This window comes from Podarcis cretensis (genome assembly GCF_951804945.1).
Source record: "Podarcis cretensis genome assembly, chromosome: 3".
NCBI lineage: Eukaryota > Metazoa > Chordata > Lepidosauria > Squamata > Lacertidae > Podarcis > Podarcis cretensis.
Genome location: NC_137172.1, coordinates 30,170,105 through 30,242,193, shown reverse-complemented (window position 1 = coordinate 30,242,193; position 72,089 = coordinate 30,170,105). Strand labels below are relative to the sequence as shown.

The 72,089-nt window shown below is 43.0% G+C and overlaps 1 protein-coding gene across 1 annotated transcript; it reads right to left on the bottom strand.

The window, feature by feature from the left end:
- Positions 1-20,697: 20,697 nt before the first annotated feature.
- LYPLAL1 (lysophospholipase like 1) lies at positions 20,698-42,616 on the bottom strand. Its single transcript, XM_079969027.1, has 5 exons — positions 42,468-42,616; positions 37,678-37,777; positions 29,080-29,249; positions 21,483-21,598; positions 20,698-21,077 (listed from the first exon to the last, which is right to left on the bottom strand). Exons 1-5 carry the CDS (start codon positions 42,550-42,552, stop codon positions 20,853-20,855), a joined length of 696 nt encoding a protein of 231 aa, XP_079825153.1. The 5' UTR covers positions 42,553-42,616; the 3' UTR covers positions 20,698-20,852.
- Between the last annotated feature and the right edge of the window lie 29,473 nt (positions 42,617-72,089).

Sequence of the window (72,089 nt, the reverse complement as noted above, 5' to 3'; positions counted from 1 at the left end):
ACTCGCTCCAAAATACAGAACGTTTCCCCTGAGATTTGTTTGTGCCCCAATATTATAAGCACAATGTTGTTCAACTGTGAGAGAAAGCGCATGGTTTGTCCTTGCCAAAAGGACACACTTCATGCTTCTACTTCATCCATATCCCAGGAAACAATTCCTGAGTGATCATATGGTTATTTATTTGCATCTGTGAGAGACAATGAATCCTGGGTAAAAGTATGAATTCAGGGAACGTGTTCTCTGTGTACAGTTAATGGATGTGTGTCTTTTGGTGCTGTGGGACTTTGGGGAAAGGAAAGACAATTGAGATGACTTCATCTGAGTAGACAGAGGAGCAGAAGTTCAGAGGATGTAATGGGTTCTTTGGATCCCATTAGCCACACCTCCTTTGTTTAGAAAATAAACTGAAGCTGTGCAAATACTTCGCTGATCACAAAATCTGCTGGCAGAATTTTTGTGTCCTTAATTTTGTACAAAAGGGAAAACAAAAGCTGGCAAAAAGTGCAGTTGTGGATATTTTATGTCAAGCTCAATAAAATGAGCAAACGTCAAGGACTAGACTACACAAATAGCCCCTATGTCAATTTTGGTAGAATCCATAAGTTGTCCCCCCCACGCCCCCCAAATCCCAATTCTTTAAACCAGACTTGGGCTGGACAGTCCTTCAACTGAAGGTCCTCACTATGTAAAGCAGGATCCATGTTTGTGATCCTATGCACTAAATATAGTAATACTTAGTTCTGAATACACATGCATAAGATTGCATTGCCAGAAAGCTTTGACACTGAGATAAATGTCACAGGATGGGTAAAATAGCTTCTCAGAGAAGAAGCAAAGGAACTATTCACCAAAAGCTCCTTGCTTTTCTGTTAGCACTTCTGATCCAAGCTGAATCCAAAATGTGACTTCATGCAACACAGTGGCCTCTTCAAGAATGTGCTAAGTACAATATAAACTCAGGAGAATAAACAGTGACATAACAAGGGCTCAGCAAACATTGAATAAGAGACACAAGCTTTCCTCTAAACATGTTGCATTGTTCTGTGTCCAATTAATTGATGTAAATTACATCATCAACTGAGCACAGATTATTCTGTACTCATGTACATGATACACACCAGTGGCATGCAGTGAAATTTTTTGTAGGGGAACATTTAGGGCCAGAGGCATCAGCTTACAAGGGTGATTTGGGGTGTGTGTGATGTCATGCCCATGAGCATCCCGCCTCCTTCTCTAAGCTGGGCTTCTGACATGATGCTGGAGCTCTGCTGCCTCCTTCCTAAAGCTAGGCAGGCTTTGGGAAAGTGGTGGGAAGGAAACATTTAGGGGACTGGCCTAGTCCCCCTTGTCCAATGACCGCACACCACTGACACACACACAAATGAGAGTTGCATTTTTTCTAACACATATGGCAACTAAGGTCATATCTACTCCACTGATTTTTTCATGAAACAAGCTTCTAGAAAGTGTGTGTGTTAGTAAAACTTAGTGCTAGTTTTAAGATGGAGACAGATTGTCCCCAGCCCAGCCTGAGCTGAGGGTAGTGTTATCATAACAGTGTCAGCTCCAACTTTTTTTGGGGGGGTGGATGGGGGGATGTCAGCAGCTTCAAGAAGAGGTCCTCTGTGGGCCACCTTCCCTGGGTAGGTTCACCTCCTTGCTGCCACCACCAGCCACTGTCATTTGACTAGTCTCAGCAGTGTTGAACCACTGTTATCAGGATTGATTCACTTTTGTAAGTGAAAAGGCCTGCTCCTCTACCTCAGAGTTGAATGAAATATTTGAAGGGTCCAAAGAAAAGGTAGAAAACTCTTTCTAATGAGAGGGATGAACTCTTAACAAGCAGGGAAGTGGTTAGTGTTGACTAGCTTGCTCTTCCATAAATGCACAGTGCTGTGACTCCAGAACCAGATAGTGCTGTTCTACTATGTTCTGAGAAATAAAGGTGGCCCTACCATTAGGCAGAGAGATGTGATTTTCTCAAGCAACAGATGCTGGGGGCAGGAAGCAGCACTGAAGGCCAGACCACTGCCCTGTGTCCAACACAGCAAGCCTGCTGGCCTCAGGTTCACAGTCCCATTGAAGCATGAGTCAGCTGCCAACCAAACAGCTTCCATACATGGAATGTGTGTGGGTGCCATCTTGGCCTTCACCAGGCTCAGACAGAAAAATAATGTATCGGGCATCCTGCACCTCCTCCACCTTTCCCCCTTCCTCCAGCCAGGGATCCTGCCTCATAGGAGGCACAAAACCTCATAAATCACTAAACCCTTCCATTGGATCAGCCTCAGGCCCTCATGCCTCTGCCACACACTCCTCAGAGCCCTGTCAGTTCCTGCCAGCCCTGTATACAGCATCCATGTTTGCTGGTGCTTCCTCAGGAACCTTCTGTCTCTGTTCTTCTGCTAACTGCTGAATATAATGCCTTAGGACCTTCCCTCACAGCTATTTGGGTAGATGGTAGCTGTACATGATCTTCTTTTCCCGTATGGTATTTTGCTCCATGGCGAGCTTCATGGATTTAGGTGCATAGGGAACTCGTTCAGGAACCCCTAGGGGAAAAAATGCTTTCTACTCTTTCATTCAGTTCAGGGAATCCCTGTATATTTGGGATCATTTGACTTTCAGGGACTTGTTCCTTTCAGCTTATGTCAGATATGCACGTGCACTGCAGACTTGTGAACGGTCCAAGTCATGCGCAGTTCCCAGACCAACCTGAGAAGGGCAGACTTTGTTTTTCAGACCTGTGGTGTGTGGCAGGGGGCTACTCCCAGAGCAAATACTCATCTGTTATAAGGTTGCAGCTCAGAGGCCACTGGAAATAGAAGAGGCTGGTGATGATGCAATTGGCTGTATTAAACAGAAGAGCTCAATTTCCTGCTTTGTTTATCTGGAATGATGCATGCAGACTGACCTCACCTTTGAGAACGAGAGAACGAGAGAGAGAGTTATTGGAAAGAACCTAATGCTGGAGCTGTTGTTTTATGGGTTTCTCCACTGGAACAGATCTAGGTCAGCTGAGCTCATTAACAAGAATTGGTCTGGACTCTGGAGCAGGTTCGTTTGAGCAAATGCAAGCTCTTGTTTATAATAAAACATGTGGGCCAAATTAGAATGTAAATAAACGGGTGACTCTCCAGAATCCCAGATAACACTTGCTGAGCAATGGGGTCAGAGCAGATGTAATCTAAAAATCTTTCTGCTGCGTGTAAATGATTATGTCATAGCATTTGTCTTTAATTACTAAACTCTTTCCAAAGGATTGACTCATAGCACGTTTCCTGGTTAACCACAAAAACTTGTACTACAAGATTTGTCATATAGATTCTTTCGTTCCCCCTACAGCATTGTTAAGTCTTGGCTCCTGTAAAAGAAAATCCTTGCTCCCTAGAAATACATTTGCAGTCATCTTTAATATTAGGGGTGGTAGAGGGGATGGGGAGCGGGGATTTCAGCAAAAGACCTGTTTATTTTTGACTGAGGGGGAAGAGTCTTATATTTAACGATGACAGTGTTTCACTAAAGTACAGCTCATTAAACTCAATGTTCCCTATAAAACAAAGCAGAGAGCACCTTACTATATCTGCAGGAATGCTACATAAATATTAAGGGTGCTGACTATTTGGGAAGACTTCTGGGATGCTGGGCTTTTAAAATTACTTTTCTCTTTGGCGGGGTTGAAAGAGGGAGAATGCTACTAAAATCTCCTGAGTTATAGATTTGTTTATAATAATGTTATATATGCGTTGTAATACTGCGTTTACAAAACTGAAGGTTGGGGATGGCAGAGAGTTAATGGATCCACATATACAAAGTTTGTCATTGGTTGGGGAAATTACAGGTAAATTACCCGCCATGGCTCATGAGTAGTTGAAAGGGAGGTACCTTTCTCTCCTCCCACCCCAAAAAAGTTTCAACAAGATTGTTATATAATCTAAGTGACTGGGAAGGGGGGGGGAGAACAAGCTGCAGTTCGATAAATAGAGGGTTTATTTATTGCATTGATATCCCATTTTTTCTCCACGGAGTTCAAGGTGGCGTACATGGTTCTTCTGCTCCTCAGTTAATCCCCACAACACCCCTGTGAGGTAGGTTAGGCTGAGAGGCAGCGACCGGCCCAAGGTCACGCAGTGAGCTTCATGACCGAGTGGGGATTTGAACCCTGGTCTCCCTGGTCCTAGTCCAACCCTCTGATTTAGAACTGAGTTTGGGGTCTAAGACAGGGAAAGCCTTTTATGTTTTGCCACCCAAGGCCAAAAGGGAATGTGCCGTCCCCACCCCACTTCTGCCGCTGGAATACCCTCATCTCACCAAAAATGGGTGAGAGGAGGGTGTTCCACAAAGCTTCACCGCTCATCTTTTTTGCCCCAGGGGCCTGAATCTCGGTGAGAGGGGGGCATCCGGGTACTGCCAGTAGTGGTGGGCAGGGCACTGCCTCTTGCAGTTCTGCTACCTGATGCAGCTGCTTCACTCCACCTCATGAGTGGGCTGGCTCTGATCCTGGGGTGTTGCTGGCTGTATCTCTAGGGACTGAGCGAGGGGCAGGAAATATGGCTGTTGGTCAGAGTGTTTAAGAGGTTCCTCTGACCATGCTTAACCTGTACATTATTAAATAAATGCAATGACTACAAAATGCCAACAACCGCACAATCCTATATGTGTCTAGTCTAGTTAAAAACAAACCACATTGATTTCACTGGGAATTACTCCATGAATATGGGACACGGGTGGTGCTGTGGTCGAAACCACTGGGTCTCTTGGGCTTGCTGATCAGAAGGCCAGCGGTTCAAATCCCTGCAACGGGGTGAGCTCCCATTGCTCTGTCCCAGCTCCTGCCAAGCTAGCAGTTCAAAAGCACACCAGTGCAAGTAGATAAATAGGTACCACTGTGGTGGGAAGGTAAATGGCATTTCTGTGTGCTCTGGTTTCCATCACAGTGTTCCGTTGCGCCAGAAGTGGTTTAGTCATGCTGGCCACATGACCCAGAAAGCTGTCTGTGGACTCACTTGGTCTGAAAGCGAGATGAGCACCACAACCCCATCGTTGCCTATGACTGGACTTAACCGTCCAGAGGTCATTTACCTTTACCTTACTCCATGCAACTGGGTACAGGCTTGCAGCCACATCATCCAGTGACCTACTTCTCAAGGAAACCACACCTGGGTTATCTTTGCATCCCTAGAATGTCTCGCTGCTTAGACAGGTGGCAATGTCCTGATATGTATTGGGATAGGACAAAATAGATGGAAATGAAGCTTCTGAAAATTGGTGGTGTGATACTACAGACTGTACCTGGTCTAGCTGGGCTATGTTTTTAAAAAAATATTTTGAGACACTTTTAGAACCGTGGAGGGAAAAGGAAGCTACAAAGATGCGAAAAGAATGAATAGATAAAAGTGCACTCACAGGGAGTTGCTTTATACCAGCTCAGATTGTTTGTCTAATTCTCTAATCTGCCAGCTGCTTGCCTTTGAGCACCTGGGTACATTCCGAATCCTCCTCCTTCCTCAAGCAGTCTCTGCTCATCGGCTCAGGGATGAGTGGGCGAAGCATTGAAGGAGTCCTGCTTGAGGTCAGGGCCGTCTTTACCCAGGGGTGCAAGAGGTGCGGGGCACCCGGGCGCCAAATTCTGGGGGGCGCCAAATGTATACCTACTGTATACCAGTCCTTCTCATTTGGCGGCAGTGAAAAGCAATGGAGCGAAAGTCCCCGTCCCCTTCCTCTGTTGCTCTGTTACTCCCTAGTGCTAAATATTCTTTTTTTAAAAAAAATTTATATTGTTTCTCCAATAAAAAAAGCCAATCAACATATCCACATCATAATCTAATTAAAAACAATAAACTAAAATAAAAAACCACAACCAGTTAATTTGGGAGTGGCTAAACTAAATTTGAGGGCACTGGGTGGTTCTTTGCACCCCAGCGGTGCATATGCCTAAAGATGGCCCTGCTTGAGGTAAAGTGTCTGGCTGCAATGACACATGTGGAAGGATGCCACATCTGACAAGGAACGTGAAGATTTTGCTTGGCTCCAATAGGAATGGAGGCAGTATATGCCTTCCTGGGAACCACAGTGTTGAAAGGACACTTAGGTCCTGCTTGGACCTGGCTGACCTCTGTGAGAACACAGTGCTGGACTAGATAGGTCTGTGACTTTCTCCAGCAAGACTCTCCTTGTCTTCTGCGCGCAAACATGCTACGGGAACCAGAATTCACCTATTACCTACAGCACTTGCAAGGGGGGGATGAGCGAATCATACCTCTTCTGGCTTTAGCTCTGGAAACAATTCCAGTGCAACCTCTCTGTAATTGGCCAAATCCTTCCACCTGCATCACTGGGATTCCCAGGGTAGTCTGGACTGCACATGAGGCAGTTGGGATTTTCCTGCAGACAACAAGGAGCATCCAGAACCAGGGAATGTAAAAAACACAAGAAATCCATTCTTTCCTTCATGAGAGGTGGACATTAGCAGAGCTTAAGGTTGCATCAACCAAACTCTGCATTTTTAACATGTATCGGCTTCAGGGTAGCTGAAGTCTGAATCAAAAGATACCATTGGCCATTAGTAATTGTTTGGCGCTAATGTGTAATGCAGTGCAGATCTCTTCTATCTGTGGCAGCTTTCACCTTTTCCATAAGCCTGTCGGGTCCAAGATTTACAAGCTAATTAGCTGGAGATGACGATATGTAGATGATGCCCGCTGCCCCATGCTTTGCCTTTTTGGTGTATGTAATAACTCAACCCTCTTAGGGATTATGCTCTTAAGCTGTCTGAAGGCAGGTTATCTGTTGAAATACTTATCCTTTTATGAGGGTGAATCCAGAGTGCATTGTGTAATGTATAATAAAATTGAGGGGGTGGGGTGGGGGAGAGAAGAAAGAGAGGAAAAGATAACACAGTAAAATCAGCTCCAATGACTTCACCATTCAGTAATGGCTCCTACCAAATAACAGCCCCGTAGTTTTATCTTTCAAAAACCAAGATTGTGTTAATGCTCTAAAATTAAATCTCTTGTGAAGTTATCTGGAATTTCTCAACAAGTTTAAAAGGGGGATTATTTTTTCATCCGAGGTCATGCCTCAAGAATTTGTAGGAATTCCGCCTGGAAAGAAATAATCAGTGGAAACTGGCAGTCAAAGCTAATTTATACTACTCTTCCAGATAAAAATTCCTTCCGTCTTAGACCTGCATTTAAAAAAGAAAGAAAGGGAAAGAAAAGAAAGAAAAGATTATTATCACTCATGAGAGAATACATCAGTGAAAAAATATATAGAAAGGAATGACTTAAGAGGAGTCTTCGCTACATCTGTAGCATTGTCATTTTGAAATGCTTGAGTAATGAACGAATGGTAAGAAATGTGGGTGTGAGGGAATGAGCATTCAGTGCTGCGATATACTGTAAAATAAGACTCACCAACAGATTTAGGGCCATGAAGTACAGTGATTATTTGAGTCTGCCTGGGTGCTGAAAGTGTGTTTGTCTTGCTACCTATGTTTTAAAATTTCCCACAGCTCAGAGCACGCATAATTTACTTTTTCACATGGGGCTGGTTCGTACATCAACTGATGTATGCGTATAACTGTGCTGCTCTGACACCTGAAAGTCTTGCATCGTGTGTATGGTTCAGTACTTTTTTCCTGGGGGTACTCAAGGGCACACAGTACCGGCACCTTTTTTTCCTACAAGAACAACATTGTGTGTGTCTAATTGTGAACTGCTCTGCCGGCCAATTTTGTCATAGGATGAGGATATAGATTAGTTTAATGAATGAAAATGATACAAAGATGGACTCTGTGGAAATACATCTTGTTTGAAATGCGACATGTTATGGAATTCAAGTCACTGCTTACTTGGGCTAGAAGACAATTATATTCCAGCTGCCTGAGACCCAAACTACAAGCAATTTGTGCATTTTTTGAAAAACCCGGAAAAGCACTTCAGAGGTGGGGCAGGGAAAAGCAGTGGCTTCTAGCTGTTTTCCCAGTCAAAATCCTTCCCCTGGTAGGGTTGCATTTATTTCATAAATGAATTGCTTCCCATGGAACATCCAAAAGCAATTTAACAATAAAAACAGCAACAATAAAATTCATATACACACTTGCTAGGCTGATGCAGATGAATGCTGCAACTGAAGGGATAAAAAAATATCCACATAAAGACTTGTGGGACAAGAAAGGTCTTTCATACCTTCCAAAAGACAATGGAGATGGTACATTTCTGACATGTGATGAGGAGTTCCCAAGGGCAGGTGCCATCACACTAAAGACCAAATTCCTGCATCATACTTCCTGATGAGACGGTATCTGTCGAAAGTTTTCAGCTCTAGCACCCTGAACTTAGCCAGGTAGGTAATTGGTGACCAGAGAAAGCAGTGGTTTTCTGCAGTACCCATATCTTTTCTGCACACTGGGTGAAAACTGGGGTGTTTGAGGAATTCATTATTTTTGAATCCTGATATGAACTCCCCCCCCCCCTCTTGGAAGTCTATATCTGTCCGGAGAACACTGCTACCCTCCAAATGTCACACCGAATTTTGTGATACAGTTCTCGGCTCTCCTCCCAACCCCTAAAAAAGTTTAAAAATGAATACATAAAAATGTGTGTTTTGGGATATATTTAAGAAATGTGTATTATTAAAAAAATACATTTAAAATTCTGTATGTATCATTAAAATACAACTCCTTGTGGGTTTTTTTTTAATTAAAAAAACCCCACCATAGGATAATTAAGGCAGAAATGGGGTGCGGCGGACTTATAAATGAACAAACTTATGAATGAATGTTAGTCATGCAAAACCTGACAGGGATCAGAAACACATCTATCCATCACCATTAAAAAAAACAGGCTGGAGAGACAATTGAGCATTGCATATTGCTTGGGCCTAAGAAAGCTCCCTTCTATTTGCTACTGTCTCTCCCACATGCCTGGTTGCTGGAATTTGTGATATATCTGTCCTCTCCCTCACTCCTGCCAGGATTCCATATTGTATTTTTGATACAAGTCTATTTCTAATACTAGGAGCTTAGAGAGTAGGTAATTCTTTAGGAGTGAAAACAGAAGACAGATTTGCTTCCAAATGTGAGCTCATTCCTAGGTCACCACTGAGAGCGGAGAGGAGCAGGCTCCAAAATAAACAACTCAAACATATCCCCCCCTCCTTTCCCCTTTTTTTGTTATAGGGTTCCCCACTTCGGATGAAGGAAGCCTTGCCTGCAAATTTGCAAATTTCCCTTGGCGAGTCTTTTCAGAGGGTGCATTTAGATGGCACACCCATTTTGTGGTGCTTATCCCTAAGAAAGAGACTCACGCCAGCTCCCTCTATAAGTTCACATCCTGTAGCTATCTGGAAAAGAAAACAACCGCTACGAACAATCCATTCTAGCAAAGTTGTTAACTCGAGTGGGCCAGATAAGGCTTTCTCAATGCCAAGATCTTTAATTTGGTTGTAATTTAGGATTCTGTGACATGGTTATTAACTAATGGATGAACTATGCACACATTCCCTGCCCCTAGGCTTCTCTTTAAACAATTAAGTAAAAGAAAACAGAGTAATTATATGCTCCCCCCCCCCCGCCGCCCCAGTCAAATGTATTTTTGCTGCTTTCTACCATCATCTTTATAAAATTTTGCTGGGTTTCCGTTACACCAGTATTGGTGATAGACCTGCCCTGTGATATCCCTGTCACTGTTTAGTGGATGGGGACAAACCTAGACTTGCTGAACGTTGGACAGGTCTTTCTTTTAAATTCATTTATTTATTGCATTTCTATCCCATCTTTTTTCTCTGAAACATAGGGTGGCATACATGGTCTTTCCCATCTTACCCTTACAACAACCCTGGGAAGTAGGTTCAGGTAAGAGAGAGTGATTCGTCAGTGGAGCTTTCAACAAGGGGTCTCACCAGTCCTACTCTAACATGCTGACAACCTGCACCATGCTCTCTCTTTTGAAATTGAGGCCATGATGAGTGCCAAGCCTCTGAAGAAGCAAGAATAATTCAAAGCTGGAATTATTCAAGAGCCATTTTTCTAAGAGCTTTTCTGATATTTTCTTTTTCTTTTCTTCACCTGCTTTTGCATCATTTGTCCAAATATTATCCACCATATCTGGGGTTTTCTTCTCCTTTGGGGACAAAAAATGGATGGCAAATGTGTGAATCTCCAGACTTTTCTGGACTCTAATGGTTAGGGATGATGGGAGTTGTTCAACAACCTTTGGAGGACCACGAAGTCCCCATCACAGGTCTATCTATGAAGGCAGACAGTTTATTTAAACATGTTTTTAGGGGTCAGTGGGTGGGTTTAATAATTTGTGTAAACTCATTTGCAAGGCTGCTTTTTAAGGAACAAACAGTGCACAGTTCAAACACGAGTTAATTCTGTTTTTACTGTATCTTCTGGCAAATGGGAAAGTTTCAAATGAAGACAACTCTGGGCCAATGAATCAAGACATAACTTTTTTTCCCTTTCAAACCAGACTGGCAATTGGGAAATAACTAACATGTCATGTGGATGTGAACAAAAGCTGACACACACACACACACACACACACACACACAGAGAGAGAGAGAGAGAGAGAGAGAGAGAGAGAGATGTTGACAAAGAGCATTCTTTTGAAGCATCTCTTTCATATGTACTTTACTAGAACCTTTTTTTAAAAAAATACATGCACACACACCAAATAGAAATGACCCTATTGTCATTTATTCATTCATGGCCATGGAACTCCAACTCTCCATAAAACTCCACTCATGCAAGTAGGAATTTGTCCACGTATTTATTTAGGGGCTGATGTTTTATGAATCCTACTCTCTCTGCTCTGAGTAGCTTTTCCTAAGAATAAAAATGGGCAATATGAGTAGTTTGTCTTGGTCACTTCATACCCTCAGGAAACATATCTCCAGGAAAGGACAGGCAGGTGCCAAGGCAAATAGAGAGAGTGGCAACTCTAAAAGGGAGCCGGAGAGAGAAATTTGTTTTATTACCACAATTTTCAACCCTTTTCTGTTTTCACATCTTGTATGAGCATTTGGATGCTTTACAATATGCAACATTTAAGTGGATTGGTGTGGTTTTTTTTTTTTAGTGGAACATTTAAGTACAGCCCATCAACAGGAGGATTTTGGAATTAAGTCACTGCCAAACCTGTCACAGCTGCATGAAGAGTCCTCCCTCCCTGCCTCAACTTTTTGTCACAACTGCTTCAGCACATGTGTGTGTGAGGAACAGGTTTGTCGCGCGGCCAGCCAGCTTGCCAAACGGAAACACAGCCAAGCTTGAGGGTAGCAGTGTTCTGTCAGAGAAGCTGACAGGGTAACAAACTTCCTGATTTCCTGGCATGGAAGAAAAATGACTATATATTATTTCCAAGAAGAATTTAGTGATGCTGACGGGGGGTGGCGGCAAGTTATTTGCTGATTTAGGCACAGGTGCCGATCATTTTAGTAACACGATGCTTTCCTTTACACCTTTTTATTTTTTTAATATTTATTTTTGTTGTGTTTCATTACATATTGAAAGGAGAGAAAAGACAAGCTAAATACTCCCCCACCCAATCTGAGTTCAAGATGTCAATATGGAGGAAGACATTAACACAGCGATATACGTGAATTATAGAGTGTACTGTTTCTCCTGTAGAGTCTTTGTTTGTGTGCTGGATAAATGGCCATGAGTCCACCATTGAAGTTTCTCTGCCTCTCCCTCCCTCCCTCCCTCCCTCTCCCTCCCTCCCTCCCTCCCCCTCTCCTTTTTGCTTTCTAGACATGCAAAGTTTCTGTGTCAGTTTGTGTCTTACACCCTTATGTGCTTGCTCAGTCCCCTTGTCGTGTGAAACAGGAACAAAAAATGCCACGTGAAGCCATGTTGAAGGCAAAAATATAAATAAATAAAAGAGTAACAATGGAATAATAATTGCATACTGATTATATCAGTTGAAGGTCATATTTAAAGCACTCATATCATTTTAACAGGCATGGCTTCCGCAAAGAATAATGGATACTAGTGTGTGTTAAGGCTGCTAACCTCACAGAACTACAACTCCCAGTGTCCTCAACAAACTACAGATCTGAAGGATTCTCCACAACTGCTAAAGTGGTATAAGAATGTTTTTGAATGCTGGCTCAGCGAAGAAGACTTGAGCTCTTCCTCCCGCCTTCCAGCCTGTGTCTGCAACTCACACCATCCAGCTAATATTTGCTGCTATTTGGTGGCGGCAACCTGGGGTTCCCAGGCCCAGATCTGATGCTGAACATCTAATTCCATCCACTCTGCATGGTTTTAGCTTTTATTCTGAATCAATTTTAACAAATAACATATTTTTAACAGTGCCGGGTAAATGGTTCTAAAGCAGCCAGTAAACAGGCAAGCCAAATCCTCTTCAGAAGAATTTACAACGAAGCCATACTTTTCACCAAGTTGTGCCCAACAGCATTTTAACTCTTAAACCTAAACCTACTAGAAAACACACATAAATCAAACAGGCACCACCACCCTATTATATACTTCCCTTTGCTATAAAGGGGAAAAAGTGATATCATGATGAGGTTCCTGCGCATGAATGAAGAGCATTGAAACAGCCCCATGTGAAAGCGCAGGGGCTGGTGGTTCCACATGACATCACTGCAAAGATACAAGACAGATTTCTTGTTGATACAACCACTATTTAGTTTCAGTTGTGTGAGGTATCAGGCAACTTTTAAGCCTTGCCTCATGGATGTTAAAAAAATGTTTACCTTTTTCCAGGCAATTACTTCATGACTTCATGTAAGAAAAATGACTTCATATATAAGGAGTGAACACGCATTAAGCTGATTGACACCTTGGTTACAAAAACGCCGATTCAAAATAAGACATTACTGAAAGACGTGACCTTTGGGGAGTGATGTGAAATATTAATAATAAGCATTTCTGTACTGTGTGTCTCTTAGGAACAAAGGAAGTGGCCTTATACCAAGCCAGACCATCTACATTACTATTATCTTCTCCAGGGGTGAGCAAACTTCAGGCTAGTGTTGTGCTAGAACCCCAAGATTCACTAACAGGCCCCAGGAGCAAGAAATATATGCCAAGAATGAAAGATGGTGCATCTGTGCATGGAGCAACAGGAATGAGCTGAGTTCGCAGTCACAGGTCAAGGGCCATAGCTCAGTGGCAGAGAGTCTGCCTTGTAAGCAGAAGGTCCCAGGTTCAAGCCCGGGCATCTCCAGGTAAGGTTGGGAGAGACTCCTGCCTGAAATCCTAGACAGTTGCTGCCAGTCAGTGTAAATAACACAGAACATCTATACCCTGCCTTTCTTCGATCACAAAACTCAAGGTTGCATGTGCAGGTTCCACAGGGGGTCCTGTCCAGGCACTGACCCCACCTAGACCTGTTTGGCTTCAGCTGCTTAATGTGGCTGCCAGGTGAAGCTCTAAAAAGGTCTGCCAAGATCCGCAGCAATTTTCCAGAGGTCTGCTGGGAAAAAGTTTGGGAGCCACTGTACTAGACCATAGCTAGAAGCTTCTCTAATGAACATTTGTTTTACCTGAAGTCACTAGTGTATAGGCTGGTTTTCCTTTAGATTTCCAATAGATACATAAGATTCCAGGTAGAGATGAGATAGCCATGTAAATCAGAGTAGTTTAGCATTGCCTGCAAAAATGTTTCATGCTCTGCATGACTGGAAATTTGAGGAACATGAAGTAATGCCCACCTGAATTTGAAAAATTGCACTCTAACTTTGAAACTTGAGATACCTTATTAAGGAAGGTTCAAGAGACATTTTTGCTCTTCCATGAGCACAACACCGTTACATTTACATTCTCAGGCATAGGGACATTGAAAGGGGATTTTACAGTGGTTCCCAGAAAAGCAAAATGTTTGCCATGTTTGCTTTTCTGTATCTCTCTACCAGGTCAGTAAGTCCCACCATGATCAATATGGATAACTCTCAAGTAAATATTCCAATTTGGGTAGAATGAAACCCACTGAACTGAGCGGGATTTGCTCCTAAGAAAACCTGCATAGTTGAATACAGCCATGGCTCAACTACACAAAGCTTGTGTATGTTATTTTGAGGGCAACCTAAGTAAAAATATAAGGTTTACTGAATTTTTAAATATTTACTTTCAGATTTCTAAACTTCTGTATAGGTGTTCTAACTGCGGATTGCCTCAGTGAGACCATGGTGACAACCATTTACCAAGTGATAATTTGCCTTCTGGGCATACAAGTGCACAGGAAGCCATTAGTGTGGAGACACTGAGGAGCTAGAATGCTCCTCAGTGGTGGCAGAAGCACCGTCATGTGTAGGCGATGTGGTTAAATAACCACACCACTTGGTAAACGCTCATCTGAATTCACCCAGAGCCTTGTGGAAACCTGCTGATTGAATCAAATTGTCATCTCAAGAGGAAGAAAAATATTCTAGTGGCTGCATTTGAGGAAACTCCAGACAGATCCAGCAACGCCTACTGGCGGGCCACATAGGAGCCTGTAAGGAAAGTATTGCAACTAAGTTTTATTTTAGGTTCAGAAGTGGGGGGAAACTTGAAGCTTCATAACATACAGTAGCGCCATTCAGGATCCGCCAAGGTTTCCATTATGAACAGCAACATTCAGGAGCTTATAACCTAGTTGTAAAAAAATTGTTTTGGGATCAAATATGAAATAATACTGTCTCCACGTCGTATTTGTTCCATCTCGATTTTCTTATTCTTTCTATTCGGAAGGGAGGGGAGCGAAGGAAAGTTGAATTAAGGGTAATAAAAAGAGACAAAATAAATTAGGATCAGATGCCGTCTGATTGGTCTACTGCTTTCAGTCCTCTGAACAGCCCACATGCTCAAGATTTGCTTTTGAAGCACGTATAGCAGGCCTTATTCTCAGGTCTGAGACAGTAAAAGGTAAAGGTACCCGACCATTAGGTCCAGTCGCGGACGACTCTGGGGTTGCACACTCATCTCACTCTATAGGCCGAGGGAGCCCGCTTTTGTCCGTAGACAGCTTCCAGGTCATGTGGCCAGCATGACTAAGCTGCTTCTGGCAAACCAGAGCAGTGCATGGAAACACCATTTACCTTCCCGCTGGAGTGGTACCTATTTATCTACTTGCATTCGACGTGCTTTCGAACTGCTAGGTGGGCAGGAGCTGGGACCGAACGGGAGCTCACCCCATTGCGGGGATTTGAACTGCCAACCTTCTGATCGGCAGTAGACCTTTGAAAATGAAATAGGAGTGGAGGAAAAAATTATGGAGGGTAACGGATAGGGAAGATATTCATTCAGTTTTCATTTAAACCAATACACTGTAAAAACAGCAGCAGCAGCAACAGCAACAACAACAATCCAAAACATAGCTCTACTCCAAGCAAAGCATGCATACAAAAAGGCATATATTAATAAAAGGTGTGCTCAATAATGTGTATGTTAAGGAAAACAACATACTGAAACATATTCAATTAGTGGAAAATTGTTTGCAAAAATCCATATTTGAAGCAAAATTGCCTGCAAAAATGGATATATCGGGAGAAGCATGCACACACAGTTGCAGATATATTGCAGAAGTGGGGGGAAACAAGCTTAAGATTGAAAATTGAGAAATTGAGAAATTGATAAAAACCAAAAACAACAGATTCATCCATCTTTAGTCTGGATAGAATATATGGTTGTGTTTCTTGCTCCCATTGTATCCTCTCAGCAAACCAATGCAGCAGGCTACGCTGTGAGGTATTGACTCATCTAAAGTTTCCCAGGAAATTTCATGAATGAGTGAAGATTTGAAACTTAAGTCTTCCCATTTCTTAGCCAACATTTTAAACCATTGCTTTCAGGTTGAACTTTCCTAGGGTGCCCCTATGATACCTTAATTCTCCAAGCAGGGATAAGAATCCTAGAATATTGCTCTCCTACGGATTGAATGTGCTCATTGCTGGGAGAGGCTAGTGGACAAACAGACCTTTTTTCATTATAGCTGGGAAGTGCCTACTTCTATGTGCTACATCAGCCACTGTGGTACACTTGCTCAGTCCATTTTTATTATGAGATGGCAGTTCAGCAGCAACAGAGTCTTTCTGTAGATTTTCTGTAATCAGAGCCACCCATTTTACACAAGCAGGCCGTCAGGGGCTCCTCTGAAACACTGGTTCCCATTTGAAATTTAACTCAATATACCTCACTTTTAAAATACAACACTATCGTGAGTGAAAGAGGTGCTTTAATATTCTTCCCATTGTGGCGCTGGCCAAGAAAAAGATCCTCCCTTGTAACTGTTCTGCTGGGGATGAGGAATATCGCAATTAGATAGGTGAAGAACATAGAATGCAACAATTTACCCCAGTTTTTGTGATGGAATGGTTGAGACTGTGCGCATGCATGAATGTGCCCATTTGCATCTACTTATCCCGCATGCATGAACTGTGAAAGGAGATTTGGAAATGTGCATTTTTGCAAAATCCATAAAGTGATGTCAGAGGTTCTGAGATGCTCTCTGGTTTCCAGAGTGGACAGGCAATGGAAAATATGCTTGAAGTCAGCAGTGAAAGATGCAATTTCAGTTAAGCCAGCTGGGCAGATTCTGCTGTCTTCTGCCCTGCATCTTCCTGTGTAATGGTTTGATTAGGTTGACTTATTACTTCATAATTTGAATGAACAACCTGAAAAATGAGTTTTCAATATGAAAAGCAAGAGCCATTTATGAATTACCTACAGCAATCATAACAAATGCGGTAATGTAGCCCTGACGACAAGATCACAAGTTCTTCCCTACCATATGAAGAAGATTAGAGATGGCAATAGTCTGGCATTAATCAAAGACACTTTCAGAACATTTGTTTTCACAGCAAGGAAAAGCTTGCCATTCTCAAGGCAGCCCAGCCAGCCCTTTAGAAGCTTTCATATTTTGCTTACAGAAGCACCCTCTTTCTTCTTTCTTTAAAAAAAGAAAAAATGGACCGAGAAAGAGCCAAGGATGATTTCATGAGGCATTTACAGAAGGTTTGCCTATCATCTTTTCTTTTTCATTTTTTGTCAGCGCAAATGTGTTTTGGCCTTTGGAATAATTCTGATATCATCGTTGTATCATCAACACGGCTCCGACTTCTGGAGGTAAGTCAACACTCAGTTATGTAACACAAGCAGAGTGAGTACTTTGTTAAAAAAAATTCCCTACGTGGTGAACCCATCGTACCATCCTGCTTTGGTTGAAATAAGTTCAAAAACTAGACCAAGACAAACAACATTTGGCAAAAGAGGGGCCTGCTCAGTGATTTGAGCTGCCAGCTATGCCCTGTTCCAGGATACTCTATTTCAGCCCCAATCCCAGTGGGGTGTAGGGGTGAGGAGTGAGTTAAGAGAGGCAGTGTGATGCTGGGATGCTGGACCAAGACCTGGGAGACCAGGGGTGAAATCCCCACTTGGCCATGAAGCTCCCTGGGTGACTCTGGGTGACCTTGGGCCAGTCATTGCCTCTCAGCCTTACCAACCTCCCCAGGTTGTTATGAAGATGAAATGGAGAAGTGGGAGAACTGTGCATGCCACCTTAAGCTCCTTCGAGGAAAAGGTGAGATATATTATGTAAAAATAAGCAACAAAAACCCCTGTCCTCTACTTTCCTTCAGTCAATGAGTGTTCCATGCCCACTGAGCTATTTTGGAGGGTTTTAACCAGTGCTATTTTTCTAGAAACTCACCATGAACACCTTCCTCGTTCTCTTAGAATGGCAATGGTGCCCATCTGAGAGGTGCCAGAACTGAGTTCTTCTGAGTTCCAGCTGAAAAAAAAGGCCTGGTTTTAACTCCATAGGTCCCCCCCTTCCCCCCCAACCCCCCAGATGTTTTGCCCTACAAGTCCTGGAGCTTAGCCTGCCAATTCCTCTATATTGTAAAATCTAGGGTTGCCATATGTAAGGATTTTCATGGATATTTCAGGGTGGAAATTGCAGAAATGTCTGGGGAAATGCGGACATATAGTAGCCCATGTCGGAATAGGTCAAAGAAAATAAAAATAGCTCAAAAACTCATTTTATTTTTTTGAGATTTTGCCAGAAAAGCTCAACATGTTTGCCCAAAAAAACTATCTGGATTTTCCATTTTTTGAAACATGGCAACCCTATTGTCCGTGGAGAGGGCCATTTTGGTTACAGAATGACAGAAACGCAGAAACACCCCATCCCCTCTTCTGCCTCCCTTTTCCTCACATCTCTTCTTCCACAGCTCTTTCTCTACATAACATATAGTTCACTGCTACAAGATATGATGGTAACCATTAGCTTAAAAGGGGATTAGAGAAATTCACGGAGGATAATGACTAACAGTCATGGTGGCTAGGCTTTATGGGACCTGTGGATTCACAGACTGCATGCCAACACCAGTTGCAGGCAAGGATAGGGGAGGTGGCTGTTGCCTTAGTGCCTGGCCTGTTGGCTTCCCAGAGGCTGGCCTGCTTAGCTGGTGCTTGGTAAATTAATAAATACGAGGTAAATCAATAAATACGAGGGAGTAAGTCACCCACGTAGGCAGTTCACAGGGTCTTCATGAATTTTGTAATGTTAAAGTTCACACTCTTCTTTTGATCTGTTCCTTTTGTAAATTGGTTTATGGCTGATTCATTGTACAGTGGTACCTCAGGTTAAGTACTTAATTCATTCTGGAGGTCTGTTCTTAACCTGAAGCACCACTTTAGCTAATGGGGCCTCCTGCTGCCACCGCGCCACCGGAGCATGATTTCTGTTCTCATCCTGAAGCAATGTTCTTAACCCGAGGTACTATTTCTGGGTTAGCGGAGTCTTTAACTTGAAGCGTATGTAACCTGAAGCGTATGTAACCTGAGGTACCACTGTAGTGTCTAAACACCTTTGCAGTTGTAATTTGCATCATAGCCTACCCTGTAATCTTAACCATAAAGGACAAGTTAGAAATATACTAAATAAACACTGACTTCATGTTGTTTGTTTTAACTGCATCTCTTGCAGGGTGGTTCAAACTGATAGAAACCGCCCACCCCACCCTCCTACTTTAATAAATTAATTAGCTCAAGCACATCCAGTCTTTTTCATACATCTCTCGCTTCAATCCACAAATCCAGTTCTCCCCCCATCCTTTTCCTTCCCTGAATGAAGTTATTAAAGGATCCAAGGTCTATTTCCGTTCTTTCTTTTAAAACCACTTGACTGTCAGATGGTTTAATAGGGGAGACTAATTTAACTCCACAACCTCTTGGGCATTCCAGTTTTGTTACCAATAATTTTAGGCTTGATCAGCTGGTTTCAGTCTTGCCTGTAATTGTTCTCTGGCTCCAGCTGTCTGTAGCCACAAGTCAATTAGTTAGGAAGCATTGCTGTTCAAAGCACTAATCTATTCATGAATTGCAGCCCTCTTTTAAAAACAATCTATAATGGTGGAAGATTTTTTTAAAAAAAAACGAAAAGAAAAAAAAAAAACAACTACCACCAAACTTTGTTTCCAAGCAGAACAGAAAACCTTTACAGAACCCAGGAGAATTCAAGCCTAATTTGAAGCTGTTTTCATTTGCTTGCTGAATTATGTACCTCGCCAATGTAAGTGGCAGCTCCAGAAGGTATCATGAAACGTACGGCTTAAGCCCACTCATTTGTTTCATTTAGATTTGCCAAACGGCCTTCAACTCTTAAAAACTGAAATGAGAGGCTACATGATATATTGGTTTTAAAAAGGCCTCTAGAAAAAAAAGTTACTTTTAAACAGTAAAGGACATTGACTAATTATTTATTGTGCTTCTGAATGAACTTTTGCTGGGTTCTGAAGTGATCACTGATAAGCTGTATGAAAGTGGCCGCCTCTCATTCAGCTTCAGTTCATGGAGAAAAAGCAGACAACATATTTAGAAAAGAATATCAGCAAGCTTCAGGATCAATGGATTTCATAAGTCCATTTTGGCAGAATGCAATCCTCTGCAAATCTATGCACAGAACAAAGCCCAACTGCTTTGCATAAGATTGCAACCTGGGAGATTTTGGTCAGGATCAAAACTATTTCAATACTCCAAAAAGATTGTTCAATACCTGCCCCATGCTCCATGGCAAACTGCTTTTAAAGTGAGCTTGTAATGTGTTTATGTGTTCTGTTAAATAATTATTTACCTGAGACATAATCGCCCAAATCAGCCTGCTACCATTAGTAATAAAAACAATTCATATATACAGTAAGGTAAAGGTAAGGTAAAGGACCCCTGGACAGTTAAGTCCAGTCATAGGTGACTATAGGGTGCAGCGCTCATCTCGCTTTCAGGCTGAGGGAGCCGGCGTTTGTCCACAGACAGTTTTCTGGGTCATATGGTCAGCATGACTAATCCTCTTCTGGCACAACGGAACAACAACGTGCACACGGAAATGCCATTCACCTTCCTGCTGAAGTGGTACCTATTTATCTACTTCCACTAGTGTCCTTTCAAACTGCTAGGTTGGCAGGAGTTGGGACAGAGCAATGGGAGCTCACCCCATTGCGGGAATTCAAACTGCCAACCTTCTGATCGGCAAGCCTAAGAAGCTCAGTGGTTTAGACCACAGAGCCACCAAGTCAAGTTTCTGGACTTTGCAGGCTATCCATCATATTGAGATGGGATCCTGCTAGAGCTTGATAATTCTATTTCATCCTGTTTAATAGATACACAAATCATAGGCAAGTGATATGCACAACCAAGACCTGGTAAATTAAATAAATAAAATTCAAGAAATTTATGGCAACTTACGTTTCTGTGAGTTTTTAATATTTTCATTTGAATATCTGTGAAAATATGAATTATGTCTATTAATAGGAAATCATCATATTACATGGTTGAAAGCCACAAAGCACAGAAAATTCCATGGCATTTCTTTTCTATATATACTTCCATTTATTGCTCATGGTTGCTCTGGCAATTTCTTCAAAATCCAAGCTTGCAGTTTGTCCAGCTCACTTTTGTTTAGTTCATGATAAAGGTTTGGCAAGCTCAGAAACGTAGTCGCTACTCCCAGGGATTTCAACATCTTGTTGGTTTCTTCACCCCACGAATACAGAACCAGTTCATCAGCAGTTCCATGGCACTGAAATAACTCTGGTGGTTCCCTTTCAATTTTCTTCAGCGCCTGTTAGCAAAGGAGACATCTGTGTTGTTACCACAATAGAGAAGTGAAGGGAGATATTTTACAGTGGATACCCAGTGATCCACCTAGATTAGTGAGTGCATGGAATATCCAGCAAGTGTAAGGAACTGAAAAGATCAATAACCAATTGTCCACTGCTTTCTACTTTCAGACTATTGGTCCATCTAAGCCCGTCATTGTTTACTGTGATTAGTAAAGTGTATCAGAGATCTTAGCTTTAAAACTGAGACCACTGAGTAATCATTATCTTTGCTCAACTAAAAGATATTGAAAAGGGAGTGTACGGGGTTCCTGCCACTTACATGGGGGTTTACACTCTGGCACAACCTTCTGAGATTTTAAATGGCCACAATGGGACAAACAGTTAGCAAAGAGTTCAGTACCCACCTGGTAAACAGCAGAGGTCTTGCTGAGGAAGCTCGAAAGAGCAAACACTCCAGCTACATCTTGGTGGTACCTATAGGCTAAGTGCATTGCCATGCCTCCTCCCATTGAAAAACCACCTATGGATTTTTAAGGGGAAAAACAATGTTAAAGCAAACATTCAAAGCTCTGAGAAACTATCGGAAATGCTTTCAGTGATGACTTTCTGCTTTCCACTACCCTGTAGGAAACACGTCTGAACAAGCTAAAACTTAATCAAGTTGTACAGACTGTATCTTTGTTCACAAAGAAAAAAAGCCTGCCAAATGTCTGTGCAGCCCAGTCCATATTGACTATGATGAACACTTTTGATTTTTAATCAATCTCTGCCCCACAATATATTTTACTGTATATAAGGACTTTATAGTTTCAGTTGCACAGGGATTCCAAGGGACTATTCATACTTTTAGACAAATCAATTAGACTTCTGGTTTACTTGGTGCCCCCTCTTTTTTGTGGCTTCTCAAAGCATGAGAATAGGAAAATGTCGCTAGACTCCAATTCCCATCAGCCCCAGCCAGCATGGTCAGTGGTCAGGGATGATGGGAGCTTGAGTCAACCTCTGGATGGCCACAAATTCCCTTCCATGTCATGGTGAATTATGAAGACCAAACCGGAATCTAGCAGTTCAATTCTATGGAGGCTTAATGGGGGTTCATCCACACTTCTGTGTGGTCAATGTTTTATACTGCTTGTCCCATGGGTTCTAGGCACAAGTCTGAGAGGTTCTTTGTTTGCCCCACTAATTTCCCTGGGAAAGCCGATGGTTTACTGCTGGATCAGAACGGACGTCAATCTGCAGAAAACCTAAAGAGGTAAACAGCAGGTTTCCCCGGGGAAAAGCAGAAGGATGAAAAAAACAACCCTTTCAAACCCATGACTTGAAACGATGGGAGCCCAAAGAAGTGGCACCCACTATGTTAAACAAGGCAAATATACAAAGGTCTGCAGTGTAAAAGTGCAATTTTGTGAACTTACATGTGGAAATAAATCCCACGGAGTTCAACAGGACTTAACTCTCAGGTAAACATACAGGGATTCCAACAACCCCCCCCCCCAAAACTGCTTCCCATTTGTCTCATGAGGGCTGTAGTACAAAATCTCCAGGTATCTTCCGAAAGAACAGGTCTGCTATGAAAATGTAGGTATGAATGACTATTACACACTTGGCTCTTTTTTCAAAAAGAAATAACTGCTCACGAGTCCTCTGCTTATTTCCTTATGCCCTCCAGCGAATGATGCCATCACCGCAACACTTGTAAAAATACAGTGGACAAGTTTCGCTCTGTATTAACAGATGCATATTTATGGTCAGACGCTGGTGCAAAGGGTGCATACATAAAGCTAAATACATTTGGATGTTTCAGAATACAGAGGCAACATGGAGCACACTGAAAGCTCGTTCTGAATTTGGAAATGATTTGCAGCAGAATCCTTTGCATGTGTATTCAGAATTAAGTCCCCCCTGATATCAACTGGCCTGGCTCTAAGCTAAGTGTATACAGGATTGCAACTTCTCTCTCTCCATCTCTTTTCTTTTATTTTTTCTTTTTAAAATTCACTTACATTGGAGCTCACAAAGCAACCTGGAATTACTCACTGGCAGCGCCTGATAATGCAATCACCTTCTGTGAGGACAGAAAAGCTTACGGCTTTCATGTGGTTCCTGCTATTCAGGAAAAAACCTGAATGCCAGAAGTTGGTTTGTTGAAATTTGGTTTTGTAGGGGGAAGCCTGCAGCTTATTAATCAGAAAAACATGGTCTCCAGGAGAATTATGGAGAGGGAAAGCTTTGCAGGCCCCTGGTCTGGAAACAGTGGGTATCATTGAAGGTAAAATCCTGTGATTTCAAAGCACCATTCTTACCATGAAAACCTGCACTAGTCCTGCATAAGCTTGTGTTGATCAGAATATGGATGGCACAGTCATAACAAGAGAGTTTTGGAGCCAATTTTCAATGTCTAAAGTGAAATCTAAAAATAAAATGTATATTGCAATAACTAGGGAAGTATGAAATGGACTTGTCAGTGTCAATTCTGTATGTTTCATTTTTAAGTCCATTTCATACTGTTCCTGCAGAAATCTATAGCGTTTTTAAAAGTAATTCTTAAAGTTGCTTTTAAATACACAGGTTATCACAGGTTATCTCAATGCACTCATTACTAAATGTCTTCCCAATAAACTCACATTTGTTATGTATTTTGCTAAGTTTGTTTGTTTGTTTTGAGCCATGAGCTGTTGTACTGTTTTAGTGTTGTTAGCCGCCCTGAGCCCGGCTTCGGCTGGGGAGGGCGGGATATAAATAAAATTTATTATTATTATTATTGCAAAATTTGGAGATGTATGTATTTGCTACTTAATGCCCAAGTGGCTTCTGGTCATTACGTGGTATATTAAGGATAATTACATTCTGATCAGTGTATATATTAGTCCAGGAACTGCATATTAGATCAGGTTGCTTCTTATTATTAAACAAATTTACAGCCCACTTTACAGCATAAAGCCATCAATGCAGTGTACAATCAAAAAACATAATAAAACAGAAAAGCACAAGCTCTGAAAACAATAAAAACAATTCAACACACCCTGAAACACAAGAAAACCATCCCTACAAGTTCCAAAACCAGCAAAACAATTTCATCATAAATAAAATTGATATTCCTTATATGATTGCATTACATGTCAGGAGAAGCCTTCTTTTAAAAAAATGCCTTGTGGACCAAACAAAATTCTCTTCCCTCTCTAACAATAACACTTCACTGGATGGACAAAATATGTCTGTCCAATGACGTCACTGTAATACCATACAGACTGAGACATACAAGGTTTGTTTAATTATCTCAGTTATATGTGGTAGGTTGCTTGTGGCAAAAAACAACAGAACATGGTGCCTCGAAACTTGGCTCTGACTACAATCCTGGCACAGTGATGCTGCTTAAAACTTACTGAAGTGAGCAAGTTTACTGTGCATACACTTGCAGCAGAAATACAGTGGTTGCCATTTAAGTCTGAAATTGGCCACACATAACATAATGGGGGCATTTGGCACAGAACAGCTAAGCAGAGCAGTTGCCCCAGTCAAGTTATTTCAACGAGTTCAGTGCAGGGTGTTATTCAGTAACTGACAGTCCCCTTTCTCATTCTTCTTCGTCATCCTGTCCAGACCCAGAAGCCAATGAATATGCCAATATTTATAGGAAACACGGCAACTTTCATATTCCTTCTCCCATGGCTCAGTAGCTACGGAAGAAGCCTAGCAATCAACAATAAAGTAGTTGTGTGTCCTGTGTTATTGTAATGAAACAAGGGGTAAAAAACCATGCATGTATTCCTTGGCATTCTGTCGAGTCTACGGATCTGTCACAGAAGGTTTATTTTCATTGGCTGCTTATGAAAGTGACTACAGGTGGCAGGAACCCATTGGCTTGGATCAGCATTTCTGTGGCGTACCAAACTCATAGAAGGAAGAAATAAGGGAGAGAGAAAAAACGGTCCTGAGAAAACTACAAGAGAGGAAGCAAAGACTTCGAGAGAGAAAGCTAAAAATCATATATGGTTTTACTCCACTGCCAGTACAGCAGAGGTAAAAACTGCAGTTTGCACCCGATCCTGCAATATATGTGACACAAATGGAGATAGGGAATTTGTGGCCTTTCAAATGTTGTTGGACTCCAACTCCCATCAGCCCCATCTAGCATAGCCAATGGTCAGGGACGATGGGTGTTCAGTAACATCTGGTGAGCCACAACGGAATATTTTCCCAGAATGGGGAACAAAGTAATAAAGATGAACTGAGAGAATGCAATATACAAAAATAACAAAATCATAGCAACAGATCCAAGAAACAACACATTTAACAATTCTTACATGATTGAAACAAGCAAAACTACAGTGAGGCCAAACTTAAAATCTCTAAATACCTAGGTAAACAAAAAGAAAACAAACCAAGAAACACTAGGGAACATTCTAACCGATTAACCAACCAATAGTCATAGCCAGGGCCATCAGTTATTAAGAGTGACTAGTTGCCCATAACGTGACTTGGTATGCACAAAGATGAGACTATCTGCTCATATATTGTCCAGTGTATTCTTATATTCTTCTCTGACTAGGAGCAGATCTCTGGGGTCTCAGAGGTCTTTCGTGACAAATGCTTTGTGATCCTTTGAAAATGCAAACAAACCTTGGATGTCAGGGGTTGAACCTGAGGCCTTCTGCACTCAAAGCATGCGCTCTGCATTGAGCTATGGTCTGTTCACCGTATGCACAGAGAATGAACTTAATGTGCATTAGCGTAACGTATTTAAATAGACAAAAAAGAAATGATGCTTAAAAACTGGCAGGTTGTTGAAAATGGAAAAAGTGACAATTATTAAACCAAGAGAAAGCTTGGCTCTAGTCGAGTTATTGAAATGATGCTTACCAGTTGAATTACAGTTATTATTTTGTCACTTATGTAAAAAAAAAAAAAAGAGAGAGATCTTAAGATACAAGATGTACTCACTGCATTACTTTATTCTTATTTTTAAAAATGGTGTGGTAATTCACCTGCTCTTTTTAAATAGCTCCAAAGGAAGTTTTCCTTGGGCAGCCACCAGTCAGCTCAGCCATCTCTGTGAAGCAGAGCGGTTCCACGCAAAAACATATTCTCCCAAAAGTGAATTCCCAGACAGAAAATGTCTCTCCAAAAGAGCCCCCTCCAAGACCTTGTTTTTCTGGGCCTCGGTGCAATGAGCTGTGTGTAGCTACCCTCCCAGCCGGCCCTATGGAAGACACCTGCTCCTCTTCATATGCTTCAGTGTCAGCAGGTAAAATGGCGAAACCAGATCAAACAGATTCTGTAGACCATTTTCCACAAGCCAGGGCAAGGAGCCACCAAGGCAAGGCAAACAGGGCCCTTCAAAGAGCAGGGAGTGGCCAGATCCAGAAAGAAAACAGGCAAGGAGTATTTTGGCTCCATCGTTCAGGATCTTGGTGGCATCTGGATGGGATTTTAGACATTCCCACATTAAAAGCAAATTTTCTCAATATTGGATTATTCATTGGTGTGCTCTCAACACCAATTTCACTCAAATGTGAAGAGAACTTTTTCCTCATGTGAGCAATCACACACGAAGAGAGGGCATAGTATGTTGTCAAGCTATGGGCTGTATTCTATCCATAGGTCCCATCAGTGCCCAGATTTACTTTCCCCATCTTTCCTCTGCGTGCCCCACACCCTCCTCAAATCTGCTCCCCTAAAGTGTTAGGGGTCTCCCTTCAAACCAATTTAGTGGGCATGGATGGGGAGAACGTTATTTGGCTCAAGCAGAAATCCTTGCACTGGTGGAACATTCACTTTGCTTCATCATCCCTTCCCCAAAGCACTGGGATAGCCCTGGTAAAGTCCTGGATAGCCCCTTAATAGTATTCTGATGTACTGATTGTATTGCGTTGTAACCATTTTACTGAAAACTGCTCTGGGATTGCTATGCAATGGAGGGCAGTTCATAAATGAAATAGGGTAGAATGCCGTGTAATGTTAAAGAATCACTTGTCTGTCCTTTGCTAGGTCTGTTAGTGGCGTTTGCTTGGAAAAAGCTGGACATTAACTTCCTTCTGCCTCTATACCACACACCCTCACATTTATAACATTGTTGATGTTAATTTTTTACATCTTTATTTTGGATCTTATGATTTATGTGGAAATTTTCCAGTTTATATTTTTTGACGTTTTGTTTACTGTTTATGACTAGTTTTGTTATGTTGGCAGTTATGTAATTTTTTATATGTTGTAAGCTGCCTTGCACATGGCTTGAACTTTGGAAAAATTAAATGATTGATTTACTCCTGTCAAATCAGCTTTGCACTTAGTTTTTGTGACCCCCCCCCCCCAGTCACTAGCGTACGGGATTCAAAATAGTTTTTATATTTGCATTTTTGTTATTGTATTGTGACATTGCTTCAAGATGCTTCATAAGAAGCGATTCATAAATGAAGGAAAAAAATTATCATCTCTTTTTTAAAAAATCCCTACAATAGTGAATTGAAGCCTGGTTTAGGCTGCAGGGTCGAAATCAGAGTTTCCCAAACTTGGGTTTCCAGCTGTTTTTGGACTACAATTCCCATCATCCCTAGCTAGCAGGACCAGTGGTCAGGGATGTTGGGAACTGTAGTCCAAAAACAGCTGGAGACCCAAGTTTGGGAAGCCCTGGTCTAAATGAATACTTCACAAGCAGCTTCCTCTCAAAGCGTAACCCCTAGGATTGAGCCCCCTGTTCTCGGTTCATGGGGGAAGAAGACACAGTCTTTAATTAAAACCTAGCTAAACATTAGTCCTGCCCACCCCCCTCCCCAAATTGCTTTGGTGCTGGATCCAGTTCGGGGGTGGGTGGGTGGGATCCTGGATAATTTAATAATAATTAAAGAGCAACAATAGTTTCTAAGTAAAACGTATTTCCACAAAAATAGGTTCTCGTGCAAATTTCTCACGTGTTTTCTGAGCCTCGTCTAGAAGGCATTGAGCAGCCATAGAGTCTGTGTAAGAGATAGGCGACATTGGCCTCAATCCACAAGGATGTTGCCCTGCTCAAGTCTCGTCAAAACTGACTGAAAGCTGTGGAAGGGGATGACCACGATGCAGGAATGGGAGAAGGCAGCTAGCACTGCCCTCTCCACCTGCTGTGTGGGGGAAAACGGCCATTTAGCTCCTCTTTTCCCAGAAGTAATTTGCTCAGTGGCCATTCCATCACACAATTAAACTTTGGTAGCCACAAAAAGTCAGCGTGTTTACTTAGGGCTTTTCACCTATTTCTGGCTTGCATTGCCACAATTCCTCTGAAACAGAAGCAGTGATTCTACCACCTCCCAGGCACAGCATCTCATTCCTCCCACAAGTGTGGTGTTGCATGCAGCAAAGAAAACCCAACACATGGGCACCAGCTTGCTCCTTGCAATTGAGCCATCCAGTTGAATCTCATTCCTCCCTATCCCCTTTTTTATTATGTCTATTAGGAGGTTAAGCCTGCAGTCAGAGACGGCATTGTTTTCTTAATCTTAACTTATGTACTGTGCCTGGAAAACCTGGAGCACTTTCCAAATAAATTAGCATTATTCTTGTGCAGTTGCTAGCTTTTTCAACAGAGTTCTGCACAGCAGAACTTCCCATTTTCAGATAATAAGATGGAATCTGTTCCAACTACTGCTCTGCTTCTTATCCCAACTGGGATGCAAAGAAAACCTATGTCAGGTGGTGTCAAGAGAGAGAGAGCATATGCCTGCCCTGTTTTCTTCAAAAGACCCATCTCAAATGAAGCAGATGATGGGTCTCCTCTTTGCAACAGAACCTCCGTGTTACGAACTCTGGTGAAACAGAACTTGCTTCCAACTATAATGGTTGCTTCCAACTATAATGGCTGAAGATAGCACCGAAAAGACATTAGCACAATCCCTACCTAAGCATTCAGGGATTCCTTGGCTGCTCAAAGCCTCTATAACCACTCACCACATTCCCCGGTTTGGCTCCACTCACAGGATGAGCTCTCTTACAAATGTCAAATATTTTCTTCTTTCTAAATCTTACCCAAGAGTATCCTGTTCTTTCCAATGCCGCTTTTAACTTCATCATCAATCAAACTCGTAAGTGCTTGACACATTGAGTCAATGGTTTCAATATGTTCCGGGCAATCATTAGAGATCTTATATCTGTCATGCCACACGTTGGACAAGGACCCTCTCATCGGTGTATATGGTCTGGAAGAAAAGTCGATGAAAAAGGTGTAAGAAGAAAACTGTAATATATAGCCATGGAAATCAGGAAGCCATGCTACGCCCTAGGGCCTCTCCATGTGTGCCAGGGTGGGGGTGGTGATGGATGGCTGTCACTCAGCCACCCAGGTAAGGCTCAAATTACGGGTGGCTGTCTTAGTAATTTGGAGGGAATGTATGTCAAGAAGGCATGCCTGCGTAAGAGAAAAAGTCCATTGCCCCAAGCAATTGTACCTAGATTGTTACAACTCATCAGATCTTACAGAGTGAAAAAGGCTTTCGCCTGAGATTTAGGGTAGAATAGTAAGCTTTACTTAACACCAAGAACTTGGACCAATGGATGGAGCCACAGACCAGATTTGGCTTCAGGTTCTCTTTACAGCTATGAATACAGCAGGTGGAATTAGTTTGCTGTTTGTATCACCTTCCTAATGGAGATTTCCACAAGGTGAACAAGACCATATTTACTTTGAATGTAAAACATACGACAGAAATTCTTTATTTGGCTTTTTAAACCCTTCCAGTAATCTGGACCACAGACAGCCCTGGTATTAAGATACAGTGGTGCCTCGCAAGACGAAAAGAATCCGTTCCGCGAGTCTCTTTGTCTTGCGGTTTTTTCGTCTTGCGAAGCAAGCCCATTAGCGGATTAGCGCTATTAGCGGCTTAGGGGCTTAGCGGATCAGCTGTTAAGCGGCTTAGCGGATCAGCTGTTAAGCGGTTTAGCGGCTTAGCGGATCAGCTGATAAGCGGCTTAGCGGCTTAGAAAAAGGGGGGAAGGGAAAAAAAACCCGCAGGAACTCGCAAGACATTTTCGTCTTGCGAAGCAAGCCCATAGGAAATTCGTTTTGCGAAGCACCTCCAAAACGGAAAACCCTTTCATCTAGTGGGTTTTCCGTCTTGCGAGGCATTCGTCTTGCGGGGCACCACTGTATACGGTAAGTGGAGCTGCGTATGTCTGTGTGTGATACCATTAAGACCAGTGTATAAAATCAACCAACCAACAGCACCACCATATTGAATTGTTGGGTGGCTTTGGAGATTAGGTATCCGAGATTCTCTCAGTTGAGAACTAGGAGATTAAAAAGAGCCCCAAGTGTACCGCGTCTTTCTGCTTATAGCAAAACTTCAATGTGTTTTCATAGATTATATCAAATTGCCATGTTGTATCCTTGGGGGTCCAAGGATTATACCAGCACATGAAGGTGGTGAATGGATGGAAGGATCCTGAGTGAGAGACAGGGAAGGGAAGACCTCCCAGGTTGAGAGACTTGGGAGAAGAAAAGAAAGCCCCCAGGTGAGAGCTGGGAGGGTCTACCACTTTCTGTGTGAGACGGGAGTCAAGAGATCCCTTTGAGAGAGGACTCTGTGTTTTCTTTTCTCTTTCTCTGTTTTTATTTAGATAAGTTTATTTTATCTTATTATATCATGAAAAAGCCTCCAAGAAAATCTTATGGAAAAAGAAAAAAACCCCTCAAATTGCTCTGTTGTATGCTCCCTTGGCAACATCTGCTTTAAAGGTGGCATATAAAAGATTCTAATGAATAATAAATTCAACTTTTCAGTGCATGTCCATTCTTTCCTTGGTTGCTCCCTACATGGTGCATATTGGCCCATTCCTATATGGGATTGCATCCCTTTGGATTAACATTTTCAATAGATGACTTGAACGGCATCTGTAAATGTGGTTCCTCCTTAATGACAACTGGTGGCCTGATTTAGGAACTGCAGATGCACCAGAATTTATACTTGTTGACTATGGGGTTTGTAACAGCTTGCAGGTACGGCTTTGGTTTGAAATTGCAGTGCAACTTCCCACTAAAGAAGACAGTTTACAAACTTTCCATCCCCATATTTCTATGCGACTGAAACTATTCCATGTTAGATGTATGGAACCTGTGTTAAAGGTGGCTTATAAATACTACTTTAACCCAAGTGCTGTCACTACTGTGTGTGATTTGATCTTCATTAACCCAACGCAACTGGCTCATAGTTACCACAATGCACATATGGAGCTCCCCTTTTCATATAGAGCTCCCCTGTTCTTTTCAACATGTGCAGCCATTCCTCCAAAAGTCTGTATCCTTTGCCTCCATTAACGCTAATGGTACCCTGCCTGACCCTTTTGCACATGATCTGCTCTTCTAAATCAGAATGCAAGAGAAGGTTTAGTTCAAAATGCATGTGCTTAAACAGGGGGTGCTGTCCCCTTCTCATCTTTTTTTTAAAGTGTAACAGAAAGAAGAATTTGTAGCTCACTTCTTCCAAGAAGCTCTGGAACTCAGCCTGGTTCCAGAACCATCAATCCAGTTTAGCAGCAAAATAAAACATTTGTCAGGTAAGGGACGATACAGTGTGGATCTGAAGCCTAATTTTAATGGGCAATTAGGCTGTCAGATGGTACAGAGAAGCAAACACTGCACCTTTTTATTATTTTTTTAAAAGAAGCAGCCAGCAGAGCCTTTTCTTGCAAACTGTGTGTGCTAAATCTGGGTAGACGTGGCTATAGTAAAGATGCCATTCCTTCAACAACAGAACAAAGAGGTTTCTTTTCTTTTCTTGACGTCCCTCTTTGTGTGGATTAATCCGCTGGTACTAGCTCCTGACGTCTGTTGGCTCTCATCCCATTGGCAAAAGAAGCATTCGCCATCAGCACCGATGCCAACGTTTTCAACTACCACTCTGAAGAGCAGATTAATGTATGTGCACATGCAAAAATAACAATCTAAAAATGTCAGCTCTGCTTCTTCATTGTAATAAATGCCGTCTGCTGAAATTTCTTCTGCTTCCATCAGCCCTGGGCAGAACCCAACCAAAGTTACACAATGTTTAAAGTGTCCCCGATTTCAACGCGAGTTGATTTAACCACTTGGCCCAGGATCTCATCCATTTTAGTTCTTCACCCATCAAAGATGGATGCATATGCTTAATTACTTTACTGAATGCAGATTAATCCTAAGGCTTTGCAGTAAGGTTTTCCAGTTTCCATGTCCGTATGTTATAAAGCCAAGCCGACTTCAAAACCTCAAAACATCATTAAAAAGGATTAAAATAATTTCTAACACAAAAAAGAAGTCTTCCTCTACTAGAAACAGCCATATACTTTAAACCTGCCCCTGTATCACTTCATTGGCTCCAAACTTTCAGAAACTTTAGGATGTAAGACTTACCGTAATGGATTGGTTTTAAAGTATAAGCTAGAATGCATTTCAGGTTTATATTTATGCAAGGATAAAGCTGGCAATCTAAACTTCCTCAGGGACTATCTAGGCATCCAAACTTTTCAATAAGCATATATATAATATTAAAAGCTAGCAACCCACCGAATATTACACTGTGAATGCCTGAACCAAGAGCAACTAAAAGACTCCAGCAGAGGAGGGAGGACTCAGTACTTGCACTTGGGGAATCCTGGGGCAACTATGATCATTTTAATCTCTTTACTGCATATCCTCCAGAAGCAAAAACTACAATGTCTAAGACAAAAAGAAAGAATTCAGGTACACCTGGCGCTAGTTTTACTAGCTTCCTCCTGGAAGAACTGATTTACACATCGGTGTAAACACGGCTCTTTTGTCGCTCTACTTGATTTCCGTATACTTGGATGATCGGCTGTTGGGTTTTCCTCTCTGTATGGTCCATTCACACATGTAAGTCATCACTTGATCTTGCAGTTATAAAAGTACTGAATAAAACCATAAATGAATGGAGCCTCCAAAAGAGACACCAAGGAAAATAGTTCTTGCCTCTTGGAGTTACCTGGATGTTGTGACGAGAAATAACACATTTCTGGATAAGGAGACAAATTGTAAGGTGCCCATAATATAGAGTTCTAAAATCTCTAGTGAAATCTTGCACAACTGGGCCCAACAGGGCTTGGGTTTTGCCTCAACTGGCAGAGAACCCATAGCCCTCCAAGTGTTTGACTACAACTCCTATATGTGAGCTCTCTAACACTGCCCGCCTAAAAACCATCCATTTGCCCAAAGCAAAGAGATCCAGTAGAAAAGAAATGCAAAGAGACTTGAACTTCTCCTGAGATTCATTGATGGCACCACAAAACAGAACCAAAGTACAGGAACCCCTGACTCCCTTGTAGACATCTATAAAGATCTCAATCTAGACAAGTCTGTGTTGGTTGAGGTTGGTGAACAGAGATGGGAATTAATGAAATATTTGCTTGAGAACTATGCACTGGAATCTTGCCGACACAATTTTACTGATTCAGCCCAGTTATGATTTTTAAAAAGCTACTGTGGATCAAGTAGCTGCCAATATACTTGAAACAGGGCCAAACTGACTAGTGTTGGTACCGACCCTTAAAGCCCTAAACGGCCTCGGCCCTGTCTACCTCAAGGAGCGTCTCCACCCCCATCATTCAGCCTGGACACTGAGGTCCAGCACTGAGGGCCTTCTGGCAGTTCCATCACTGTGAGAAGTGAGGTTACGGGGAACCAGGCAGAAGGCCTTCTCGGTGGTGGCACCTGCCCTCCCATCAGATGTCAAGGAAATAAACAACTATCTGGCTTTTGGAAGACATCTGAAGGCAGCCCTGTTTAGGGAAGTTTTTAATGTTCGAAGTTTTATTCTGTTTTTAGTCTTCTGTTGGGAGCTGCCCAGAGTGGCTGGGGAAACCCAGCCAGATGGGTGGGGCATAAATAATAAAATTATTATTATTAATTAGTGATTCTGTACCATGGCCAGAGAAGGAGCAAGGGACCGCCTATGAGAAGCTCGAGGTGGGGTGGGTGGGAGTCTGCATTGCTTTGTAAGCCATTTTCCACAAATATTTACTCAAATGAAAAGAGATCAAAATTCTTTGCAAAATGTATCCTGAAAAGCACGTAAGTTATCTGTTGTCTATTGAAAAGAACACATGTAGGGTATCTCTGTTTACTGATAGGTTAACTCTGGATTTGCAGCAGGAATAATTTCAAGAAGGAAATGCTACATAACGCAAAGATTCTCTGACCTAGATTTGCCGAAGGGAAACATAAAAAGGTATGGCATAGTTATTTCAAAAAAGTGGAGACGACATAATTTTAACTTGACCACGTTAGCTGCTACAATGCCAATTTAAACTATCACTTTCTATTGAACAGAAAGGCTACAACAAAAAAGGAGCAGTATTCTGTTCAAATTTAGACATTCAAAAGAAAACAAAAGGCTTAAGTCACACTTCCAGCAGCTGAAACATAAATTTGCAGCTATGTCTGCCCCGTTTGCTTTTAAAAACCACTTGGACAGACGTGGCAGCGCATGGTATTTTTTAAAGCCCTGACTTCAGTTACAGCACATTTACTCACAATGATTGAAAAGACAAAAAAGATTAAGATTGCAATCTTATGCAGTTTTACCTGCAAAAAAGCCTCACTAAACATAGTGGGGCTTGCTTCTGAGTAAGCATGTCTTTGATTACGCTAGAAGTTATATTTAACCACTGAAAGTTGATGCAGTTGTTATTTCTACATCTCCCTTAATTCAATGACTCATGCAAATGCAAACCGTAATTCCCAGCCGGTAAGTTTGCCAGGGTTTGCAAAAGTATCGTTTGGCCACAACTATGAACCTTCTAGAACTCTGCTTTCGAAAAACACATCCCATAAATTTACCTCCTGCATGCGAACCAGAGGGTGGGAGGCTCCCCTTTAAGTTGTTATCGACTATAAATTCCCATCAGCCGCAGCCAGCAATCCCAGGGGTGGGCCAGGGATAATTGGGGGGGGGCACAGTTCCTCATGTCAGATGTAAACACTGGCTAACACACTATGTCCTTGGAGGTTTTTGGACCCAGCGACAGGAGAACCCTGAGAACAGTACATGGGCAGGGGGAAGTTGTTCTGGCTGGATTGCTTGCATGGAAGGAAGGAATGGAAAAGTGTGATTCTCCAAACCATGAGTCTTGCGGCTCCTTCAATGCTATCACTTGTGGCCTGAATCAGAGCAATGGACACAATATGTGTGTTAATTGGCTTACCCATGCTAGAATCCCTGTGTTACCAAGTGCCGGCTTTCTGTGAATGAGACCATATAACACCAATCTTGAAAGACCTACACTGGCTCCCAGTATGTTTCCGAGCACAATTCAAAGTATTTGTGCTGACCTTTAAAGCCCTAAATGGCCTCGGTCCAGTATACCTGAAGGAGCGTCTCCACCTCCATCATTCTGCCCGGACACTGAGGTCCAGTGCCGAGGGCCTTCTGGCGGTTCCCTCGCTGTGAGAAGCCAAGTTACAGGGAACCAGGCAGAGGGCCTTCTCGGTAGTGGCACCCACCCTGTGGAACGCCCTCCCACCAGATGTCAAAGAGAAAAACAACTACCAAACTTTTAGAAGACATCTGAAGGCAGCCCTGTTTAGGGAAGCTTTTAATGTTTAATAGGTTATTGTATTTTAGTGTTTTGTTGGAAGCCGCCCAGAGTGGCTGGGGAGGCCCAGACAGATGGGCGGGGTATAAATAATTTTTTTATTATTATTATTATTATTATTATTATTATTATTATTATTATTATTATATCAGCTGGACTTCTCTTCCTTTCCTTCTGATGCTACTATTTACACTCCCATTTACACTATGGTTTGTGTGTGTATGTGGCTGGCCTCTTGGTGGTCTCTGTGGGATCTGATTGGCCATTGTGAGAACTAGACAGGCTGCTGGCCTGGTTCAGCAGGCTCTTATGTGTGTATAACATATCACACACACACACACACACACACACACACGGGTAACATGTCATGCATCTGATGAAGCAGACTGTAGTCCGTAAAAGCGTACGCCATTTTCAATCTTTTAGTCCTTAAGGGCCACCTTATAGTTCCTGTTGCAGCACAAAAGTATGCCTGTCATAGCACAGTTTAGGAATCACAGATTTACACCAAATTCTGACTGTGGGAAGACAGCCTATACTTAAAGTATTCCCCACAGATGTTTATCACATTGGTTGATGAGTTTTCCAGGCAAACTCTGCCATGCTGGCCTTGTCGCTGAATGTGAGCTGTGGTTGCATTGCTTAAAAAAAGAAGAAAAAAGAAGGCTCTGCCTACTTTTCACACAGACCTGGCAACATGGCATCACAAAACCTAAAATATTCCCACCCACAAATTGATGCCTGTGCTGCAATTGGCATGCTCTATATGCTAATCATTGACTTAGTGGCACAACAAATCTTAGGGTTGCACAGCTGGCCTGCTGGCACCAGGGAGACGGAATCTGGTTAATTCCAGTAATTCAGATTAATTAATTAGTGGATCAAAGAAACAGCTTTCGAGAGCCAACTAAACACCGCACAGAGTGTTATGCTGCATTAGCCATTTCTGCCATTCACCCTGATTGGATCTGCCTTCCTCAGCATCATTAATAAAGGTCTCAACAGCGGCAGTACATTAGAGCCCAAAAATAAAGAGAGAGAGAGGAAGGAAGGAAGGAAGGACAATGGCTTTAGAAAGGCTTCCTCTGATCTCTGGGAAACAGTGACATCAGACTCACTGCTGGTAACTCAGGAAATGTGAATGGGGTTGACAATTTGCGAGAGCGCTGAAGCCAAAGATCCTAACGAGAGCCATTTATTTAAAAACAAATATAGAAACTGAGCATTAATTTTTATTCTTCTCTAGGGGGTAGTACAGTGGTACCTCGGGTTACATACGCTTCAGGTTACATACGCTTCAGGTTATAGACTCCGCTAACCCAGAAATAGTACCTCGGGTTAAGAACTTTGCTTCAGGATGAGAACAGAAATCGCATGGCGGCAACAGGAGGCCGCATTAGCTGAAGTGGTGCTTCAGGTTAAGAACAGTTTCAGGTTAAGAACAGACCTCCGGAATGAATTAAGTACTTAACCTGAGGTACCACTGTATACACATGTGCACATGTGTGTGTGTGTGGGGGGGAGGCACAATTACATGTACTGCAAAATCCTGAAATAATTGTTCTAATTTTTTTTTTTTTTTAAAGAATAAAAAGCTTTATTGTTCCACTTCAAAAAGCGCTTGCATATATGCTCGCTGGAGGCTTTGACACTAAGATTTTTTTTTCAGATGGAGGATGCTGGATTTATCAATGGACTAGGGAACCTGTATTGCTATTCATACTGAGGGATAATTCATTGAGAACCCCAGTACATATTGAAGAGCAGAGGTGGAGTGTTCTACCCTCCTCCTATAAGTGGTTAAATATCAGAAGTCAAAGCCTACCTCTGTCATCAAATAAACACAGTATACAGCTTACTTACAACTTGCCCTCACACTGGGGGTAAATGCGAATGTCACAACATATCTGGAGAAAAGTAGTTTTGCAAATTCAACTTAGGACATATCTGCAAACCTTTATGTCAATTAGTTACAACCTTAATAACAAACAGTTTTTAAAGAAGGGAATAAAGGAAGGCTAGTATAAAAATGCATTAAATAAATACCTGGCAGGAGCTGTTGGATAAATGACTTTTATATGCTGGAAAGACAAATCGTGACTCAAAACCCCTTTGATCCAGTCTCTTATTCCTTGGCCGGTATCACCTAAGTAATACAGAAAGATAAAGGGTACTTTAGATATCTACACAATGCCAAAGGCCAGGCCTTGTTCTTCATAATACACAAATATAGAATTGCATTATTCAAGAGAAAAACAGAACGTCATCTGGACAAAGGTGCTCAACCTTATTGGATTTCAGGATAACTAACCACTCAGTTACCAAGTTCAGGTGATTATTCCAGGCTCCATACGCTATGGAGCTGGGACTCCTCCCCCAGTGCCCTGCCTATTCTCCTGTTATAGATTAGTTTTTGTGCAAAGATCCTAGCTTGTATTAAGCCAGATAACTGAAGCAGGGAACGCTGCCTTAATGTCAGTTAACAAACCACAGAAATAAGTCAGGATCACATTGTCCAAAGATTACCCCAAACAGATTCCCAGGTGAGTACATGTGGTTTTGTGATAGTTGGAGGACTTTTGTTTCCCCAATTTTGCCAACTGGTGAAACAAAAGCTCCTCTTTTATGAATAACAAATATAAATTATGAGTATATTGGAAGAAAATATTGTAAGGGAAAGGATGGCAAGTCAGAAAGCTTAACAAGTTTGCTTACTTGAACTTCTCGTAGGAACGTTTCATAACAAGAGGAGCCAATGGACCATCTACTCCCATTGAATCCTTCTCTCACAGGGGCAAACCAGATAATGCTTTTTTATTATTAGATGCTTGTGGGAAACTGGCAAGCAGGACAAGAGCAGCCTCCCCTCCAAAAGATTCAAGCAACTGGTAATTAGCATGACTTCTTCTGTCTATGGAAGCAGAGCACAGTCATCATGGCTAGTACCCATTGACAGCTCTCTCCTCCTCCATGAATCTGTCCAATCTTCCTCAGAAGCCATCCAATATTATTAATAATAATAATAATAATAATACCCCACCCATCTGGCTGGGTTTTCCCAGCCACCCTGGGCTGCTCCCAACCGAATATTAAAAACACAATATAGCATTACACATTAAAAGCTTCCCTAAACAGGGCTGCCTTCAGAGGTCTTCTAAAAGTCAGATAGTTGCTTATTGACATCTGATGGAAGGGTGTTCCACAGGGTAGGTGCCACTACTGAGAAGACCCTGTGCCTGGTTCCCTGTAACCTCACTTCTCGCAGTGAGGGAACAGCCAGAAGGCCCTTGGAGCTGGACCTCAGTGTCTGCGCTGAATGAATCATAGAATCATAGAGTTGGAAGAGAATGATGGGGGTGGAGACGCTCCTTCAAGTATACAGGACCGAGGCCATTTAGGGCTTTAAAGGTCAGCACCAACACACTGAATTGTGCTCAGAAACATTGTTGTTGTTATTGTTGTTTAGTCGTGTCCAACTCTTCGTGACTCCATGGACCAGAGCATACCAGACACTCCTGTCTTCCACTGTCTCCCACAGTTTGGTCAAACTCATGGTGGTAGCTTCGAGAACACTGTCCAACCATCTCGCCCTCTGTCGTCCCCTTCTTCTTGTGCCCTCCATCTTTCCCAATATCAGGGTCTTTTCCAGGGAGTCTTCTCTTCTCATGAGGTGGCCAAAGTTTTGGAGCCTCAGCTTCAGGATCTGTCCTTCCAGTGAGCACTCAGGGCTGATTTCCTTCAGAATGGATAGGTTTGATCTTCTTGCAGTCCATGGGACTCTCAAGAGTCTCCTCCAGCACCATAATTCAAAAGCATCAATTCTTCGGCGATCAGCCTTCTTTATGGTCCAGCTCCCACTTCCATACATCACTACTGGGAAAACCATAGCTTTAAGTATACGGACCTTGGTCGGCAAGATGATGTCTCTGCTGCTCAGAAACGTACTGGGAGCCAATGTAGGTGTTTCAGGTCCGGTGTTATATGGTATTGGTGGCCACTCCCAGTCACCAGTCTAGCTGCCACATTCTGGATTAATTGCAGTTTCCGAGTCACCTTCAAAGGTAGCCCCACGCAAAGCACATTGCAGTAGTCCAAGTGGAGCATACACCACTCTGGCAAGACAGTCCACAGGCAGGTAGGGTCTCAGCCTGCATACCAGATGGAGCTGGTAGATAGCTGCCCTGGACACAGAATTGACCTGCGCCTCCGTGGACAGCTGTGAGTCCAAAATGACTCCCAGGCTGCGCACCCGGTCCTTCAAGGGCAGTTACCCCATTCAGGATCAGGGAGTCCTCCACACCAACCTGCCCCCTGTCCCCCAAGAACAGTACTGTCTTGTCAGGATTCAACCTCAATCTGTTAGATGCCATCCATCCTCCAACCGCCTCCAGACACTCATACAGGACCTTCACTGTCCTCAGTGGTTCTGATTTGAAAGAGAGGTGGAGCTGGGTATCATCCACATATTGTTGAACACTCAGCCCAAACCCCCTGATGATCTCTCCCAGATGCATGTAGATGTTGAAAAGCATGGGGGAGAGGACAGAACCCTGAGGTACCCCACATGTGAGATCCCAGGGGTCTGAACACTCATCCTCCAACACCACTTTCTGGACACAGACCAGGAGAAAGGAGCGGAACAACTGTATAACAGTGCCCCCAGCTCCCAACCCCTGTAGACAGTCCAGAAGGATGTTATGGTTGATGGTATCAAAGGCCACTGAGAGATCCAGCAGAACTAGGAAACAGCTTTCACCTTTGTCCCTAGCCTGCCGGAGACCATCAACCATCCAAGTGGTTGGCCATCATTGCTTCCTGTGGCATTGAGTCTCATAGTTTCTGAGTCATCCAGCATGCAGCTTCATTTCCCAACCTATCATTTAACAATAGATTATGAAATTTCCCCAGGCCAGTCTTTAATGTATATTAACGGGAGTGTCCAAGGTGCACACCAAATCTTTATGGTTGATGCACGTTCAGGCAAAGAGCCTTGCCTACCCTTCATGGCCCTCCAAATATTGTTGGTCTTCTGCTTCCAAAGCGGCCAACCTGATACCAATGTGAAGCGGACAGGCAGGACCTGAGCACAACACTGTCTTCCTAACTTGGGATTTCCAGAAATTGGCATTTAGAGGTTTAATGCTTCTGGCAGTGAGTCATGGCCTGGTACTGTGCCATCCCATCCTTTGGTCCTCTTTCCCCCTCAGCTGCAACATTCTGAAATCTACACAGCAAGGGGGTATGAGAAAAGGGACTCAAGAGTTCATACTCTGAATAAATTTTCACTTGAGGAACAGATGTTGTCTCTGGGCCTCGTACTTGCAACTCAACCCCCCCCCCCCGATTTCCATGAAAAACGATCCCTTATAAACACAAGTTTACACTCAGGTAGTAAAAACATTTTAAACAACTTTAGAGTGCTATAACCCCTTTCACACTTTTTTTGTGTGTGTAAAAAAAAAAGTTTATTTAAAACCACATCTAAAAGCCTTTGATCTAGTCCACCTACGCAAACACTACAAATGAAAGGGCTGGAAGAGGATAGCACCTGCCGAGGAATAACAATCTCAGCATGCCTGTGGTCAGGTAAACAAGGTAGCCCTAAGGTGATGAAAGTTTCACAGGCGCTAAAGTACTCTGAGGCGGAGCACGTGCTGTCCACACATACATCCGTCCCCCAAATCAACTTAAAAATCAGTGCAAACTGAAAGGCAATGGAAACGCGGAAGGCACACACTTCTAAGGTGAAACTGCTTTTGGTACTGTTGTAGCTAGGAAGTGGATATCAATGTGGAGCAAGATGCAAGTGCACAGGAAGAATGTCAATCGGACCTGTCCCCCTAAATGCGCTTCCAGACTAATTTCGGGTGGGATTCAATTATACACTGTCAAATTCCAGTTGTGCAATTAAAGGCGATTTGTAGCTCTTGCGCAACAAACCTGCTTCCCCAATGGAACTATTGTTTTTAGCTTTAGTTTTGCAATAAGGAAGTCACAGGAAAATATTGTCCAATCTCTCTGTAAACAAACAAGCCAATACACAAAAAATGGGGAACCTGGTGCCCTGCAGCTCCTGCTGGGATTACAGCTCCTGTCATTCCTGGCTATTGGCTATGCTGGCTGGGACTGATGGGTGACTGATTCCAGTAACACCAGAATGGCCAATTTCCCAAGCCCATTTAAAAGATCACCACCCAGATGTAAAATGACAGGTACACCATGCACTTGAAGCACATCCAATACTCATTCAAAGCATGCAATTTCCTCCAAAGAACCCTGGGAAGCATAGCTTGCTTAGGGTGCTGGGAATTTTAGCTGTGAGGGGGAAACGGCCGTCTCCAGGATGCCCAGGGGGAAGTCGCGTGCTTTAAATGTACACCGGATGTGCTTTGAATTCATAGGCACAACTTTCATTCAGCAATGTGCCACCCGAGGGTACCCGCATCTCTGCCAATTCATCCAGGATTGAGACCACCTTTCCGGCTGCCTTGAACTTCTGAAACCTTTCTTTTCAAGGAAGAGCTGTGGACACTCCCTTGGGAGCTGGCGGGAGGTTTTTAAGCAAAGTTTGGACGGCCATCTGCCATGGATGCTTTTTGATATTCCTGTATTGCAGAGGTTAGACTAGATGACTCTCGGGGGAGGGGGGCTTCAAACTCTACAACTCCATGATTCCAGTATATATAAAACACCCAACTCTCTTCTCCCTACGCCCCTTTCTGTGCGCCTTTGCTGTGAAATGGCACCGCAAGCAGCCCACTCCCTTATTGGCGAAGCTTGGGGAGGCTTCCGCGGTGGCGCCCCCTACAGAACGCTCTGCGGTCGGACTCATCCACCTGAGCCGTGGAGGAAGACGACGGAAGCCGTGTGTCTCCCCGCGGGGGCCACCACGCTCCTCTGCAGCGCCGCTGGAGCCGCCATGGCTGTCCCAAACCTCCGGAGAAAAGGGGCGGCCAAGGCGCACAGCGCCGGCGCGCCGCAGGGAAAGTCCGCGCGCTTCCATTGGAGGAGGAAACCCTTTGCGTAAAAGCGCAGGCGCGGCTGCCGCTCTGGGTGAGGCGTCTGGTAAGAAAAGCGAAGGTGGGTAGGCTGCGCAGCTCCGTCCAGCGCTGGGTTAGCGGTCCTCAACCTGTGGGTCCCTAGATGTTGTTGGGACTACAACTCCCATCATCCCTTAGCTCTGGCCTTGCTAGCTAGGGGTGATGGGAGTTGTAGTTCATCTGGGGACCCACTGCAAGCCGTGGATTGAAATGCGCCTAACTCCGCGTGGTTTTTCAACTTTAGAAGGAGACGAGGGGAACTGCAGGGGAGAGTTGCTTTTTCCTTTTTTTAAACAGTGCAGTCTTAACATCAATAATTCCCATTGACATCAACGGGGCGTATCCCAAGGGAGTCGTTATAGGATTGCAACCTGATTGCTAAGCAATACCTGGAAACGCTTCTGTGATCTGTCAGCTGTTTCTGCTAGTCAGCGATGCGATTCTCTGTAGGTAGCACGGGGAGGAGGGGGATGCGCTCTCCCCAGGGCCTTGTTTTGTTTTGTTTCGTTTTCTTATCAACATACAATTCAGGGTTGAGCCCTCATACTTAAAGCAATTGCCAGGGTTGAGCACAGCGTGCGCATTAACGGTAACACAAATAAAGATGGCGATCGTGTGCACACTTTCTTGGGCATAAGCCCCACTGGATTCAGTGGAACTTTTTTCTGAATAGAGAAGGAGAGAATAGGGCTGTAAAGGCCTTGGAAAGGAAGAAAATGGGTTTTTTTGGGGGGGAGGAGGCGGTCTGAAAAGGTGGCAGAGGGGAGGTGTGTGTTGGAAAGGGTGGGAATGCCAGCAGTAGACCAGCCCCTATTTGCTTTATTTAGTCCTACCATCCTTTCTGTCTCCAGAACCATCTTAATTCCTCCTTTGTGTGGGTCATGCTCCTTTAAAGTCCCAGTGCTTTAACTTGAGGGGTTTTTTTTGGGGGGGGGGAGAGGCTTGTATTTTTCTGTGAAAGTCTTCCCAGTAAGCAGCATGCCACCTTCAGCTTTTCTGTGGGAAAAAGTAGAAGGAACTTCTGGAGATGTTTGCTTTCATTAGCAAAAAGGCAGTTGCAATGTGGATTGATAATAGGCAGTAAGATAATAGGCAGTAAGGGATGTGGGTGGCGCTGTGGGTTACACCACAGAGCCTAGGACTTGCCACTCAGAAGGTCGGCGGTTCAAATCCCTGCGACGGGGTGAGCTCCCATTGCTCGGTCCCTGCTCCTGCCAACCTAGCAGTTCGAAAGCATGTCAAAGTGCAAGTAGATAAATAGGTACCGCTCCGGCGGGAAGGTAAATGGCGCTTCCGTGCGCTGCTCTGGTTCACCAGAAGCGGCTTAGTCATGCTGGCCACATAACCCGGAAGCTGTACCTCGGCTCCCTCGGCCAATAAAGTGAGATGAGTGACGCAACCCCAGAGTTGGTCACCACTGGACCTAATGGTCAGGGGTCCCTTTACCTTTACCTTAATAGGCAGTAAGAAAGTATTTGGTTGAATTTCACTTAATCATAAGGGGCACAGCACTGGAAGGTGCCTTGTAGGACCAGTCCAGTAGTCTTCAACCTTTTCCAACCTGGAACCTACCTGGCATTTGGGAATTCATTAATTCCTTACCATCTATTTCTGTTGTGCTGCTGCAAACCACCTTAGATCAGGCCATGACCCAGTAGCTGAATACCAATGAGCTAGTAGTCTAACCCTCTAGAAGGGAAGGGTCATAGCTCAGTGACAGGGCAACCGCCTTGTGTGCAGAAGATCCCAGATCCAATCCTTGATGTCTGCAGGTAGGCCTGCAAGAGACCCTGTTGCTGCCTGTCTGTGTAGACAGTACTGAGCTAGATGGTCTGATTCAGAGTAAGACAGCTTCCTGCGTTCCCTTCTCACAGCAGGGAACCCATCAAACAGCTGTCTAGGCTCCGTTTGAAGACCTGAGTTTGAAGTGATGGAGAGTCCATTAACATACTAAGGAATTTGGTCTCTTGCTAGGCTTCTCTTAACATCAGATATGTCATCTACTGTTCAGCCGAAATATACATACCTTTCTGAAGATGGTGGCAGCTGCGACAGCCATTTTGCCCACTGTTGGTCTACTCGGCGTTGGGCTTCTCACCCCCTGTCCCCATAGTCTCTCTTCCCCCACAGCTGTTCTCTAGTAAGCTTTTGGAGAGACCCACAATGGTGGGGCAAGGAGGGCATTTTGACTTCACCAGCACTGCATCGAACTCACTAGGACTCAAATGCTTATGGGCTTGCAATCTTGCTGTGCGAGTGTTTTTGCATGTCATGCAGCCTGATCCTGTCCACATTTCTCCCTCCTGCTTTCTGCCTGTATTCTCTACGTTTTGCTCACACCTTCCTTGGCAACTAACCATACGTCCTTAGGGAGGCCCGGTGCTCACTTTGAGAATCACTGCAATTTGTTGAAGGCATTTTAATCGCCTTCATATGTGGATTAGTTCAGAAAACACATGTGAGGTAAGCACTTGTCCAGCCCCTCCCTGCTCCCATTATTATACTTCTGGGAGCTCATGTTTATGGCTTCCACATTTTGCCATTTATTTGTCTAAAGTGGGGCGGGGATGTATATCCCTCCCCCAGTTTATGTGCTGCCATAATAGCCTCCCCCCCCCTTTCTTGTTTTGTTTTTCATCACTTATTAGCTCAGCTCCCCAGCTGTGCAGCACCACTCCCTGGTGTGAACTACAGAGGCGTAATTCTGACAAGTTTACTTTGGCCCAAAATTTACGGCATTTCATATGGGCAAAGCAGTATCTTGTTCACATTTCCATTGCAATACACTTACTTTGTGTGGCAGCATCTGTCCTCACCGTGCAAGGAACACTGAAAAGGTGGCGTTTTTGGAAGGTAAAAAATGACGTGTGCGGCAACTTGCTCATTACAGGAACAAAAGGATTGTCAAAAGGGGGAGAGAAGATACATTGGCTGTGCGTGAGGAATGACGTTCCTTCTGCCGAGGAGTACTCCACATGCCCTTTTCAGTGGTGAAACGCAACTGAGTTACGTGCACCAAATCACTTTTATATACACCTCTCAGGATATGCAGTGCACTATATATAAAGTTACCTGTCAGTTACAGTAGGCTGAAAGATGGTGGTTTGCCCAAAGCCAGGAGTTGATAGGTGGCTTTTTAGAGGCCTCTGCAATAAGAACATAGCAGAGCCTTTGTACCCGGCCAATGGCCTGTCTAGGCCAGCATCCTGTTCTTACAGTGGCCAACCAGATGCCCATGGGGACTTCAGCACAAGAACCCACTCCTGAGGTTAACAGCAACTGGTATTCAGGAGCATTACTGCCATATTGGGTTACTGCCACCTTACTCACTCACACTTGACTAATATGGTGTGCCTAGAAAGGCTTATTAAAAATGTGCTGTTCATCTAAAGCAGAGGTGAAAAGCCTGTCACCGTTCACATGTTATTGACTGGGTCATTATAAAGAGAATTAGTGGTTCTTAATTGATAGGGGATTCGGTAGTGCTGTATTGTATTATTTATGCAAATTGATTTTCTCTGGAGTTAAAGATCTGACCTTGTTATGTTGAGCTCGTATTTTGCACAATTTGTATATGGTGTCTGTTTGATAATGTGTGGTTTGCTATGCCTAATGAAGGATTATATATATAAATATATATATATGTTATTGACTGGATTCCAACTTCCGTCACATCCAGTGAGACTTAACTCAAATGCTGGTGTTTGTAGGATTCCATGTAAATATGCGCAGAGCTGCATGGATGGCGAGTTGCAGCCTGAAGGTCTTTCACACAAGACACGGCAGCAACCCCAAAGGGGGAAATTGGGCTCGAGCAAAGCAAGTCCTGCTGAGTCAATTCCACCTTCCCTTTTCAGTCCTGTAAGATGGTGAAGGGCCAGTCTCAAGGAGAACTAGGGCCAGGAGCTATAATGTGCAACTGGCTGCCCACAGAACTGAGTTGGAGCCACTGTGGAGGGATGTGTGTGTAAGTGTGAGTGTGATTTCCTGTGAGTCATAGTATATGGGAAAGGGAATATAAACAAAGCTCCATAACTCAAAAGAAATCATACAATACATTTTCAATGGCTTGTCGGAGACTTCTCACATTCCATCCTTTTGTTCCAGAAACTAGTGCAGCATCCATTCACCAACAAGTGGCCATAGGGAAAACACTTGTCTTTGAAACAGTTCTCACACTTTTATTGACCTATTGGACGCAGGGAAACTCCTCAAGAATTCTTATTTTAAACAAACAAATGCTGATATATTAACTCTAGTTAGAAGGGGGGGGGGAACCTTTTGTAACTTTCATAAATCAAACTGGAGTCTCAAAGGCCATGTTTTAATGTGGTTATTTTGGAATAAGGTCCATTGACTTTTACTTTGAGATCCTGTGAAATGGGCAGTCTGAGGATTAGACACCAGAATGTCTATTAACAAGTCATTTCCCTGTATTAAAATATTTCTCCCACTTCTGCAATAATTCTAGTGATACGATTTTAAAAGAAGGAAAATGGAAGGAATGGGGCCTGGGAGGGATTCTCAAGGCAACGAACAAGTTCCACTGCCTGTGGTGTAAACCAGTCCCTATCCCTGTTTTGTCCCCACTTATTTGACCCCATCCTATACCAGCTCTGTTACCTGTGGAACTGAGTGCTGCTGCTTTGTCATCTTCCATAAATTTAGGGCCCCTCCAGACATCCTTTTTAATGTGCATTCATGACTGTGCTCCTGGTGGTCAGTGCGGTTATAAGCCTTCCTGCTTTCAATACCATTTGGGCCTGCAAGAGTTTGGGGGCAGACATTACAGCTTGGTTTTCAAATGGTAAATGTCCCATAACGTCCTGCTGAAATCTGGCAATTTTTTTATACCAGAAATGTTCCGGTTTGGTTTGTTTTATTTGTTTTGCCTTCTGTTGTGCTACAGAGTGCCCTTCCAGGCAGCAACAATGTGATAACATTGGAAAAGCAACACAGAACAGCTAATAAAGTGGAATGATGTGGGGATAGGCACATACGAATCCAGCACTATTGCATTAATGACATGTTGCAAAACCAGGCAGGAGGGGCTCTTTACAGATTAGGACTTAAATTCTTAAAGGAATGCCTCTCCTGGTATCAGTTTACCTGTGACTTATGATCTTCAGGGGAAGATACCTCTAGTGGTGTTGCGGTCAAGGGCCTTCTTTGTGGTGGCACTCAGGAATGCCTGACTTTGTTTATTATCCTTTCAGCACAAAGTGCTGGTTTTGACCTGTAAAGCCTTGAACGGTTCAGGACCACAATACCTTAAGGACCACCTCTCCCCATATGAACCTACCCAGACACTGCAAACACCATCAGATGCCCTTCTTTGTGTGCCCCCCCCCTGCCCCACAAGAGGATGGCAACATGAGAATGGGCCTTTTCTGCAATGGCTCCCCATTTCTGGAGTGCTCTCCCTAGGAAGGCTCACTTGGCACCTTTGTTACATACCTTTAGGTGCCAGGCGAAAATGTTCCTCTTCAACCGGGCCTGTGGCTGATTAACACCCTATATCCTTTTAGGTGTGTTTTTGGAGGGGGGGGGCGGGTGGGTTTATAAATTTGTTTTGTTCTTGTTTTTATTATGTATTTTGTGGTTTTATCTTGTATTTTTATGCTGTGAACAGCCCTGAGATCTTTTGATGAAGGGCACTATACACATTTCATCAATAAAAATAAAAAGCAGTGATGGTTTTGCTTCTCTCATAGCCACAGTCTTGGATTGCGGCAGAAAGCAAGCCTGTCTCTCCCTCACAAGCTTTAGCCTGCAGCCTGCGTCTAGCTTCTAGCTCACATACAAACAACTCAACTTGGGCTTTTGTCCTAACTACCAGGAAGTTAGCCTGGCTATTCCAGCAATTGAATCCTTGCTGGATCCAGCCATTAAAAAGGACTTGGGCATCCAGCCTACCCCTACCCCCCCTCCAACTCACAACACACTTTAGGAGCTATGGGGTTAAAGACTAAGACACTGTCAAAGACTAAGACACTGCATATATGGGTGAGCTGGGGCTTCTAGCCTGAGCTAACGTGTCTGGTCTCAGGCATAGTTTTCATTCCAGATTAATTCAAGCAAAGTACAAGCGTTGTCATTTTGTGTATGTAGCATATGGGAAGGATTAAGAGGTACATGAAGGTTCTTTATTTCCCTCTTCCTCTGTTTCTTATTTTCTCATGTTTACAGGAGGCCACTATTCTATTTTGCCTTCTGCTCAACGTGCAGGCCTCTTACAGAGTGCTCATTGTTGCCCCGAAATAGTTTTGCAGCTCAGCATTTGGTAATCCTGTTTGTTCCTTTCATTTGATCCTTTCACTTAATGTCTGCTTATTTTTACACAGAATCTCTTGAGTGGATGGTTTTGCTCCACCAGCAGGAAGAAATGATTTCTGAAGGATTCCCCTCCACTGGCCTTCCCCAACCGGGTGCTGTCTAGTGTGTACAGATAGACACACATTTTAAAAATGTATTAAGCTTGTTGAAAACCCTTTGTATCTCATTCCTTACAGAACCACAATGGCCTATGTTGCTCTTTTCCCTGTTTAGACTGAGCTGGGAAGGATTTCAACTGTGAGATGCTCTTGAAGAGTGTCTTCAGTACATCACGTTCTCCCCCTTTTTTAACCTTTCCGACAGTTAACAGGAAGTAGTCTCCACATTAATTCTGAGTCAACTACACTATCCCACTTACTCCCTCACGGGGTATTCTGCACTCAACCTTGAAGCTGGCCAGGCATTTTCAGGCAATTTTGTGAACTATGCTTTCACCATCCACTGTGTCACACTCCATGTTGTTGCTAAGTGAGTGTAGACCCTGCCTTTCCTCTTAAAGGAGCCCAGGCTGGCTAATACACAAGCAGTATTAAGCTGGTCTCTGACCATAATAAATTATCTACACAAGCAGTAAAACATCTAAAAATTACAAAACAGAGGCAGACAGGGAAAGCTTGTTGGAAGAGGAAGGTCTTCAATAGGCTCCCAAAAATCCAGCAGAGACGTCTAATATTTACCAGGAAGGGATTTCAAAGGGTTGGTGCCACCACACTAAAGGCCCAGTTCCTAAGGTGGTGTCTGAAGGATGTCCTTACCACTAGCGGAGGAAGAGGAGTGCGGGGGGAGCGCATCACCCCCGGCAGCGCGATCCCCAGGGTGCCATCGCAGCTGCGGCCCCCCCACCTGTGCTGGGCGCCCCGCCCCCAGGACGCGCACCAGCCTTGCCCCCGCCTGCTCTCCGCCCCTGGTGCTGGAGCATGAAGCTCCGCCACTGGTCCTTATTTCAGAGTTGGGTAATCTTTCAGGCATCCTTGTTTCAATCTGGTTCTTTCTCTGATGTTGGAGTTACAGATATACTTCCCTGTGGGCATATCTGTGGTTGCCTAAAAACTCTGCTCCTGCCCAATACGGGCATTAAGATCAGCCAATGAAACCCAGTTAGTTTTGCAACAGTGAGTGTAGACCCTGAGGATTATCTGCTTGCGGTGACCAAGAAGTGGGCTTTTAAACTGGTTGCATCAATGGCATCAGAATACCCTGACCCTGCAGAAATATGAGAGGCCCCATCAGTATTGGCATGCCCCTGGCTCTTATAAGACATACCTGCTCAGATAAGTGTTCCCCAGAACTTGAACATTCTCATCTAATTATTTCAATTATTCATTTTAGAAGGGCAGTCAGTACTGGTGAACCCTGCTGGAGAGCTGCATTCCTGACATCTGCACCAGACCTGAGTCACCTGATTCAAATATGTGCCACCTGAGTCACCTGATTCTGCAGCTGTAGATGTGCCTGGATTGGATTATTATGTATCCCAGGAAATCAAGACTGTGCAGGTCCGTTATTGGAGGGTGAAGAGAAGAGTGACATGAAACCATGTCACTGAGGTTCAGATGTTGAAGAAGCCATAGTTTCCTATAGAATAACAACAGTAAAAACTCCACAGAGTGTTGGGCCCTGCCTCTTCATGCTGCCAGCAGGTTCATTTCCTGCATGTTTTCCTGAGGGGGTCTGACCATTAGGGACAGGAAAGAAATTCAATTTAGTTTGCATTTAAAGATAAACTTAACCAAATTCTCACTTTTTGAAACAATACTGAAAGCAAAATGAGCACTACTCTGAGTTGTGCGATGCAGTCCTCCAGCCAAGTCATGTATACAAAGATATACGGTAACTGCTTTTATTAGCAAACATAATATGTTAAAATGCATTATATTAGGGGGAATTGCTGGCAAAAATGTATATAGTAGTCAAAAATGCATACAAAAATTTAAGATTTAAGACTAATTTAATATTAGAAAAATGAAAAACCTGGAGAACTGGAATTGATGGATTTGCCCTTCCCTATTCATAATGCCCCTTTGCTATTAGCCAATCAAGCAGCACAGCTTGTCTTTCAGGCAGGGGGTCCTGCCTTTTGATTGGCTGCGTGGGCTGGGTTCCCAATCCTCTTGTAGGTAAGCACTTCCTATTTGCTTCCTCCCTCCCTGCTCTTCTTCTGGATTGAAACACTGAAACAAGATTTGTTCTTTTTAATTGGGAATCTCTCTCTTTGGAGAGAACCAATGCTAAAAAGCTGTGTGGCTTTTGTGGAAAAACACCCCCCCCCCCACCATAGTACGCCTGAGAACATCTGCTCAGAAAAGCGACTCGGAACAGTACGATTCGGTAGCACGATAAGAAAACATCTGGGAAGGCTGTAGTCATGGGAGGAATATTATCAGCAGCAGGAGGAGATGGAGGATGTACCAGGGTTGGCAGTCGGTGAGGGAGAGGCAACACTTTTGAGCGCCAGGGGCACGACCTCGATTATTCCTTTTGTGCTCACGCCCACATCCAAAGTCAAAACGTCGTGATGATAGAGGTGGGGAGAGAGGAGAAGGGAGCAGTCAGGAAAAAAAGGAGCAGCTACAATTTATGGTGAAAGAAACAATCAGATAACAGAAAGGCATCTTGGGCTGTGCGTGTGAAGGGTAAGGCAAGCTTTCCTGCCCGCTTAGGACAGCCAGGAAATAGAAGGTCAAAGGGAGGGTAGCCCATCGCTAGTCAAGCACAATAATGGCATGTGAAAGGTTTACATAATCGGAACCTGGTATGTGCATTGAACCTTAACCGCTCTTTGCCTTTGTTGTGTTTTACACGCCGGATGAATCTCCCAATTTTATTGGGCGGTGGTGGGGGGAAGAAAAAGCCTTGCTCTTATTAAAATAATATATAAACAGTACCCCGCCTTTGTACATATATCTCTCTATATCACTATTATCTATAGCCACACGTACAGGTTGCGAATTTGATTTCAGCGTTCTTTTTCTTTGCCCGTTATTGGGCATGTGATGCACAGCTGTGATTTGCTCGACATTAATTGATTTGCTTTCAGTTACAAGCACGCTGACAGTGTTTATTCGTTTCATTTGGCAATTTAACCAGAGAGCAAGCCTCTCTTACATAGACATTGCCCACAGTTTTGGTCCTGTTGCAATAAACATTTCAGGCTTCTGATTTTATTTTTTTATTAAAAAAAATGAAAAGAGACAAAAGCCAGGTGTACAGGAAGAGACAATATAATGAGTGAGCCTAGGTAGGAAACAGCTGCATTTTCTGTCATCTGCCATATCAACCAAGGACTAAGCATCCCTAGTCCTTGTCCCTCAAAGTTTGCTGTGCATGTGATTGTGTGAAGCAAGGGCTTGAGTTGGAAAATACAGTACAGTAGTTACCTCAAAGGTCACCAAGCCCTGCTGACACAGGAAGCCCAATTTTCCAAACCACTTAAAGCTCTGCGCCATATATTATTCCTTAGTCTTGGCCTTCCCCCACTATGTATAAGTCCCTGTATAATTTCTTACTCCTTTTAAAATCTAATGTCTGGGATTTGTATTAGGATGATCAGAAATAAAAAGTGTGTTTGGGTAGTGCCATCATCTTTATGGCTCCCCAGACATCACATGTTTCATTTTCTTCAGGAGAAAGTTGTTTTTTTTTTAAATTCCTTTAGTAATGGTGTGTGATTAAGGGAATTGAGAATTGACCGTTCTATTGTATTTCAGTGCCTTACGAAAGATCTTTAGACCAGAGTCCTTCTGAATTATCTGTTGTGTTGTTGGCATCGTGTTTAGTCAGAGAACCTCTGATGCATTAGAATTAATTTGGAGACCTGCAAGTGATCTGTATTGTTCAAGAATTAGGCATTAGCTTAGTAATGGATTGATCAAGTCTTGACATTATTGCCCTATCGTCAGCACAGAAATTTACAAGATGGGTTGTTGTTTTTTTTTTGGGGGGGGGGGTATTTATACACTGTATGTCTGGTTCTAGGGTCTATGGGATGTTAGGGGAAGGGTAATATCTCTGGTGGGGGACATGTCATGATCCTTCTGGGGTAGTCTGTCCACTTTTGGTTCCAAACCTGCACCTGTGGCTCCTAGAAGCTGTCAGTACATGGCAGTGGCCACACCCAAGGAATGGCTTCAACTGGCCGTCTAAACCAGGGGAGGGTGGCCAATGGGTCTCAAACCCTCAGTGAGTTAGGGACTTACCCTGCATGCAAAGACAGACTCTGGCAGATTGAGCAGACTAGACTGACCATGGGTCCAATGGCCAATTTCTTCGACAATAATTTTGCATTATGTTTTTGAGTGAAATTGGTCATTATGATCCTGCTTGTTCACCATCTTTATCCATTCCTTCCCCTCAATGCCAGTATTCCTTTCAAAAGGAAGGGTTGCATCCTGCTGACATTACTGCGTTGAATAAATTGTGAAAGAAAGAGGTTGTGTCGTCTTTACATTTTTTCATAGAAGGCTCCTGTGTAGCAAGATTTCACTTGTTTTCATTTCTCAATTGCTTTCTATAACTCTTCCGTAGAGAAAGGTCTATTTAAGTTAACTCTGTGATCTTCTGATATTTGTTTCACCCCTACTTTGTTTAGGTAGGCCGTAATCTGAGTGGAATGCAGCATGGCTGGAGAATATCAACTGGAATAATATTTTTTAAATTGGTTCAAAATGTCGTTGTCCAAAGTTTTAGTCCCATTTGATCGCCTGAGGAAGGTGAAATCGGTAGTTCCGCTCCAGAATGGCAATCTTCTCCATCGCTTCTCGTTATGCTTCAAAGCAACAGCAGCAATTATGGTGTCTTCGTTTTGATTTATTGTCATGTCTAAATTATGTACTATGGGTGAGAGCCAGCACATCAGGAGCAAGTGTCCAGAGGGTCAGGGATACACTGGAGCAGATTTTGATTCAAGGAGAAGGAGGAGAGAAACCAGAAATCACCTCAGAAATGGGTGTGCTCTTGCTCATGGGAAGTTTTTAAACAGAGGTTGGATGGCCATATGTTAGGGATTCTTTAGCCAATTCCTGCATTGCCAGGGTAAGACTAGATGATGCTTGGGGTCCCTTCCACCTCTACAATTCTCTGATTCTATTATTCAGAAGCAACACTGCATAAGCAGGTTTCTGTTGTGTAGGTAGGTGGACATAATTGGTTTTGAACGGTTTGCATGCATATTTTGCAAAGAGAGGGATGTTGATGCAAGTAGTAAAATAGTGATCCATAACTTATTAACTATATACAGTGGTACCTCGGGTTACAGACGCTTCAGGTTACAGACTCCGCTAACCCAGAAATAGTACCTCAGGTTTCAAACTTTGCTTCAGGATGAGAATGGAAATCGTGCGGCGGCAATGGGAGGCCCCATTAGCTAAAGTAGTACCTCAGGTTAAGAACAGTTTCAGGTTAAGAACGGACCTCCAGAATGAATTAAGTTCTTAATCTGAGGTACCACTGTATTGTAATATATCAATGCAAAACTTTAAAAAGCTTTATCAACTCTTTAAAAATCATGGCAGATTAGCAGGAACCTTTTTTTTTTTTTTTGTCCCTCTGTTGCTGCTTGGATCACAGCTGTGCAATGACTGGAGAGAAGCAAAATCCCCGCAGCTACACAGATCATCCTTGCTAGTCACCCGCCGGAGAGAGATGAGAAGGGAAGAATAATTCTAAAGCTAATAAACATTCAAAACCATTTATTTCAATAGCTAATAATCACAGCATAACGATTTACAAAAATTGTCTGCCCTCAGTTTAGCTAAGGTTTTCGCCTGTGATCATGGTAATCAGTTCTGCCTTTTTGACGAAACGCATGCTTGCACAGCTTGAAACATTTAAAAACCTTTCAAGTTGGTCTTTGGCACGTCTAATGGTATGTACTGTGCTTATGACAGTTAATCATGTGAACTGATTCTCTCTCCTGCCCTCCCCGCCCCCATCACTTGAAAATTGGTGGATAAGATTATCTTTTTGTTCACATTTTTCAAACACATTTCTTCTTCCAAGTCAAATTTCCAGTACATGGCCCATAATCCCTAAGTAGTTAACCCTGATTTTTTTCCGGTTTCTTGCTCATGTGTTGCTTTATTGTACGCTTTGAGTTATGACTCTGTAATATTGCTGATTTATTAAAGCTGCAATCCTAAGCATACTTACAAAAAGGTAAAGCCTGTTGCATTCAATAATAAACAAGGAATCGTGTAGGACTGAGTTGGGTGAGGCTTAAATCAGCCTATCTGTCAAGGACCTGGCTAAATGATAGCATTTTTCCAAAAAATAAAATAAAAATTGGTCAGACTACACCTGGAATACTATGTTCAATTCTGGGCACCACAATTTAAGAAGGATGTTGATAAGCTGGAAAGTGTGTAGAAGAGGGCAACCAAGTTGATTAAAACTCTGGAAGCCAAGCCTTATGAGGAGTGGTTGAAGGAACTGCATTTATTTAGCCTGGAACAGAGGAGACTGAGAGGAGATATGATAGCCATCTTCAAATATCTCAAGGGTTGTTACATAGAAGAGGGAACAAGTTTGTTTTCTCCTGCTCTGGAGGGTAGGACTCAAACCAATGGCTTCAATTTACAAGAGAGGAGATTCCGACTAAACATCAGGAAGAACTTTCTGACAGTAAGAAGAAGAGGAGTTTGGATTTGATATCCCACTTTATCACTACCCGAAGGAGTCTCAAAGTGGCTAACATTCTCCTTTCCCTTCCTCCCCCACAACAAACACTCTGTGAGGTGAGTGGGGCTGAGAGACTTCAGAGAAGTGTGACTAGCCCAAGGTCACCCAGCAGCTGCATGTGGAGGAGCAGAGACTCCAACCCGGTTCACCAGATTACGAGTCTATCGCTCTTAACCACTACACCACACTGGCTCTTTGACAATGGAACTCTCCTTTGGGAGGTTGTGGATTCTTCTTCACTGGAGGTTTTGAAGCAGAGGTTGGATGGCCATCTGTCATGGATGCTTTAGTTGAACTAGATAACCCTTGGGGTCCCTTCCAACTCTTACAATTCTATGATTCTATATAATACATTAATGAACCATTTGCTGGAAAGAATGAGACTATCTAGCAGTTAAGAAGAGCCTGCTGGATCAGGACAAGGGCCCATCTAGCCTGCATTTTGTTCTCACAGATGCCAACCAGAAACCTGTGGGAAACCTGCAAGGAGGACCCAAGCACAAGAGCACTCTCCCTTCCTGTGGTTTCTAGAAACTGCTATTCAGAAGCATTGCTGCCTCCAACTGTAAAGGCAGAGCATGGCCATCATGATGGATAATGTGCTGGGCGCGGGGGCAACCCACGAAGCATGGTCCAGGACCAGTCCAGAATCCAAAGGTTCCGCTAGGAGTCAGTCCGGCAGGGCCAAGGCAGGAAACCAGGCAAGGACAGATACAGGATCTCAGGCAGGATCTGGCATACAGCAATGTTGCTCCTGCAGGTCTGACAGCCTTTTATCTTTGTTGGGGTAGCGGTCAGTCCTGATCCCCCGGCGATTCACCTCCCTGTTTCGCCCGAAGGCGAGCACTCCTGCGAGTACTCAGGTTGCTCCTTCTCTCAGACCTTAGTCTCTGCAGCTCAGGAGATGTCGGTGGGTTACTAGACCCATGGGCCGCCTCAGTCTCCCCTGACCAAACTGGTAGTGGAGCAGCTGTAAGCGATGGCCCAGCTGAAGACAATAAGGTAATCCCCACATCTGGAGCCAGGGCAGGCTCAGGCCCCTGACTCGGCACAGCTGGTGTTTGTTGCAGGGGAGCCTGTGCAGACTGGGACTCTTCAGAATCAAGCCCCAGACTTGGTTCAGGTGATACCTGAGGCAAAGGATCCGATGCAGACTGAGTCTCCTCTGATTCCGAGTCCAAGCCTGAGTCCCAGGCCATCACAGATAGCCCTTGTAGCTCTGTCCTCCATTAATTGGTCCAGTCTTCTTTGAAAGCTATCCGGGTGGGTGACCATCACTGCCTCCTGTGGGAACAGGTTCCATAGTATGAGCTATGTGAAGAAACACTCCCCCCCCCCCCCATCCTGAATCTTCCAACATTTCACTTCATTGGATGCCCACAAAGTTCTAGTGTTTTGAAAGAAGGAGAAAAACCTTTCTCTACCCAGTTTCTCAATGCCATGCTTAATTTTATAAATGTCTGTCATGTCACCTCTTAGTCGCCTGTTCTCTCAACAAAAATGTCACAAACGCTGCAACTTTTTCTCACAGGGGTGCGGCTTTAACCGCTTGATCTTTTTGGTTGCCCTTTTCTGAACCTTTCCCACTCCATATCCTTTTTGAGGTGTGTGCTCTTATTTATTTGTATAGCATTCCATATCTTCATCGACCGGGAGCAGGTTAAATGTGTGCTCTCCACATTTTTGCCAGTAGTTTGCATGCCTTGCTAAACATATTCACATCTAAGGGCTTCTGAACATATATAAGAGATAGCAAACAATGTACTTAAGATACAGGTAAATTAGGGCCCATGAGGATGATACAGTGGTACCTCGGGTTACATGCGCTTCAGGTTACATACGCTTCAGGTTACAGACTCCGCTAACCCATAAATAGTGCTTCAGGTTAAGAACTTTGCTTCAAGATGAGAACAGAAATCATGCTCTGGCGGCGCGGCTGCAGCAGGAGGCCCCATTAGCTAAAGGAGTTGCTTTAGGTTAAGAACAGTTTCAGGTTAAGTATGGACCTCCAGAACGAATTAAGTACTTAACCCAAGGTACCACTGTGGTAGGATTCAGGTTGACCTTGAGGTGAAAATATATGTGAATTCAGTATAACTCAGAATCCTCTTAGTCCGCTGAAGTAAAGAATTGAACCATGAAATAGTCCAGCATTCATATTAAAGTAGGAAAAAGAAAACTGATGGCAGTAGCTAGAAACACAATGGATCACAATACTGTTTGAGAAGGCAGCTGTGCAGCATATAAGAAATTAAAACCAATTGGGGGCCCTTGGGGAGACTTTAATGCTTATAACACCAAGGCAGGCTCAAATGACTCTTAGATGCATAATTACATGGGATGGATAACTCATGGAAGAGTGATCCAGTAAACAAGGGATTAATTCCTCAAAATATTGTCAAGGCACCTCCCTTTCTGTGTAAACAGAAAAGGGAGGGCCTGAAATGCTTTGCAAAGTAGGGCAGCATTTCCAGTTCATTTACGAGCACAGCTGAGGAGACATTATCTCCGAGATTGGTGAAAGCATTATTATGCAATAAGCAGATCATTTGTTTCTGGTGTGACTTCCTCTGGGCAGATGCTCTCCACCACCCATGAATCCAAAAAGCAAGGGTGTACAGCTGACGGCGGGTGCACACTTAGCCATTTGTAGCACAGAGAAGTCGCTTTCCTCAATAAGGATTTGAGCCTGCTCTTCCATAACATGTTGCCTTCAATGCCGATTGGTTCTGGATCCTGCCAACAAGAAGGGTGGGTGTGATTACTTGATACGTGTTTGAAAACTCTGACCTTGAACAGACTATCCACAACTTTTCTTCCCCACACATGCCTCAGGTAAATGAATAAAAAAGTGGGCATTGTGATCTTGGTATATGCCCAGTCATAGCATCACTGGGCAGATGTGGATACACCAGCTATTGCTGGGAACACCTCCATCTATTTTCATATGGACACAATGGGAGGTAACGCAGAATCAATTTGCTTTGAGATTTCATTTTCAGAATGCCACTTGTTTGTGAAATAGCTCTTTTCAGGGGCATAGATATGCAACGGGTCCAGAGTGTGCGGGGACTAGGTAGAAAAGCAAGATCTCAATGTGCATTGAATATAATGTTGGATGTATACATGCAAGAAATCACCACTCAGCCATGGCTTGCCTTGGAATGCATTGTATAAGTGCATCAGAAGCTGCAGGACAGCATGGTAAGCTTGGGCTGACTTGGGTTCAAATCCTCATAAGCTTTGATACTCATTGGATGACTTTGGGCCAGTCACTCTCTTTTCACCTAACCTGCCTTTAAGAGTTGTTGTGAGGATAAGCCCAAGGGGGGAACCATGTATGCATCAACTTCTGTGACTGAAAAGCTATGGAACAGTGGGATTACCTAGGAAGAGCTATGCCAGCACTAGAGTATGGAGCATGTACTTGTGTTACCTTGGCTCTCCCCATGCTTTATGCTTCCTATATTCTTACAATATAGGCAACAACAAAGTGGCAACCACGGGCCTTTGTAAGACTCTTTCCGTTGATTTTTGGCTTCAGGAGAGTCACCGTGACAAAGTTGGAGAACTCAAACGATGCCATTCAGCTCCTGCATACATGAACCTAGAGCAAATGCTTAAAAGCATCTAACTCGCCCCATCATGCGGGCCAAGGGCAAGTCGCAACACTTCATGGAACAATGGAATAAAATCAGCAAAGTGGTACCCATTAAAACAGAAAATAATATATACAAAAACTAATTAAAATTGCCACACACCTGCTTAAACCTGGCCATTAAACCTCAAAGCCAGCCCAAACAGGCATGTTTAGGGCTGAATTCTGCTGAATCAGCCTGGGTAGGGAAAGTGCCTTTTGATGTGCCCTCGCTGCTGAATTTGGCACATGGATAGTTGCAGTCATAAGGGCGGCTTTGCTTGATGGGACTTGTCTTGAGTGGGGCATCAGGGAAGTCTCAAATGAGCTAAGCAGTCTGTGGCTTTGCAGTGATAAAATCAGATGACCAGTTCCTGGAACTTCCATAATGTTCTGCCAGTAGTCTCAGCTTCAACATAAAGGGGGATGAATTATTTCCCCTTATTCTACTTGCTTTCATTCAGAATCCATGCATTCCTGCCCATCAGTTGTCCACTTGTTAAAAATACTGATAGACAAAGACAAAGGCATTGTTTACACCAAGAGGATGGATGTTATCCTATTTGCCTTACGCTTATGCTTTCTTCTTCTTCTTCTTCTTCTTCTTCTTCTTCTTCTTCTTCTTCTTCTTCTTCTTCTTCCTTTGTCCCAGGCAATAAGTGGTACTCACAGGGCTCAATAAACACCACCACCCAATCAAGGATCACATACTGAATGAAATGGCGCCAGAAGACTATGTAGCTTGAAAATGTACCTTGCATATGCTCAGTGACATCATCACGTTGTTGTTTAGCCGTTTAGTCGTGTCTGACTCTTTGTGACCCCATGGACCAGAGCACGCCAGGCACTCCTGCCTTCCACTGCCTCCCGCAGTTTGGTCAGACTCATGCTGGTAGCTTCGAGAACACTGACCAACCATCTCGTCCTCTGTCATCCCCTTCTCCTTGTACCCTCCATCTTTCCCAACATCAGGGTCTTTTCCAGGGAATCTTCTCTTCTTATGAGGTGGCCAAAGTATTGGAGCCTCAGCTTCAGGATCTGTCCTTCCAGTGAGCACTCAGGGCTGATTTCCTTAAGAATAGATACATTTGATCTTCTTGCAGTCCATGGGACTCTCAAGAGTCTCCTCCAGCACCATAATTCAAAAGCATCAATTCTTCGGCGATCAGCCTTCTTTATGGTCCAGCTCTCACTTCCATACATCACTACTGGGAAAACCATGGCTTTAACTATACGGACCTTTGTTGGCAAAGTGATGTCTCTCCACCCATCATCACATGGGTGGAGCCATCTGACTGCAGTGTGCTGTGATATCATTCACCGATTCCTTGATTTTTTGTTGGATAGGCTCAACATTAACCCAGGAAGAAGAAGAAGCTGGAGAAAGACAACATTAAAAGGGGACATACATTGTATCTATCTGTCTTGGGGAAGACTCTACCCACAATCGTTAGTTTTTGCTTCAAAAAACAAATGGGTGAATATTTGGTGCCGGTCCAGTGCATATTACGTATGCCATTAAAAGAAAAAACTATCCTGGTGAGGAAACTGCATGATAGCTAACTGGATGCTTCTCTATGAAGTATTCTCTCACAGAGATTTCAGCACATCTCTTTTCTGGCTTCCTTTGGGTCAGTTGCTTCTCTATTTTGAAGTACAGTACTACCCAGTTGCCACAGGGGGAACTGTTGGCCTAATTTTGCCTTTGCAATCCCTGCCATTGAAATGATTATTAAGCTAATAATTTACACTCCTATGATACAACAATCTCTTGTGTTTCAATCGGTTACTATGTTTTGTTTACTGTTTATGACTACGGAGTTGTTTTAACTGCTGCTCATTCGACTTGCACAGTTTGCATGGTTTATTTATCCTCTAGATTTTCACAAACCACTGATTGATATAGGGGGGCTTGATTTATGCCCCCCCTTTTAAATCCCACAAGCTCTGAATTAACCACTGTTCTCTCATATAGAAAAATATGAACACTGAACAATGGATGTCAAAACCAGCTTATATTTATACTAGCTTCTGGTTTTATCATAGTGGAAAGTTTGAGTCTTTTTTAAAAAGTTCTATGACTCCATCATTTTTGGGTTATGAACTCAACAATTTTCCCCTTCAGATATTTCTCTTCATGTCAGCTTAAGGACTCAGTTTGTGCTTAAAGAATCAAGTGTTTGTATGTGCAATGTGCGAGTAAAGCTAGTTTTCCCAACCTGGTGCCCTCCAGATGTTTTGGAATATGTGCTCATGTAAAGTATATTGGTGACAAGTATCCTGAAAAAAATAATCAGTGTTCTGTTTTCTGAGTAATGTATGTGTTTGCAGATTTTTATTTTTATTTTGTTTTATTTCCCTTAGCTGCAAAGCTATAGGCACAGCCTTAACTAGGTCAAACTTCTGCTGCATTTAGTCACCGTCTTGCAGTCCAAGATTCTGTAAGAACACTATAGATATGAGTATCAAATATTCTCAGAATTCCAGTTCATTTACTTAATATGCTATGTAATTAGCAACATTTCTAAACTTTACAGCATTTAAATCCTGCTCTTCCTGCAAGTGCCTCATGGCTAAATTCATGGTCCTTCCTTCCACAAGCACCTCATATTTTCTCTTCACAACTTGAACAACTTGCGCACACAATGAACCTTCTCCTTCCTCTCTCCCTGAACCCTCACACTGCCTCTCCACTCCAAATCTACTATGGTGTCTCCTCCCAACCCTCTAAGGCAGATTTGAGATGGTGGAGAGGGGTACCCTGTAGGAGGAAGACAGAGAAGAAAAGCTCCAAAGGGCTTGTGCAGTAACTTCCTTGGATTGAACCCTGTTCTAAGGTCACTTACTGAGCTTCACGGCTGTGGAGTGGTGGAGGAGGCCCCACTCAGGTGAAGAGATCCTTCTTCTGTGAGGAAAGCGGCCATTTTGAAATCCCTTTGCCTTGCCTTCTGACCACTCAACCTTTGGACAAGTGCCCTCTGGTCTTTGCTCCATGAAAGGTTGGCATATGGCACTCCCCTGTACCAAGCAGAGTTGCCACATGCCAACCTTTCAGAATTCATCACCACAACTATTGACCATTAAATATATATCCAGCTCTGCTAGGTCCTGTACAGGACACAGAACTCGTGGGTTGTATCTAATCTTAGTCCTATTTAGAGTAGACACACTGAAATTAATAGGTGTGCCTAACCTCATTCCATTAATTTCAATGAGCCTACTCTGACTAGAAAAGTTCCATATAACTGCAGGTCTTTAAATCTGTCACTTTTCTGCAAAAGTAAAACACACTAAGAAAAATAAATGGGAGTAAGCATAATTTTCACCCTCACTGTTATGACAAGCACTTTTTTAAAAAAAGAAATTATGTTTAAAGGGGTCAATTTTATTTTGAAGAAGAACCAGCAACCCATAAAAAGTGGGGTGCCCCGTTGTAGAATGTGTTTCCCACATGTGATTAGGTGATGGTTTCCTTCAAAATCTGCAACAAGGTGCTATTTCCCCCCAGAAGCGAACAAGCCAGTCCGTCCCCAGCTTGTGGCAAAAGAAGTGTGCAGATGTGGACACATGGGAGATGGGTTGATGGGGGGTGGGATCTGGAAAGATACTGGATCATTCCCTTAGTTGTGACTGATTTACTAAGTCAACGAATTAAAGCCATTCTTAAACCACTTGGTAGTTGAATAGGTTTTGCTAGTGAAGAATCCAAACCTGAAATTAAACCAAGGATGCATGAATCTGTTGCTCCATTTCTGCATTGGTTTCCCTTTCTTTCCCCCGTTTTGAAGGCTGCACAAACATTTTTTACACATTTCCATGCACATTTCATCCAATTTTTTAAAAGTTGATTTTACTCATAAACACATTTGGGGCACACTTTTCTCCAAAGTTCCTTTTGTATTCCTTTTTTTTTAAAAAGGGGGAAATTGCATCAAACAATTCAAAGAAATTCACATTTCAAAGAATAGCTGTACTTCAGTTTGTGTACTCATATGAGAGGTGTGAGCTGGGTAAGTTTGTATTAAAATTATAAACCCTTATATACTCTGTGGGTCACTGTCTGTGGGAGAGCTTCTGCTGCAAGTTCCAAGGATCTCAGAAGCCCTTTCTGCAGTAACTCAGAGCAGGCGTTTTAGTGAGGCTGCTCCTATTCTGTGGAACAGAATCCTTGTTGAGATATGACAGGCAGCCATCCCCAGCACTTTCCGGAAACATCTGAAGACATTTCTGTTCCAAAAACCTTCCTAGCTAAGGTCCTTGCCAAACTCAAACTCTCTAAAAATTTATATGGCATTATTTGTTGTGTTTTTTCCATGACTTTTTAAAGCAGTTTTTATTGAATTTTATACATAACCTTGAGCCACGTGTGTGGAAGGTGATAAATAAACAAATAAAATGTGAACCAAACAAATTTCTGCACTATCCCTAAGTGAACTTCATGCTTTTTGAAATAATGTTTCACAACTGGATGAAGAATAAAACAACTAGACCCTAGTACATTACAGATAACTGCCTCTCTGGATAGTTTTTGTGTGCCTGTAGAAAATGGAAAGATTTTATATATATATATATATATATATATATATATATATATATATATATAAATATTTTTTACTGGAAATTCCCAATGTGTTTTATGGCATTATTCTTGATCAGTCAGGAGAGAACAGTATAAAGATGTCTCTGGTGAGGTGTAAGGTGTTTCAGTACCTTTTACCACACAATAAAACTGCTTGCTAAGAGACCAGTGTAAAATTGTATGTTTTAAAGAATAATTCGCAAATACATTACACCTTTAAAGTATTTTTTTTTTACCTTGAATGTAAAATGCGCTATGTTAAATGTATGACTATATAACTGCACCTCTACCTTTTAGCTATAAGTGCAGCCTGCTTTATTATGGAATATAACGAGTGGCTGCATGAAAATGGTTTTAAATAGATTTACTGCTATGAAGTAATAAAAAGATCAACCAAGAGACAAGTTACAACTTTTTCCAAACTCTTCTCTTCTAACTATAGAAATGCTGTTGGCTGCTTCAGTTTGCCCTGCAATTAACAGCTCTGGGGGAACAGCCATGTTTTGGCTGAACATTGTTGACATCCATCTGTTTCGGGAAAGAATGGAGAAGTGTGCTTTCAATGGTGAATCCATTGGAGAGTTACAGTGCCTGCTGTAACACAGAAGAGACATGTTCTGTTGCAGCTGGGGCAGATAAAGGCATTCAGTTGTGCTGCTGCTGATACACCATGGCATTTCTCCTCTCTGCACTCCTCCCAGTGATCATTTGTCCTCTCCTCACTGCTGTGGATTCACGACCTGACTGTCTGTCTCTAGCCACTGCGGTCATCTGCAAGGGATTCCCATACGGTGGGGTTGATGTTGCCAGCCTTAATGTTACACTTGCAGACATCTTTGTAACACAGAGTTTATCTGCCAACAGGCCTGGTGCCTGAAACCAGCTCCTCATAGAGGAGATCCTTGGGGATATTGCCATCTTCCATTCTGTGGATAAGACAGCATGGACATCGCTGAGACAGGAGGATGTACATGCTGAGAAAGGGGGTTTGGGCGAACACATCTTTGTTTGAGACTTAGTCTTGCCATGTGATGCCCAATATCTTCCTGACAAAGCGCATGTGGTACACATTGAGGAGTCGCTCCTGATGGTTGTAAGTTGCCCACAGCTTACTTCCATAAAGCAGTGTGTTCAACACGCAAGCCTGGTAGACCTTCATCTTGGTGTTGGTCGTTGGCATCACATTGGTCATTGGCATCACCCATAACCTTTTGGAGAGGTGAGCCATTGCCGTAACTACCTTGCCAGTATGCTTGTCCAGTTCAGTGTTGATGGAGAAGTTGCTGGTTATGGTGGAACCCAGGTAGATAAAATCATCTACCACCTCAAGCGTGTAGTCACCAGTGCTAATGTGTGGAGAGTTAGTAACATCCTGACCCAAGATGTTGGTCTTCATTAGGCTGGAGGTGTGACTAAACTTGGGCAAAATGGTTGATGAGTCTCTGTAGATATTCCTCAGAGCGTGCAGTCAAGGCTGTGTCATCTGTAAACAACATCTCTCGTATAGGGACCTGTCATACTTTTGTCTTGGCATGAATACATGCCCTAGTACAGTGGTACCTCAGGTTACAGATGCTTCAGGTTACAGACGCTTCAGGTTACAGACTGCTAACCCAGAAATAGTACCTTGGGTTAAGAACTTTGCTTCAGGATGAGAACAGAAATTGCACAGCGGCGGCAGTGGGAGGCCCCATTGGAGTAGTATCTCAGGTTAAGAGCAGTTTCATGTTAAGAATGGACTTCCAGAACCAATTAAATTCTTAATCCAAGGTACCACAGTATATGCTTTTTGTACATATTTTCTGGCTGGAAAACTACTGCACAATTCAGAGAAATGTAAATAAAAAAGAAGAGAGGATGTGTTTTGGTTCTCATATTGCTTCAGAAACTTTTAAAGGAAAAAAATGGATCAGATCAACCCCAGAACCCCAACCCCAGAAACATCTAGCACATTCCTTCTGATGAAACCTTTAGAGCAAAAAAACAGTGGAGATCTGCTCCAGGTTTTTATCTTCCCTGCCCATTGCACCCACTATAGCTCAGTGAAAGTAACTTGGTTGCAGCTGTGTAGGCTGAATAGGATGAAGATATTGACCTACTGGAATAACTGACATAGCATAACATATGCCTCCTTTTGTATTCATCTCAAATTTGTCTCAACGCTCCTTCCAGCTTTGCCTTCTCCTCCTCACTTTGAGGTTTTCCTGTTTCTTTGTTGCTTAAGTTCCCACCCTCACTGAACGGTGTGTCATCAGCAAGTGCTGTGTTTGAAGTTGCACTTTCGCACTCTTCAAGGCCATTCATAAACATGGTAAACCAAAACCGGATCTCAATATTGACCTTTCCATGCACACCAGTCATTACCTCTTCCTACTCCCAAGTCTTCACTTTTGCTAACGCCTTCTGTTTCCTGTCGGTAAGCCAATTTTTACATTGACAATATTTATATAGTCGTCTTACACATTGGTTTCTGAGGGCAGATTATTCCTGGCTTGAGCGTGGGTTTGAAGGAGGAGAGGTAAAGGCTGCCACGAGCCTTCAGCTCCCAACCCAATGGCTTTGAACAATACAAAGGCCTAATGGACTTCTAATATCTGTAAATGGGGTAGCTTCTAGGATTTGGTCTCCGGTGGCTGACACACTTCCTGACACACTCCTTTCCTCCAGCATTCCATTCTGTAAAGCAGATTTCTTTCTTTTTTTAATGAACTGATTATATTTTGGAAGACTGTGGATCATGCTCCTCATATTCCACTCCAGTACAGGGCAACTCATTTAACCTTATCTAAAAAGTAAATAATTCCACACATAATTACCTCCCTCACATGCTTATCTCACTATTTCATGGGTTTCTTCCTTTCATGCTAATTTACAAAGCCCTAAACGTCAAATACTTGAAGGAGTGCCTCTCCCTGTATATGCTGCTCCATAAGAGTTGCAAAGGAGATTCTTCTTGATGTTCCACCACTGGGTGAATCCCATAGTGCAGTGAGACAAGATAGGGCCTTCTCTACGGTGGCACCACAGAGGTATGGCTGCCACCATCATTAATTAACTTTTGGCACAAATTAAAGATACATCTCTTCACCCAGAACCTTGGAGGGAGTTGATCCAACAAAGTCAGTTGAATGATTGTCCTCTACATCGTAATGCATTTTTATTTTAATTATAGTTTTTAACTGTCAGTTGAATTTTATTGTTTGAATGTATTGAGTTTATGGTCGTAAAATTGGGTTGGAATAATAACTGACAAAAGGTAGTTTAGAAATATAAGTAAGTAAGTAAGTAAGTAAAGCATATCTCCTTCCCTTTTTAGCAAAAGTATGTGAGCAGCATACTTTTATACCCTCTGGTTTATGTCTGTCAGTTGCAGATTTTCCTATATTACATTTATATCCTACTTTTCTTTCATGATGGAATAAAAGGCAGTGTACATCGGGCCCTCAGGCTGACCCCTCACCCTCATGGCTGAACCACTCATGAGAAAAGGCGCCTCAGGCAGCAGGATCCACAGGGGAATCAGATTCAGCCTCCATCACCCGCTGCTGCTGCTTCTGTGGTGGAAGCCATGGCTATGGTGCACTCCTTGAAGGCTAGAGCTACTACCTCCTGCAACTGCCCAAGAGTGGCCTCTTGGCAAATAGGAGGCACTGCTGGTCTCTCTGTCTCTCACCCCCAGGCAGGGAAGAAATGGCAGGAGCTGCCCTCTGGGGTCTCTTGGGTTCTGCACCTACCAGACATGATTCAGAGTGGGCCCTTCCCCACCCCCATCCCATGACAAACTTTGATTCCCATTTCAACTATCAGGTAAGGTTGATTTGATTCCTCCCCTTGTTCCTAATATAGATCTTCATTCAACCCCCATCCCCTGCCTAGAGGGGGGCACCATTTTGTGGTTCACCTCAGATGCCCAAATGTCTTGGGCTGGCTCTATGTGCTGATCACATCCAGGTCACGTTTCCACAAGGTTGCTGCACAATGGAGAAAATACCCTTTAATGCAAATTCTGGCAGAATAGCAAGATTCAAATGAATTTCTCCTTCCTTCCTCCAATGTGGTTTTTAGTCAGTTAATTTACGGTAACAACCAGCCATTATTATTATTATTATTATTATTATTATTATTATTATTATTATTATTAAAAAATATATCCCTGATTAACTGATTTTTATTTTACTATTTTTAATAGATACATGAATAAAAGATGTAGGTAGCAAGCACCATCTTTTAAAAAGTCATTTTTCTTGCTCATGATGGAAGAATGTGGCAGGCAATGGCCTATACAGCATCATCTAAAACCAAGGAAGCATGCTTTATTACTTTGAATAAGTGTCTTTCATTCACAAGCAGATTTAACTGATTAATCATTTAATTGGTTGATACTTATTCAAGTAATCAACTGTTATTTCTTTAACTAAGTCACAGTTCTAAGTTTTGTCTTAACTCCTAAAACAGAAAGTTAGGATCTAGGTGATGTTGATGATGAATGAGAGAGGTCAGAACTGGTTGCAAATAGTTAGTCAGTGTAAATAATGAGGTCAAATATGCACAACACCTCAGCAATTCTAGGCAACAGTTATTGGTAAATTGTCAGAATGTTACTCTGGAAGCAAGGATACAACTTTCCAAATACTTTCTATAACACTATATTTCTCTCCAGAGCATAATTATGAAGGCTGTTCAGCATTGGTTGGTCTAGTGTTAACGGCACAAAGCAATCATCTTTTCTAAGAAAACATTACAGTTTGCTTCCTCCAGAGATCCAATAAAGATTTTATGTATTCAATTTAGCCTTGTTCCACTTCCATTGTGAAGTTAAACACATTTATTTATGCCATTCTTCCTGCATGTCTGAACATATTTATATATAGCTGTAAATAGATATTTTATTTTACATGAAACTAATGCCTTCCGGTAACTGTTTGTTCTGGGTTGTGTCTTTTTGTGTGTCTCTGTCCTTTTGGAATATAGTTGCAAGTGGTTTTCATAAAGGAACTTTGGTGATAGAGGTTATGTTTCTGAGTATCAAATTCTTTCCTGGATGTGTCTTTAAGGCTCAACCAGTGCTTATCCAAAAAGTGCCATCTGGAAATCACCCTCTGACCTTTCCAGTAAACCCAAGCGTGTGGGATCTGGTTGTGATTATACAGTGGCAGGGTTGCGGTACTCAGCACATTCTCAAAGATGCTATCTTATTGCTTAACCTGTTCTCAAGCAGAGCCTTAGAACCAGAAATTGATTTCTGGAGTTATGCTAATTCCCCAATAAATTAGGTCCTTGAAAACTAACTCTTGTGGAATTGAGAATGTTTGACTTGTGTGTTGCTCACTGACCTTCAGGTGCCATCCTAAGTCTATTGTCTCTCAGGCAGCCCAGAAAATGTCCAGATCTGTGTTGCTATAGCCGGTGGTTATTGATTTAGGGCTCTGTTGTCCTTTTATGGTTTCTTTTTACATGAAATGATCTATATTTTTGATACTGTGTTTTTTTTTTATTGTAATTTTGATGTTTGTTGGTAGTTGTCTTTTACATCTGTAAGACAGAAAGCTGAGCTGAATATTTTCTTTTTAAGCAGCACTTCACAGATGAAAAGTGACACATACAGTTTGTAAGACACATACAGTTGCCACTTACACGTGGCCAAAAAGTTGGAAATGCATCACCAAAAAGGAAAACAAAAGAGGATACAGATTGGCATAAAATCTGCATGGGGCAATTTAGGATGCAGTCCAATGCATGCTTACATGAGAGTAAGGGCTTACTTCTGAGCAGGTACACCTTGTCCCCCTCAATATTTGTTTTAAGGGGGCCAGCCGCCCCAATTTTGAGGCGACCCTGCACACATCACAGGTCCAGTGGCCAGCTCCTCCAGAGCACTTGGCCTCCTCCATTGTGCACATGTCGTTGTTAGAATTCCTGCTCCATGATTGCAGTCATAGGATTGTTGACAGTGTATGTTTTGATTCCACAGAGTGGGAAGTGACGAAGACAGGATGCTTGTGTTACTGTGTTCCATGAAGTGGGACTATTCCCCTTTGTTCTTTTTCTCTTTGCTGTCTGATGCTAGAGAGAGAGGGAGCCACGTTGCAGTGCTCCTTGTGTGTTTATATGTAAATAAAGTAGATTAGCCAAAATGCTGAGTTGCTGAGGTCTGTTACGCAACTGCGCAAACTCTGCAGATCCCCAGGTGTGCCAGTGTCAGTTGGCATTGGTCCTTGTGATGTTTGGGCAGACGAAAGCTTTTGAAGCTCCCGAACGATTGACCAGGAGGGAGGGAACATGCCAGTTGGGCATGTGTCTCTGCCAAGATCCTATTTGATTGTAGGCTGAACGCCTGACAGTCGTGACACACGGAAGATGCAGGCGACATGCCTGCCCTCCCCAATCTTGAGGGCAACCTAGTGCCTCTGCTTCTGAGTAGATATTTTTGGGGGATCATGATAATAATGATGGTAATTTTGTGCCTTTAATGATTGTAATTTTATGCCTTATCTACCACCCTTCTTCATACAGAGCCCAAAGCAATGAACAGCATCTATGAAGCAATCAGTGATACAGAACTGAACTATTAACATGTAAAGAATGGACACAAATCTAGACTAACTTACATACTTTCTTTGATGAATTATCACTCATTTATGTAGAAATGCAGCCCATCACACCATACTGGGGAATAGGTCTGTCACCAGACACCTGGCCCTGCTGACCAGGTGCTATAACAGCTGACGGCCAACTTCAAGGTTTCTCCTGCTCTCCCATATTATGGTTCTTTATCTTTCAACTAGGCTTGGGAAGTCCTTCAAGTATAGAACATCTTCAAGTAGATTCTCTGACAACCCTTTGAACACATGGTTCTGCACCAGTTCCAGAAGCAACTTCCCGAGTGGGGTGGATTCACTCTGTTGGTTTCCTGGCAAGTGGGTTGCTTTGGCTTACCTGGAGGGACAAGTTAGCAAAGGAGGTTGGTGCAGTGCAAACACACCAGCAGGAGTGCTGGATTGGCTCTGCCACTGCATTTTCACTGCACTGAGTTCCCCTCCATCTTGTGCCTCCCTTTCCCTCCTAGCAAGCAACAGTGACTCACCTGCCAGGAAGCTACCATACTGGCTCTACCACACCTGGCAAACAGCTTCTGGAACTGGTGTGCATTCCTCTTAATTCTCAGTATTTACATCACCACTGGCACTTAGCATCTGAGTCTGCTGTTGGGGAGAATGATTGTATACAAATGCTGGAAGGGTCCTTAAAGAAACTGTACTTTTTTGCAAGGCTTGTTTGAGTTTTTCAAGTTGCATTTTTCCAGTGGGATTTATTGATGCAGTGTGTGTGTGTGTGTGTGTGTGTGTGTAAATGTGTGTGGGGTATTGAGTCAATCACATTTTAGGAAAACACAGTTTCATCTATTCAGTTAAGCCCTAAGTTAAATACTTTAAAGCCAGCACAACTGAAACCATTCAGATCCCCTATAATCTCTCCTGTTTTCAAACTGCACAGCATGACAGATGGACTTTCTCTACACAGGGTGCACTATCTACTTATCTTCTGAGTGATCTTCAGCATAGATAGGCCACACTGAGGAAAAACATGGATAAAAAGCATTCATAGTAATAAATGTGCTGTTTTGTCAAAAGAAATGTTGGGCAGAGACCCAAAACTGAAGGGACTCCGTTTTTCAAAAGTAAAGTTGCTCTTTAAATAGAAAGACTTTATAGAAATAATCTTATCTTGATAAATACCCCATTATATATAAAAAAGTTTTGAGACATAAATGAAACAACTGGGATTGAAATGTTGCTTCTTACAGAAAGTGGAAAGGGCTTACAAGAATCCAAGCCAAATATCAATCAAGCCCGAGGACTGAAATGTAAGCCAGTTTGTGTGGCAGCTTTGCCACCAGCTAATGCAGGCCACAGTCACACCAAACATTTAAAGCAGTATGATACCACTTTAAACACAGCTTCCCTCAGAGAATCCTGGGAGCTATGATTTCTTAAGGGTGCCAAGGGTTGTGAGGAAACCTATATTCCCCTCACACAGCTACAATTCTCAGAGTTCCCAGTAAAGAGGATGGACTGTTAAACCACTCTGCCAAACTTGTACTTCTGTGATAGCAGTAAGGTGGTCTCCTAACAACTCTCGGCACCTTTAACAAACTACAGCTGCCATAATTCTTTGGGGGAGGCCATGAGTG

What these genes read in the sequence shown, in the direction of transcription:
- LYPLAL1 (XM_079969027.1), bottom strand. Translation starts at nt 42,552, where the DNA reads ATGGCGGCTCCAGCGGCGCTGCAGAGGAGCGTGGTGGCCCCCGCGGGG. An exon ending in CGTCTTCCTCCACGGCTCAG is followed by an intron (nt 37,778 to 42,467) that starts GTGGATGAGTCC and finishes TGTATTACTTAG; the next exon opens with GTGATACCGGCCAAGGAATA. An exon ending in TATCCAACAGCTCCTGCCAG is followed by an intron (nt 29,250 to 37,677) that starts GTATTTATTTAA and finishes CTTTTCTTCCAG; the next exon opens with ACCATATACACCGATGAGAG.